This window comes from Cucumis sativus, chromosome 6 (assembly GCF_000004075.3).
Source record: "Cucumis sativus cultivar 9930 chromosome 6, Cucumber_9930_V3, whole genome shotgun sequence".
In the NCBI taxonomy this organism is placed as follows: Eukaryota; Viridiplantae; Streptophyta; class Magnoliopsida; order Cucurbitales; family Cucurbitaceae; genus Cucumis; species Cucumis sativus.
Genome location: NC_026660.2, coordinates 1,449,211 through 1,509,389, shown reverse-complemented (window position 1 = coordinate 1,509,389; position 60,179 = coordinate 1,449,211). Strand labels below are relative to the sequence as shown.

Below are 60,179 nucleotides of genomic sequence, written 5' to 3'. Positions count from 1 at the left end.
AACAAATAATTAACCAGAGAAGAAAAAGAAATAAAAAAGTGTAGTTTAATTATATTTTTGCATTTATGGAACTGATAAGTACACAGTAAAATAATTTATGGTTTTATTGAACTGTCAAATCCAAGTCAACTAACTTAATTAATGATTTAAATTTTCATTATTGTTTAAATTTTTAAGATAAATAAAACACATTACACATGTAATGATTAATTATGTGCATTCAATCAAAATCAACTTTGAGGTCTTCATCAACCTACCCCAACCCCCGTCCATTATTGGATTTTTTTCAATATTAATTTTCTCATTCCTTCCTGGTTTCAATTTAATTGTTGTACCATTTTAGTTATATTAACCTTTTGAGGTACTCAATCTAATATTTTCCAATTTGATACAATATATAAGAAGTTATGAAAATTTTGAATCACATCTAATCGATGTGATATATGGTTGGCCAAACTCGTGGAATCACTAAATTAAGTTAATAAAGAAAATGTTGAAGCAATCAAACAAAGGAAGTTTTGAAAGGAAAAAAGATGTGAAAACTTCTCAAAAAGCTCAATGAATTAATAAGCATGTCTTCCACATGCATTCTGTTTTCAAACACAAAATTCAAGATAATTATCCTGCAAATAAGGCACGTATCAATGTGAGGGATGACTTCAATTTTAACATTTCACCAAATGTTATATATATATAATGTATCTCAAGTTATACTATATTTTAACTAATTTGTTAAATTATCTAATTATAATACACTTATACATATTTGTTAGACATAGAGATGGATGTATATCAAAATGCACTCAAATAACATTAACTAGTCTAATCCTAGAATGACTTACACATGTATTGACCTAAAGAAAAAAAAACCTACCAATTGTGATTTTTGCTAAAAAAAAATTAAGTGTTAACGATATGAAAAAAAGGGGTGGTGGACTATTTTTTCTAAATGGTTTTGTATGCAATTTTTATTTATAAAATAATTATTTTTTAAAAATATGATTTTTATAGTGTTTTGAAAAAAGTGTATTAAAATAAAATATAGGCTTCCAGGATAGACTCATAATATTGACACGTGTATTGCAATAAATGCCGGACGAATTGAGTCCTTGACCTTCCTACATCATTTGAAAATAACATTACTAAAAAAACCCATTCAGTGTTAGTTATTTTATTTTAGAAAGAATGGAAAGAGATGTGAAAATAAAATATTAAAATATACAATATATAATATACAAATAAATGAAATAATATATAACACGCTCATCCTACGAGGCCTTAGCGGGTTGTTTCTTTTACTTGTAAGACTATTATTAATGTTTTTTATGATTCTACCGATTAACTTTTTCTTATTGATGTTTAGTAATGATATCGTTGTTATGTCTTTTTTTTATTTCAATTATTCATATAATAAAGTAAGTGCGACCTAATGTAATTTATATATATAACTTCTAATTCCTCCTAATTTTGCCTGTGTTGCATCGTAAGAAATAATTGAAATTATTTAACAACTGTAATTCAAACGTAACTATTAATCGACAACATGTTTAAGATGGACGTTACAAATCCACAAATTAAGTCAATTACTTCAGGCAACGTCCGATCATTTGGTAAAAAAAAATATTGTTCACTTTGACTATTGGATTTTAAATATGAATTTGATAAAAAAAATTAATTAAAAAATAAATCTATATCACATCACTACCAACGTAATCTTTTTTCAAACACATCGTAACATTGTCATGTATAACCCTGTCCACATAACACTTACCCTAAACACTTCTCATAAAACTATAATAACACTGTCTAAATAACTCTGCTCCCATAGACATCTTATCATAAGTTTACTCACGTAACTCTTCCTCCAAATACATCTTATCATAAAACTACTCACATAACCTTTCCTCCAAACACATCTTATCATAATACTATCGTAACCTATTCATATAACTCTTCCCACAAACACTCCCTTAAACTTTACAAGTCTAGCAGCATAAGCTTTCTCGCAAGCAACTCTAATTATGTAATGTTAATGTGTAGTCTGCTCAAAACGTCCTCTTAAAAATACTTAATTAAAATTTTAGTCTTTCTTAAGTACGGATCTCACAACTCCTCGTTTGATGGCCATTCTCCAATCCTTCTAACATGATCAACACTTCTTCTAAGATGAGCAACCATTGTGGTGGTGTAACATAGATTGGAGTGAGATTTCTATCCGCATATTTGTTCTGTTTCTCAGGATTTGAGTTCTCTGTTAGATGTCATTTTAACTCAAGACTCCTTATCAGTTGCACAACTTGTGACTTCTATAAGAGAAAATTGGATGTTTGTCAACTTGAGCGAAACAAGGTGAGAATTTTGATGGAATGATGGTATTGTGAGTATTGTTTCAAGCTTTTCCATGAGTTTTGTAGAGTGGAAATCAACAAAGATTGATGCCAAGATTTTTCACCTATACCATGAACAAATTCACAATCTTTTTATATTTCTATTTCAACCGATGAAAGCAAAATTTACCTACAACCGAAGACGAATTTGTTCTTTTAAACTTCACCTAGATTCTAATCTATCTTGTTGTCAAACCACCTTAATGGAGGGAAAATCATATACAAAATATTAATTTTCTAAATTAAATATATAACTAAGGAAAGATATGAAAGACTTTTGGTGATTGGTAAAACAAATCTTCTTAAGTATTTGATTTAATCGAATGGCAAATTTGAGGGCCTTATTAGCCTTTGTTACCAATTTCGTGGCCACTAGTTTGGTGTCTCATATTGGTGTGGTACGAGTGATAATGTTTGGGATTTTAATATGATTTTCTTATTAAAAAAAAATGACATGAATAAGCAATTGAACACGAACAACATTGCACTAGGATGCCACGAAATAAGGGTTTTCCATGCATTCTGTGATGTATCTCGGTCCAATCTCGAACGAAATTGTCTCCAAAATTATCCCACAAAAGGCATCAAATCTTGAGACTCCTTCAACGAATATGGGAACAATTTCATAGATCTCGATCGAGATTCCTCATCTATAAGAGCCCAAATTGATGAGATCGTTGATATTCATTGTAGAAGACCATATCCAATAACTTAAAACTTAGTTCACATCAAACTACGTTAGAACACAAACTGCAAAAACTAGAGAAATTTGTTCAATTATGGGAGCAATTTGATTTAGTTATCGGCCGAAATGAGCATAGTTTTTAGGGATTAGGGTTTTGTGAGACTATCCAACATTTGGGCTTCCAAAGGTAAGGGTGGGCATCAACACATGAAAAACAAATCCAAATGACAGAAACAGAACAAATTGACACTTGATGGTCGATTTTAATGAAAAGTGGTTGGTGGTATGCTTAATAAAGAGATTTCTTAAAATCTAAACCAACCCAATTGAATTTATATGCTCGCCAACCGAACCCAATAGAAATTTTAAAATATTAAATATATATACATATATATATATATTGAAAAATAGAACTGAAAGCCTAGTAGACCTTGATCTCGAACCTTAGTTGTACTGAAATGATCTGGGATAAAACTTTCTAGCTTTAATTCATTTGATCTCGAATATACAATGCCCCGAGATCCTTCGAGATAAAAGAATTCTTCATTTTAGTTATTGAATCTCGGGCCTTAGTGACACCGAGATGGTCCAAGATGAAAGAATTCTTTCTTTATTTTATTCAATCTCGAGCATACATTGTTGAGATGCCCCGGGATAAAAGACTTTTGCTATTAGTTATTTGATCTTTTGCCTTAATTCCATCGAGATAGCCCAAATTAACTTCTATGTTTCCAATATCGATTGAACTCAGGCCCGAGATGGTCTGTGTTCTAGGCTTTTTAACTTCTCTGCCTTTTATCCTAGCTGGACAAGCACTAAGATTACCCATCTCAGCTCGAACTGAAATCAGAAAAAGTACGAAATTCGAAATTCAAGAAGAAAGATAAGAGAAATCGGCAGACTGAGAAGAAGGCTACTCCAACCCCCACGTAGCGGGAGTGAGACCGTCTTATTTTATTGTATTCCTGGCGGTCGCTTGCTGCTACACTACACTACGGAAGCACCGAGATTAGCCGTCGAATTTCACTTCTTTAATCAATTTCGCTAAAGATTGCTTGACGATATTCAAAAAGTAAAAAAAAACCAAACTCGCCAAAATCGACTAATTGATTCAAACGGTTAGCGACCAGTGGTCGGTTTCTCGCCTTGTAAATTGATCGAGATGGAGAGGCAATTTTTGAACAAAACTACTCCCACCCGACCAATGATCACGCCTATTCAAGGGTATTTTGGTCATTGACATAATGCACAATCTCGTTGTCCTGCCCAACCGAAATAGACCGAAAAATACGTTAAATGGGTTTTTTTGGGCATCTCATATCAATGTTGCTCAAGTTTAAATACTGATTATTCTTTGTTGGTTCAGTTTTGCTGACTTCGGATTTTAGAATAATTTTAATGGGATTTTACACCAATCTACATTATATTTGTGTTTTGCTGACTTTGGATTTTAGAATAATTTTGCTTAGAACCTAGGGAGCAAGCAAATAGAAATTTAAACTAATCTTCATTATATTACTAATCTGCATTATATTTGTGTTAGCTAATTGACTGTCTATCAAAGAACTTAACTTAAACCACCATTAAGTTATCGAATATATGATGGAGAATCAGGAAGATTATGAAGAGATAGAACATCACAATGATAGCCAAAAGAATTCAGATGTGGGATTTGGCCGAAATGAACACATTCTTGGTCATTCCGATAAATGAATTTAACATAACCAAAAGTACTCAACAATCCTTAATTGAAATACTAATTAATCTTCTACTCCTCTTTGCTTTAATGGCGGTAGACAGTATAATTAAAACCTTAAAACTAAACTAGTTCAGTTAGTGGAGGATTAGGTATCTAATGAGAGTGGAATAATCAAATCGTTGTATTTAACAACAAACCAAAAATCTCCCAATATACCAACGCCTTCCACTATCAAAAATTCCCATGAATCTCTATTCGAGTAGACCAAGTCTTAACTCAAATTTAGAAAGATGTCAAGAACACCGCAGCATACATCCCAAATTCAAAATCTAACGAACATAACCATTGATCAAATCATAAACATTCAACTGGTTTATGCCGAAATTTAGCTTCAATGCCTATTCATTATCTTTATACACTCACAGAACACAATGCACCAAATATTAATCATCCAACAATACCAGACTATATGAACCCTAAGAACGAAACAAATTGAAGGAAGAGAGAGATGAAAAGGTGGAATCATGATTCGAGTAATATTTCAATTACTGAATAACAGGGACTAGGGTACATGAAATCCTAAAAAGAGAAGAAAAAATTTATAAACGCTAAGAAAGAAAAACCAGATCTAAAGCCAAGATCTACAATCCTCCATTGGATTAATCTACAACCTAACCTCCGAAACCGTACAAAGTCCTTCCCTGCCTTTTCAAAGCATAAACCACATCCATGGCGGTCACCGTCTTCCTCCTAGCGTGCTCAGTGTAAGTCACAGCATCACGGATAACATTCTCAAGGAAGATCTTCAAAACACCTCTGGTTTCTTCATAAATCAAACCGCTGATTCGCTTGACACCGCCACGACGAGCCAAACGGCGAATTGCAGGCTTTGTAATACCTTGAATGTTATCTCTCAAGACTTTGCGGTGACGCTTGGCTCCTCCCTTTCCCAAACCCTTGCCTCCCTTGCCGCGGCCGGACATTATCGGAGCTTGATTTGGAAGAGTATGGAATAGGATTAATCAGAAATTTTGAAATTGGTGATGGATGAGAGTTGTTGGGTTGAATTTATAGTGGAGACAAAATGTGTAATTAGATGCGCGGCTTTTGAAGGTGTTTTGACAGGGAAGCATATTGTTCGTTGGATTCGAGATGAATCGACGGTGTGAAAGGTCGATCCGCGTGAAAGGATAGCGGATTGTGCTTTTTAATTTGGAGGGATTGGATTGTAGATGAAATTTGTGGCGGTAGGCGGCGCCATTTGCCTAAATTTGAGCCCATAACTAGTCAAATCTTTTCAACAAATTTGGGCTTACATAACAATTTTCATTTGGGCCAAGATCCATGAGCCAATTTCAGTTGTGTACTCACCCGAACAGTTGGTCCACCTAATTTAGAGATTCAACTTCAGTTTTTAACCTTCCTAAACTGTACCATATAATTATAAAATTAACCTAAATTTTTAAAAAAATCCTAAATGGACTAATATTTAATATAGATATAAGCCTCAAATCATTCATTTACTCGTATTTCTTATTAATAATATATTAAAAAAATAAAAGTGAACCATGATTAATATTTGAATTTACTAGATATCCTACGTATATATGGTAAACGATTGTTTCTATTATGGTAATATTATATAATAAAAATTGTCCCGTAATTATTTTTATTTTAGTGATTTTGTTCAAAAGTTCTTACCATGTGCGTTGGGAGTTCCGCGACATCTCCCGATGCCATATTGACAGTATCCTTCAACGTTCATACAACGTTACGAGATGTTTAGGAATTTTCGATGCCATAACTTGTTATGCATCGGAAAAGCTTTTCCGACGCATTTCATATATCTTCCGACGATTTTACGCGTCAGAAGAGGTCTCATTTATTGTAGTGTACCTAATTTGAACAACTCTTTGTGAGCTAGGGGAGGAATCTAATGGACCTATAGATCATGGGCTTCAACGATATGAGATTAACTAACTAAACTCTTTAGACCGAGTTAATCAACATTCGTTAATTAACGGGTCATTCCACTGAAGTCTTGTAGTTGCACTCCCTTCACTATAGATATACTTTGTGTCCATGTGATATAACCATTATAAGTAAGTTAATCATTCACAGGTTGTTCGTAATCTCGGTTGGGTCAAAGTCTCACTAATCTATTATTGAACAATTGGTTTAAGGTCCAACCTATAAACTGAATCTTTCTCGAGTCAATGACAAGGTGGGGCCCTTGTTCAAGACTTGGATTTAGTCCTTAAGGGAACGACTTATCTACTATCCCTAAAATGGTTAGGAGTGAATTATGTCTTGCACCCTATGTTCCTAGCAATCCACCCGATCTTATCCTTAAAATTGGAGACGTATTGGGTCACGCCATTGAGATGTCCTCACCTACGCAAATTTAAGAATAATTTCGTGTGAACAGAAGTTCATAGTTAGATTAGGATTAAGATTAACTTACTGTCACACCTCAAACCGCATTGCGACTAAAACGTCGAAGTAGTGGGAATAGGATATGAGTGAGTTGCAACCTTGAAATTTTCTTATCGCAAATCTTATTCTCAACTCCTTTTAAACTATTAACAACATACTCAATATGCGACGGTGGTCAATGTAACACCAAGCAAAATAAATACAAACCAAAATGTATACTTTATTAATAACAGGTGTTTCATACATTATTACAATATTTTAACCAAATAACCAATGTTTAACCATTTTGAAAACGACTTTGAATCACACCTCGTCGCAAATCTTTCAACATTCTTCTCTACTTGGCCTAAACCCTAAACTAGTCTAAGTTGCGTTGTCACGACGTGATACAAACTCAAAACCACTAATTAATAGACACATAAATCATTATTTCAATGTCTTTATCAACAAATGTGTCGACAACAAGACGTAAACATAAATGTTTATTAAACAGATTGGTCAAATGATACGTGTCAAGCACGCACATGACAAAATTTATAATTTAATCAAACAAAATTTGAAACCAAATATTTGTTTATGGTAGCATCTAGGCTTTGGTATGAAGTGTAAAGAATTATGAGGAGAGAGATAGAGAGAAAGTTAGGTTTGGGAAATGAGAGAGATAAAGAACAAGGTAGCGAATTGTAAGGCTCAAAATACGGGTCAAACAAGAAGGGATAGTGTTATATTTCCTTACAGTCTAAGCATTCTATTTATTTATTTTTATAATATCATCTTCACAATATAATTAAATACTTCCTTCTCTAAATCCCTAATATGTAATATTTATAATGTATTAAAAAAAGAAAAATCCCCCCTCTCCTCTCCTCTCCTCTCCCTTTTCTCTCCCTTTCACCACCCACTTTGACATGACCCTCCTCAAATTCACAAACCTAAGTAAACATTAAAACCCTACATTAGTCATTTGACAAGAAAAGAAAAGAAACTTAAATCTAATTGATCTCTTTTATATTCCATTTACAAACAAAAATAATAACATAAGATTATTCTCTTAATTTATATATATGAAAAATGTAGGGGGGTGGGGGAGAAAGATCAGAAAGCTAGTGTGTGTAAATTTATCCATTATCATGGATCAAGTAAGTAAGTAATTAGTAAGTGAAGTATATATATATATATATGTTAATTATGATTATTATGATGTGTTGTATATATTAAAAAGATATATATGGTAATTTAGTGTGTTTTTATTTGTTGTTTATGGGAAGAAAAGGCCAAAAGGGTGTTAAGTCATTTTCTTTGCATACGCAAATGAGTGACAAATGGTTGAGTCTTTTGGTGAATGATCTCTCTTGTGGACACACACCAAGAATCTCAACTACATTATCAAAATCTATTATTATCAAAATATTCAAAAGAACCATTATATTTGTTGTGGGATTTTGATTTTGACTAGAAACTACTACACACCAACCAAGTGAAAAACATTTCTTTCTTTTACAATCTCACTTAATTACTTTATTTTGTATTTATTTTATTTCTCAAGTTCCAAATTCTGACTTTTCTCTTTTAGAACATATGTTTCACTATGCTGCTTTCCAGTTTTTCTTGGACTTGAGGACCTACTCATAGATTTTAAGCCTTCCATAAATTAATCAACCACCAACATATGTATAATATAACGAAGTTTTTTAATCATTAAAATGGTCGAATAGGCTAAAAATTAAATTGGACACAAATTTGAAAATTAAGTATGTATTTAGATCTATGTCTTATGTATGTTGTTTAAGGGTTTATTAAATTCAAAATAGAAAGTTTGGAAAGTTTTTGTCTTCTAGTTTTTTTTCCCTATATATAGTTGAGTTACACTACAAAAATGCTCATTTAATTTCAAAATGTTTACTAATCATAGAAAACCATATATTTGCATTGTGTGCTTAGTTTAATTTATTAATTAATGATGTTTGGAACTATTAATTGAGAGATTTAATTTCATTCAATTCAATTCAATTCATTAGTATTATTAATTTCGCAGTCAGTTTTAACTCCAAAGTGTTTTTTTTTTTCCTGGAGTTTTAGAAAAAGTTGAAAGTTTGGTGAAACTGTCTATTAATTGATATAACTTCATTGCATCATATTCATTCCCATTTACTTTTCTTTTTAAAGAAAAAAGATCCCATTTACTTAACAAGAATTTTGGTCTCCCCACTAAGTATTCAATTAACAACGTTTTTGTTTGGTTTATATATATATATTTCATGAACTGAGTGTTAGATTTGGAAACAAAACAAAAAAAAAGTTACTAACTAATTATAGTCAGCATTCAATTCAATGAACATATTAAAAAGTTCGAATAGTCCAATATCATATATTTATTTAATAATATATATATATATATATATATATATATATATATATATTATTAGTGTCGATGATGAAATCCAAATGGCTAGTGAAAAAGATTTAGTCCAACATTTACTTGACAATAGTAAATTGATTCTACATGCATGGGTGTGATGCTATTCACTTGAACTCTAATACTGAAACCAAATGGTAGAAAAAAATGTAAAAGGTTACAGTTTTAAGATTAAGAATAAGCTTATTTATTTTAGAGGTATAATAATATATTTGAGAGGTTTTGATCTTGGTTGAGGTCGAACACGTTGGCTTGGACTTCTGGACCCATCTAATCATACTATATTAATTTTTATTTTTCTGACGATATCATTTTGCCTATTATTATTATTATCGATTATGCTATTTGATCCAAGTTTACACCATCAAACAAATTGGGGGATGTATTTGGTTTAGAGAGATTAGAAAGCAAAATGTGTTCTCACATGGATGAAAAGTCAAAATGCATTTAAGAAGCCACACGTGAGGCTGCAGTCATAAGATATTATATACACACACACATATATATATATTAGCCTCTATTTTCCACTGCCTTTCCCCATTAATATTCATAAATACGATTAATTAATATTTATAAAACAAAATTCCCATATTCAATCTTTCTCAAGTTCCCATATTATAAATAAGAATTTCACCAGTCCCATTCATATTTTTTCACTCTTCTTTCTTAACATACAATACAACCCTAGTATTATTATTTATATATATATATATATCTTGCCTTTTAAGTACACTCCCTTTCTTTCCCAAGTTTAACTTCTTCGCATTCTTCTTCTTCATCTAAAAATCCCTTCTCTCTTCTACTTCTTCTTCTTTCGTTCAATTGGGGACAGAAAAGTGAATGCTTGAATGTCAAGAGAAAGGTATATATATAATTAATTTATATTCTTCTTAATTATATATCGATTTTTCCTCTGCTTGAATGATCAATTTTTATTTTGATTTGGGATTTCGCAGGGAATTACAAGAAGTGGACGAGATAGGGAAGAAGATAAAGAGAGAAATTGAAAGTAGTAATTTGTTCTATGATCCTAATTTAATGGGGAGAAGAAATAATAACAACAATAATAATTTGATTTTGAGCAGTAGTAGTAGCAGTCAAAGTAGTGGGATCAGTAATTTGAATACAATAACACCATGTGCAGCTTGTAAGCTTCTAAGAAGAAGATGTGCTCAAGAATGTCCATTTTCTCCTTATTTTTCTCCACATGAACCACACAAATTTGCTTCTGTTCATAAGGTTTTTGGTGCTAGCAACGTTGCTAAGATGCTAATGGTAAGAACCCTAATCTCATTTTTTTTCAGCTCTCTTCTTCTTTCTTCTTCTTCTTTTTATTTTTAATTTTAATATCTCAATAATTGTCCTTTTGAATCTCATTTTGGTTATCAAATTCTGCTAGTTGTATACATAGATCTAGTGATAGGTATATTAAATTAATAAAAAGTATAGATCTAACTTTTAATTTTCATTTATGTATATAGTTTTAAATTTACATGTAGACAAATATGTATGGTAGATCTAGTAATACTGTAGTTTTGTCTAGATAATTTATATGATTTAATTACTTTTATTTTGAAAAGTTCATAATACACTTTGGTTTCTCATTTTAAGTTCGTGTTTCATCCATTCAAAGTATTTGGTGTGGCATTAAAACCAGATGGAAAATTAAAAGTTATATCTTCAGTTAGTTTGACATTTTGGTTTCTAGTTCCATCTTCGCATGCAATTGTTGAATTAAAAAATGAGAATGGGTTAATAATAAAGTGAAATATATACATGGATATATGTAGGAAGTACCGGAGAATCAAAGAGCGGACGCAGCAAATAGCCTTGTTTATGAAGCAAATCTAAGGCTAAGAGATCCTGTTTACGGTTGCATGGGAGCCATCTCTGCTCTTCAACACCAACTTCATACTTTACAATCTGACCTCAATGCCATTACTACTCAAATTTTCAAATACAAATTTACTCATCACCCCATCAATATCCCTTCTTCTCCTAATTTCATGGCCCCCTCCCCCGCTGCTACCCCGCCTGTTGCCCCGCCAACTCCGCCTCATTCTCAGCCGCCTCCGCTCTCTCTTCCACCACCTCTTCCTCCTTCCTCCTCCTCCTCCTCCGTCTTTTCCCCTCCCATTATTACTACTGCCACTTCTACCACCGTCGTTGAATTAATTAACCCTATTGTCCCAACAAGTACTCAACATATCTCCTACTTTGGTTAAACTAATTATTATTCCTAGTGTGTGTTATTGTTTGAGATGACTGATATATATGTTGAGTGAAAATAGTAAAGTATTTATTATTTTTATTACTTTTCATCATTCTGTTTCTCTCACTTTTTATTAGCTAAGCTACTAAAAACTTAATCACCCAAAACACTAGCAAAGTAATTTCAACAAAAATGTTACTGTTTCTAAATTATGTGTCAAAAACTTACTTTTCAATGTAACCTTCACAAACCTATAATTTCCCTTTTATTTTGTTTTTGTGTGCTGCAATTTTAAGATTAAAAGTTCTGAAATTGTGAGGATTTAGAAAAGAAAAAAGAAAGAGTATAACTAATTGATTTTTTTTTTTTTTTTAATTTGTGGGTGTGGGCTACGATCTTGTGATCTTGAATGAAATAAGAAGTGGAGTGGTTGTGTTTAGGCCAAATGCTGACCTGAAATGAAACCCAAGTCTACATGGATGTGAGGTGTGTGAAATAAATTGTGTTTGACTTTGACTTGTTAATATATATGGTGTTTCAGTTGCACATGCATGGGGTTTTAGTCGGTGTTTTGTTTAATATTAATATCGTATTAATGGGTGATTACTTAACTTAATCTCTCTCAACATCACAATAATATTTGTAAGGATGAGTTTATAGAATGAAGCCTGTGCATTCCTTTTTCCTATACTTTAATTTTTTGTATGTAAGTTTAAATTTAGGTTATTTTTATTATTTTATGTTATATTTACCTTATCCATATTTTATTGCTTTCTTTCTTATGTTTCAATATTTTTTTTCTACCATGTATATAATGAAATTCTCAATTTTAATTACTTCTATGTCGATCATGTAAAAATATTGATAAAAACCACAATATATCTATACAAAATTATGGTCTCACATGCTAGGAAAGTAATTAATATTTGGTAAGAATACAAAATGAATTTGATAAAAGAAATTTGAAGTAATTTCTAACTATTTGAAAATTTAATTTTCTTAAATCAAATTTGTTTAAAATATTAAAATATTTGCCTCATGCCCAAAACCTTTTGTTTTACCAATTAATTAAGAGGCATTTGGGCCAATAGCTATATTCAGATTATAATAATCACATTTCCTATAGTCAATATTATTTTTCATTTACTGCAATTAGGCTATTTCAAAACTTTTATTCTATGTGTTTACTATTTTTTTCTCAAATTAAAATAGTTTAAATATCTCCCACATATACTATTATAATCTAAATTAAAATAATCTACACTTCAAACACATACTAATATATAATCTAATTATAATAATCTAATATTATAATAATCAACTTTTAACTTTTTATCACAAACGTCTCTCGATTTAATTTTTGGGTTTTATTTGATTTGATTTAGGGCTAAAAACCAACCCAAACTCCATAGCTGGCTAAGGCTAACTTTCAATTTTAACATTAGTGAAATAAAAGAAAAAACTTCATTGGATTCTTCACTAATATAATTAATGGGGAATTTGGTACTATGTCATAGTACTGCAGTCATGGATTGCTTAAAGCATTGGCATCTTCCTACTATATAACCCTTTTGTCTGTTTGTTAATCAATTATTATAATTATTTGTTTTCATTCATTTTTTATTTTTTGGAGATGAGACAAATAGTTCATAAGTGTGCAATATTAATTTGAGTTATTAATGTTTTGTTATAGAAAACGTTTATTTATTTGCAATTGTGGTAATTTCTACAAGTACATTATTGTCTATAACCCAATCACTATTTTAAAAGGTAATATGGATGAATATGATATATTTGTTGGTTGTCTCTTATTTTAGCTTTTTAACTATTTCAAGGTAATTAAAATCAAGACATTAAATAATAATTTCTCAACAAATCAATAATATTTTAATTGACGTATTAGTACATTAATTTCTAAGAGTTGAACATCAACCCAACAAAGCTGCAATTATAAGCTTTGAATAATTCATGGTTGAGTTCCATTCAATAAAACACGTTATATATTGGAATATAATTATATTATACTACAATTGGTATAATTATCTCTATCAGTACGGAAAATTTTAAGTGAAATTAAAAGCATAATGATAAAGAGGTTAGAAATTAACCTTTTCCATGCGGTATTGTCTCATGGAAAAGGTTGTCTTGATGAAACAAACTACTAGACTTTGAAATTTAACATATTTTGGACAAAATTATTTTTAAAATACAGTTACAACAAATAATAATTACTTTCCATATTAGAAAATGAACAATTGGTCAATCCATCTTCAATTGGAGAAGACAAAAACAGTTCAATGAAAAAACAACACAGCCAACATCATGATTGCATAATCTTAGTATTAAAAAGTTCTTTAATGATCATAAACATAAAACCCAAATCAAAGCTTGAACAAAAAGTTCTTCTTTCAAAACAACTTCTTCTTTTTTCTTTTAAAGAAAAGACTAGAACATAACAAAACAACATTATTGTTCATAATATTTCTTAAAATTTAATTAACCATCCTGCAGTTCTTCCTAATTTGACCATTGGAGCCAGTAAGAGGAGCGATGTCTCCCATCTTGACCATGGCGGCAGCAAAATCAGATAAGAAACGGGCAGGAGCATTTGCGTAATTTTGAACAACGGAATCGGTAGATCCGCCGTTGAAGAGAACTTGATCAGATTGTAAGAGGCCCTTGTTTTGAACAAGATTCTTGTAGTAGTTGTTATCAAATGAGGTTGGAGTAAAATCCAAAGGAGCCAAATTATTGTCTCCAGTTCCTGAGGTGTTGGGGCAGTTGCTTTGCCTTGTTCTTGCAAATGAACTCTCAATGTTTGAGCTGTTACTGTATATTCTGCTTCTAAATGTTGTGCAACGCGCTTGTCCGATTGTGTGTCCGCCTAACATCAATTATTCAATGTGACCGTCATAATTAGTTCTTGTAATCTCACTTTTCGTTCATTTTACTTCATAAGTTTAGTTTTAGATCCCTCTATTTTTAAGAGCTAACAATTTTAATTCGTTTGTTGATCAAAGAGTTTTTTTTTTTTCTTTAAATATGTTGACTTGAACTAGAATGAATGAAAGTCAAAAGTACATAAAAATAAATATGAACCTGAAAGAGCGACCAAGTCAGTACTGGAAAGTCCAAGAGCACTAAATCTAGAGCTGAGTTGGCTAAGACTTGAAGTTGGCCCGGGGATGTCATTGTTCGCTTGGGATTGGCTCGCAGTTGTAGAGTCTCTTCTTCCCAACTTCACATTCCAACTCGGCCCTCCTAGCTACATTTGTCACAAAACTCAAATTATCACTTCAAGTCTTTTACTTAAGATTTATTTCTGTTGAATCTAGTTTCAATATTTGTTTAGTTTAATCAAATTAGAAAGATTACTAATTTTATTATATAATTAAGTTAAATCAAGTTAAAACTATGACGACTTACGAGAACGACAGAATCACGAGCAGCAATAGCGAGAATATCAGCGCAAGAAACAACACCAGGACAAGCTTTTTCAACAGCAGTTTTGATGTTATCAATAACATCAAAGCCTCTAGCAGAATTTCTGTTAGGATTAGCATTTTTCTCTCCGGTAAAGCTCGACGTGTCGTCTAACAAAATTGACCCGTCGCAACCCTAAACTCCAAACAAAACAAATGATAATTAAAAGCAGGGGAAAAAGAACCCAAACTTAGTTTGAAACAAACCAAAAAAAAAAAAGAAGAAGAAGGGTTTTATGAAAGAAAAGTACATTGACGAAACAATCATGAAAAAACAAGCGAAGAATTGAAGCTCCCATGCGAGCTTCACTTGAGACAGCAGAACGAACAGAGGATTTGACAGTGGACAACAAATTTGGACAAGAAGAAGAGTAAAAGCCAGTAGAAAGTTGACCTGATACATTGCCCAAAAAGAGCAAAAAGAAACCCAAAGTCAAAATCAAAACTGTTTTGAATCCTAAATCAGCCATTGTTTTGTTACAAGAACCCACAAACTTTTCAACAACTTTCCAAGTAGTGTTGATGAAGAAGAAGAAGAGAGTATGGGGGCTTTTTATAAAGGGGAGAAAGAAATTCTTGGATTTCCATAGCTTTGGCAGGTGAACCTAACTCGTAGAAATGGAATTGCATGGAAGAGCCAATTTTTTTTCTAAAATTTCAACACTTTGAAAAGTAACAAAAATCAGAAGGCAAAAAAGAGAGAGTGTGTTTTTGTCAAACAACACTGCCAATTTTAATATATGGAAATGGTAAAGTCAAAAGGTTGAGGTCCCCATGTTATGTAAATTTGCATGGAACTCTAATATAATGGTTAAAAACTGCAATGAAACTTCAAAGATGCTAACGTTGAAAAATAAAAGTTATGCCTAACTATTTTCTTTACACTTAAAAGTGATTGATAAAGTAATTAATTAATTGGAAATAAAAAAAGTAGCAAAAGAAAATTGAGCTAATACAATTCAAGTTTTACTTTTTGTATGCATGCATGTTTTGATTGTGTCATGATTAAATATTTGATTCTCCCTTTACTTTACTTTAAATGAATGGGATAATTTCAAACTTCTACTCGTATTTAAATTAGGACAAGTATATTAATTACAAATATAACAATATCTATTTATGGTAGACTCCACGTAGACTTAACTTTATTTGATTAAAAACTTCTTGAAATACAAGATAAACACATTACATGCAATGTTACAAACTTACGACAATTTTAAAGACATATGAAAAAAACACTAAGAGAAATACTAAAAAACAAAATACAACATTTGATAATTCAGTTTGGTGCAATATCATCTATGTTTAGTAGATAGTGTACCAAGGAAAGATAATCCCACGTATATAAAGTTCAGTGACTACAACGCTGTAACCTAAACCAAGTGTATGATCACTTAAGCTCTCTTAAGTTGTGAGACACCTTTCAAAGAAATTTAGGGTTAAGGGGCATTAGGGTTTACATTATCCTAAGTGTGATAACATTACTGAATGGTCACTTAAATTTCTCTGCGTGTGAGATCTCCTTCCAACAAGAACTTTTATCTTCCCACCTCAAATGAAGATCACCTCACATAATATTTAGACTCCTCTAGGTATGATAAATCCTTTTCAATATGTAGTAAACGGTTCACCAAATCCACAAAACTATCACAATCAAAAAATAATACAAACTTCGCATAGAATTGACACACTTCTGTTTTACACCACAAACACAACAATATCACAAAGGTTCTTCAAAACGAAAACACTAAACATAGAACTATATTCTCTTAAAAATGAACATAACGAAAAATAAGAAACAAATTCAAATCATGGCTACAATCTGGAGAGCCCACAAAGGAAACATAACTATGAGAACAATATCCAACAATCTAATGACCGAGTCAACAAACATCTCATAAGACACAACTGCCACAATTTCATCCTAAAAATATAGTCAATAACTGAAACTCTAAAATTAAAAAATTAAAAGACTCACTTAATAATTTTAAAAAACAAAAACTTTAGAACGGAAGAGAGTAAATAATTTGAAATTATCTAAAAAAGAAATTAAAAGAAAAGTCATTGCTCACAGGCTAGAAACATCAATCATCATTAAAAGAAAAACACTTGAGAAAATAAAATAATACAAAAGAAATCTGAAGTTTTAAATATCCAAAAAGAAAAGTTTTGGTGTAGAAAATAAGAAAATAGGAAGGTTTCAAAGCTGACCCATGTAGAGAGGATAGAATTTTGCACACACAATTAACACAAAAGGCAGCGTTTAAAAAAGGGTGATGAAGGGACTTGGCAATGGATAAATTGATGAAAAGTGAAGAACGAAGGCTATGTAAGTATTTACTTTTCTTAGCCGAAAATTTTGAAAAACAAAGTAAATTAGGTAATCTAATAAATATAATTCTCTAATAGTTGAAGCTTGCTTTAACAACCTGCACAATAGATTACTACAATAATAATGAGATAAGAAAATTAATTTTCACTTCCAATCCCCCATTTATTTCATATTTTTATTTATATCACGCGGTTGACTCTCATATCTCTTTTTTTTCTCAGCACCTTTTATTAGTTATTATAGTATGTATAATAATCTACGTTTGAGATGTTAACAAAGATACAGATAAAATTGATAGAAAAAAACTGACAATTGAACATTATAATAAAACAAAACTTAGAAATACTTTAGTTAATTAAAAGTTACAATAGTTGATTTAATTGAAAGGCCGAACAATGACTTAGCGGTAGTGATCCATCCATCCCATTGAAGTTGAGTTTTGAGATCCAAACGAACCCTCAAGATGAATTAAACATGGTTAACTAAACAAAAAGATGTTCGATGAGATAAGAGCTATAAAAGACTATAATAACTACAATCAACACACTATAATAACTCCGTTAAGATACAAACTATTATAATTTTGTATATCAAATACAGTAATAAGTGTAATAGAGAAAGAGAACATATTAAAAAGAATAGATTTGAAAGAGAGATTAGAAACACCAACTGTTATGATAGAAGTTCCAAACAGGGGTCAAACAACCTAGATTGTTAAAAGTTAGTCTGCTGGAGCTCATCGTTGTTGACCAAGTATAAGGGCTTACATATTTACATTCTTTTTTTCTTTTCTTATTATTTTTTAAAAAAAGTCATCCACATAGGATTCAGAAATAATTTTTTTATAATCCAATTAAACATTACAGAATCGTTGCAAAGAGATCTTAGGCAGCATGAGTAGCCAATTACCAAACAAATCAAATTGATCTTCAGTCAGATACGCACAAGCTACACAAATTATTAAAATGAGACAATTCCGGCCCCTCATTTCAAACTCACTCACTTCACTAGGAATAACAAATAAATAAGTAAAATAGAAGGCTACATGTACTGACCCATCATTCTCCATTTCTATAGTTACAATTACAAATGCTAAATTAATTCCACCATAATCAAACCACATTAGTTCTATTAGTTACAAAGGCTACGCTAAATTAAACCCCACCATAATCAAAGTACGTTAGTTTTATAGCTACAAGGCTAAATTAATTCAAGCCTCTCATTTCAAACTCACCATTTTCCATTTAGCTACAAACCCCAATGACTAGATTCTTATTTCAATTGGCCAAACACTCTCCACTTTGATCTCTAGTCAGGTAGTTATTTAAGATTTCTAATCCGGTTCAAAGCCCTATTAATCTATCCAAATACAGCCACGATTTGAATACTTCTTTTTGCAAATGTTACTGTTGAGGTTCAAAACTATGTGATTAGGTATTCTAATTTTCTCAGCCTAACAGCAAAAGAAAAAAGATTAAAAAGACACTAAAAGGTAAAAGATTCTCTGAAGAGTTTAGGGAGAAAACAACACCTGCATTGACTGATAGAAGTAAGCAAGCCGTTTATATGAGTAATGAACATCAACTTTACCAGCTTAGCTTCACCATACAAACTATTAACTTGAAGGGTTACATTGCCTATGCTTCACACATACTATACAGAACAACCATCTACTCCGAGTCAGATGACTTAGCCTCCTCTACGGGCAGTTCAAATGCATCTACTTCTGAAAAATATGTTTTCTGCTGTTCAACAAATTCCCTTGGAAGCTCTATTTTGGAATCATCTTCCTCATGTACATTGGCACGCAGCCTCTGCCAGAACAATAGCTACTCATCGTTAGATTAATTTGCTGAGCAATGATTTAGGGCCAGTATCTGACTGCTAACAAATGGTAATGGCAAGTGGGAAACATGTGAAACTATTAAATACACCAATTGGTCGATTACCACACTTGTCAGGTCATCACATTATAAAAAGTAAAGCTTCTAAAACTGAGATGCAGTGATCTTGACTGTTAAGACTACTGAATGGGGGGTGGGGGTGCTATTTCTGCCGTTTCATTCCAGGTATTTACCATTCTTTATAAAGAATAAAAAATCAGTCTCAAATCAATTTAACAATCCCGTAAAAAATATAAGCAAACCATGACCAAAAATTACGTTGTACAATGTTACTAATTAATCACTAATCAAGATCAAAGCTCATTATTGTGGTATAGATAAGAACAGATAACATCACATTTCTGAGAGAAAGGCCAGAGCACATATTTTGCTGACTTCAAAAACAAGCATCAAATTACGGCCTAAAGACTCAAGGAGCAAAGATAAGGATACAACACACGTATGCCGCCCCAAATTTAGATCAACAGATAGAAAAAGGGCCGTCTATATTTTCAGACAAACCTTATTGCAAGGAACAGTCCTTGCTTTCGATGGGCTATTGTTGTCATCTCTTATTCTACCTCTGCATAAAAGCAAGGGAACAATTAACATAAAATGAGTAAAAAGCCGTTAAAGAGGAATTAGAAGAAAGATTCTTGTATCCATTCATCCATATCTTGAGAGAAAAAAACATTGCAGTATTAGTGCTATCATCTACAAGTTACAAATATGAAAGGCTCGACATACCAAACCTTTTCATATCCAAAGCAGTCACACAATTGAGGCGCAACAAATTAACCAACAAAAATAAAACAGGAAAAATGTTGACAAATCCTGTTTTGGGTGGCAGCAATTTTTCAACAATGTAGATAAAGCTAGTGTCAAAGCAGCACAAGATCAACCCAGACTAGTAATCGTTAAAATAGTCCAAGGCAACACATAAACCCAGGATACATAACAGCTTAATTTTTTTTTTTTTTACAAAAGCTGAGCAGGGGAGAGCCAGGTTGAAAATTATTGCAGAGAGCAGGCAACTTGCTCCTTTGAAACTAAACAACTATTGGACTCTTAATAGCCCAGTAACATTATGAACCTATGATTAAATCCCTTCGATTTAAGGAATTCAATCCACTAAACGAATCAAAGGTTTAAATATACAAGAAATTTTCTCTCGTAAAGAAGAGTGCAACGAGCTTCATACCCATTTTGGATTTTTGATGCGGTATAAAAAATAAATGGTTCAAGTGCTTTCTCAACGCTCTTTCTTTTATTCGAAGGGTGCCTTCGACTGTAGACTGTATGGGGCTCCGAAACACCATCTGTTCCTGACATTAAAGCATAATATAATATCAATACTTCAAGCCATGGAAAAATTGAAGATAACAACATCCCAATATTGACATTCAGAAGCATAATCTTCCCCCACACAGAAATTTCAACACCGCACACAAGAACATGACAGTAAAACAGCAAATCTCCTCTACTTAAAATGTTTAACGAATCCCAAAATAGCTTGAAATCCTAAAAATTCCAACGTAGTATTTCAAGTAAACTAAATTCCTATTTGAAGTAACTAAAGCTTAGAGTAGCAGTAATCCCACAAAGAGAAACAAGGACAAACACCAAAATCATAACGCAGCAACGAATACCAGAAAGTAAAATTACCCGAACTAGAGGGCAAATCTGAAGGCCGCGGAGGAGTGGCGAGTTCCGTAGGGAAACGATTAGAACTAGGTTCTGAAGGAAGAGAATCAAAACTAGGATTTGGTTCTGCAGTGGGAACATCGGAAGTAGGTTCAGTAGGAAGAAAATCGGAGCTAGGGTTTGAAGCTCGCAAATTAACGGATGTAGATTCAGAAGCAAGAATTGGTTCGCGTTTCTTCTCGTTGTTGGCAACATCTTTAACCGCAGATTTGCTTACACGCTTGCGGGGTTTGATAGATGCGGAGAAATTGGAAGCTGGCGATTGGGAGGAGAGGATTGTATTGGTACAATCGGCGAGGGGTTTTCGAGCTCTGAGATTTCGTTTATGGGATTCCATCTGCTCCGGTCCTTCCCATTTCAAAGAGGGAGAAGAAGGTATTCCATAATCTCCATGGTGAAGAATTTTGAAGAGAGGAAGGATGCAGTGACGGTGGCGGGAAAATAGTGTTGAAGTTGAAACTTCGAGTAGAAGATTTGAGAGAGGGAAAGATGTTCACCGTGAAATGAATTGAAAGAACCGGTGGTTGGCGCTTGCGGCTTCTGGGGGAATCTTCTGGTGGCGTCCGATGGGCCAATGCTATGAGCCTTAATTGCGTTTTGGGCCTCATTCGTCCATATAAGAGATGAGGGCACCTTAACTATAAAAATACCAAATTTAAAGGTTTAGTTTGGATAAATGGAAAATTTTATTTTAACTATTCATAAATATTTTGAATCAGGCATTCCAAATCAAATCAATTTCTTTTTAAAAAAAAAACTTCCAACAAGCCATTTGGCCCGAGGGTTATCCCTATTGGGTTAGGATTACGATAACCCAACCTTTGTTTGGAGAAGGATTTGGAGAAGGATTCTCGTAACTCTTGTTTTAGGTTTATCATAATCCCTATTTTCTCTCTTCTTTATCAATCTCCCCTCAACTACCCCATAAGCTTATACAATTTGATTTAATTGTATGGTATGAGGCTTGAGAAGTTGTGAAAATTATTTGGTTTTATAGAAGTTGAAATTTATTAAATAATTTTGATGTTATTTAATTAAATTGAATAGCGAAAATTTTATTTAAGATTTGATAATTTATATATATTATATATATAATTGTTAAGAAAAAATATAATTATATATTTGTTAAAATATAATTACTTAAGAGAAAAATATTATATTTTGTAGAAAACCAAAATAAATTATTCGTGGGAGCACAGTTATTTGGAGAGAAGATATTTGTTTAGAAAAGAAAAAAACTATATTTTGAATTGTAATTATTTTGGTAAAAGAATAAAATTGATTGGATTTTGTGTGATTTAATAAGAGAGGGAATATTTGATTTTCTAAAAAGATAATTATTTTGGAAAGATAAAAGTTGATTTGATGGAAAATCTTATTGAGAAAAGAGAATGTGAATTTTATTTAATTGGAAAAGTAAAGTTAATTATATGATGATATATAATTATTGAAAAATAAGACAATTATTTACGTGAGAGATAGTTGATTAGATTGGATTGGATGAGAAAATACGATAAATTAAATTAAGAGAGAATAATTATTTAAATAAATATATATGTTTATTATATATTTTGGTGGGAGAATAATAATATAATAATAATAAAGTATTATTATTATTATTTATGGTTATAAATGCCTAAAATTTTGTATATTTAAGAAATTTATTGAAAAAAGATAATAGAAATGAAAATATATGTATATATTGGAATTATATACATACATGTATATATATAAGGGAAAAAGAAAACGTATTTCACCTTGGAATTGATTTTGGTTCCTTTCGCAAATCTTAAAAGATTTAAATGATAAATTTTTTCCATCAAAATTGAGTTGGTTTCAACCTCAATTTTGGGTAAGGTCATTTGGGAGAACTTTTTAATGAAAGTCAATTGTTAATTTTATTAATTAAGATATTTGATGTTTCTTTACTGTATAGGATTGACTATAATTATGAATTGACTGTCATAAAAGGATTACATTTTTTAGCTAATATCGAGGTAAGAGATTCTACTACTAGACTTTCAAAACAGAATTAAGAGTTTGCATGTATTTTTCATTATGAATTGATGTAGTTAAGGTGCATAATGTGGCAGATATGAATGACTACCATAGATGATTGATACACTATGACTGATGTGATTGAGATACGTGTATGACGAATATGGATGATTGATATGTTTATGATGCATGAAATATGAATCACATGATAAGGACATTATGATTGATATTCATGTCATGTTATGATGTTTATGATAAGGGAGAGTCCAAGTATCATGTCAATTGGCTCTACAATTGTCTTGTAATCTTGAGAGTCTATAGATAAGTACATCAATGTAATTGCTCAACTAATTGATATTAGTGAATTATCATTTCTAGGTTCTTTGTTTTCCAAACGTGCGTTACCAACCATGTGTATATTTTCTTTTTACTTTTTACCATTTTTATTTTTCTTACTAATCATTTTAGGACATATTGTACGAGAATCAGAGTTGTGATTACATAATTTAAAAAATGTATCCACAAAATTTAATTTTATATTTAATAAATTTATAGGAATTTAAAAAGTGTAATAAATATTAAAAGTTGTAAGGTGTGGAAGAATTTATTTAGATATAAAATATCTATTTAAGAATTTGTATAATGGATGAAAATGGGAATCAAAGCTTGGAATAAAATGTTAACATTGTTGAGCTTTTTCAGAAGGCAATATAAAAGCAAGGCATTAATATTTATTAAATGAAAAGCATTTGAAAAAGGGTGGAGGGAGTGTATGTTAATTGTATGAGGTCCCCTAGTTTTCCACTAAAACCACATCTCAAAGATCAAATACAACGCCGCAAATAAAAGCCTTGGGATTTTGAATTATGCTTTTTAGGTGATTTCCCCCCAAACATCATGATGTTTACACTTCTAATATTCCACTAGTGGTATTAACTATTAGTAGACTAACTTGCCTTATTTGATATATATTTATATATATTGAGAATGAAAAATTTGAATCATAGATCTTTTGGTCTTCAAAATATACATTTTGGTATTCCCCACGTCTAAATGCTAGCTTTGGTTTTAAAACAATCAAATCAATCATCTTTTCCAAATATCTCAATTAATTAGATACTTTTTAAGAACTTTTTTTACATGGTTTCACTGACAAAGTTTGACTCAGCTACCCCTTTTGTATGTCGTTTTCAAAGTCAAAAGGTTGGTTAAACACTCTTTTGCACATTCAGTAAAACTTAGGTACTTTTTAGAATCTTTATTTGGTGCCAAACTGCTCTTAACCATTGTTTAGTTTGTTTGGGGAGTGTAAGTGTCACTTTGACACTTTTTAATAACTTTTTACATCATTTTCATAATCAAAACAACATTTGGTAAAATAGCCAGTCAAGTGTAATTATTATATTATCAATAAAGGTTTGCTATTATTGATTTTTTTTTAAATATCATAAGCATCGCACTTGTTAAGTACTAGTGTATTAAAAGTTATAACTTGAACATTGATTCTCTTTATACATTTTTATCGATATGTTTTCAAAAACAAATAAAAGGGGATTACTTCAATAGGAAATACCATGCAGATCGATGCATCATAGTTATCATGCTTTCAATTTTAATTTTCTTATATATGTACGATTTGTCAACAATAGGATGAGTGAAAAAATATTGTAACAAATAGAATGGTGAAGTTGCGTACCGAGTAAACGTTTACTTTAAGTAGTGTATTGGATACATGGCCTGGCATTGAAGTCAGTGTATTGACTTGACGGTGCCTAATTGTTTTAATGGTGATTAGAGGTTAATAATGCTAAGTTTAGGGCGTAGTATTTAGATCAAATAATAATAAATAAATAAAAAGGTGATTATTATTATATAATATAATTATATCCAAAATGAGAGTGGTAAAAAAGAAAAAAGTAGAAAAGGTAAGGTGGGTTGGGAGAAACCGAGGGATTAGAGGTGGGTATATCTAATTTTGACAAGAAACCGGAAATGGAAAAGCCTCTTGTTTCCAACTAAAACAGAGGAATGCTCTGTTGAACCAAGGGGCTGTCTAAGTTTATATATATATATATACATAATGTTTTTAGTTCTCTCCTCATTGCTATCTTCTCCATCAAACTCATTAGTGTTTTTGTTCAGTAAACAGCAGCAACAACAATGGAAGCTATTCAAGCTTGGGTTTCAGAACACAAACTCACCACCATTGGTACTTTATTTCCCATTTCCCAATCTTTTTTCTTTACTCTCTTCCTAAATCTAATCACTTTGTTTTTGGGTTATACATTATAGGAGCTCTGTGGGCATCTGGGATTGGAGCATCGCTGGCCTATACCCGATCAAGAACTCCCCTCAAGCCAAGTCTCCGCCTTATTCATGCCAGGTTTAATTCCTCAAACTACTCTTCTCTTCTCTACATTTAGTATTGTGCAAAATAAAATAGTCATCATAGTGTATGTCCCCATATATCCCATGAGTATAGAGTAAATAGTCGTAGTGTAACTATTTCCCATTCTCTTTTTCTTATTCAAATTGAGAATGAAATATTAATTTGGTTTTGTTTGTAATTAGGATGCATGCTCAGGCATTGACCTTAGCGGTTCTTTCCGGCGCGGCCGTCTACCACTACTACGACAACAAAATTGGGAGAGACCGATCTGAAGCTCCTCCGGTTTCAGGGGGAGGGAAATGAAAGAATGGATAAGCGGAGAGTGGTATTGTTCTAAAGGAGGGATGAAGGATGAATCATTTTGTGTAAATGAAATTAAGGATGTTGATGAAAGATTATTAAGTTTGAATTAATGCATCGTCTGTAGTCTAAGTTCTAAAGCTTGGTTACTCTGAATTTTTCCAACTCTTAATTAAGTAGCATATATTTCACTGCCCTAAATTTCTAATACCACCGTGGCACTCTTGTTGGTTCGACACAATGATTTCACACTTCATTACCATTTTGCTCCTTGAAATAAATTGAGATGGATAGTAGAATTTGATAATAGCTAGTCTTTCTCTCCTTTACTTTTTTCAAACAACACTTTTGTCTCCTAAAGTAGAAATTGTTTGATCTTGTAGATAAGGTGTAGTGTTAGTGTCTAAAACTGACTGACAATTACTTATAAAACCCATTCACTATTATTTAAATGACAATCTTTCAAGGCAATGGTATTATAGGAGGAATAAAGACCAATGTGAATCAATCTTTTCTTTTTCTTTTTTCCTTTTCTTTCTTTCTTTTTTTTTTTTTAGGAAACACGTGACCAAACTTTCACCGTGATTTGACAAAATGGGTACTTTTTTATGTTATATTTAAAAAGTAGTACCATTTTAGAAAACTTGTAATTTTGTTTTTTGGAGTCAATCTTGACGGAGTTATATCCTATTTTTTTTCTCAAATTTTAAAAAACTCTTTGAAAGACAATTTTTTGTCTCTCTGATCGAGTGCGTCGGTGTGATAGTGCATTTTTTTTATTAAAAATTTAAAAATAGACTCGTATAAGTTTTAGTTTATGAATAATAATCAAGGATATAACAACATTTTTTAAAAAAAATTACAAATACTGCAAAACTATCGTTGATAGACCAATATTTGTAACATGATCTATCGGTGATAAACTTCAATCATCAATAGAATTTGACAAATTTTGAATAATTATTTTGAATCTAATTACTAAATTTATATCTATTTCTTTAATATTATTATACCATATTCCAGTACCTATGGAATTAAATGTGAGGCATGCATGAAATAAAGTTGTGGGGAGTTATTTTTGCTCCTTGGTGGATGGATGGACATAAATATTCTAGCTAGCTCAAAATTTATTTATAAGTTTTAGTTAACATGTCACATATTTGTACTATCTTAATTACATATCGTGATATATCAACAACTAAAAGATACAATCGATTGAGAACTTCCTAAGGCAAGGCTCATGCTCAAAGAATTGAAATGTTTGTGCAGAGAGTTTATGCATTCCAAAAGAGAAAGTCAAATCTTCAAGTTCTAAGTCAAAAAGACAAACTTGTAGAGTTTCACAAAATGAGAAATAACTAAGTCAAGTTCAACCTCGAGAGTCATACCTATTTTTTGACACAGTTGATATTGCACGATCTGTGCGCCGCAAGTAAAAAAGATCATGAACTTTGCCCCACATGCAACAATGACCTTAAGGGATAAGCAATTCTCAATGGTTCGTAAGCATCATAATAAACTTAGCTTGATATTATATGTTATTACAATGTAGTTGACTGATTTTATTAAAGACATAACTTGAGTAATTAACACATTGGTCAACACATGTCAACGATATTGTCAATAACATTGGTATTGACCGACAACAACTTCAACGAAATACATTTTTCTTATGTTCTTCATGAATTGCAGATTTTGTGGATCTTTTATTCTTCTTCATTCATTATATGTCTTCCTTATTCTCCTACAAATAATAGTTATTCTCTCCAAAATATATTTACAACGTTCATAACCATATTAGAGGAACTCAAACTTATGAAGAGCTTAAGTTGAAATTGAAGAGAAAGTTATACGGGAGCACCAACGAGGGAGTATGTCAAATAAGTACTTTTTTTATAATTGTTAAACTCTTTATATAGTAAAATTCCGTTTCATCGACTACATTATCCCCTAGACGTAGATGAATTTGCACCAAACTAAGTTATCAATTTTGTGTGTCTTTTCCTTTTTCTATTTGCTTTTATAAACAGTGATTGAGATTGTGTTATATGCTAGACCACATGCCATCTTTTTTCAAGTATATATTCTTGGAAGACAACTCCATGGACAGGACGAAACTAGAAAAGAGAGGATTGAAAAGTGGTAGAGGCTGTGTAAGTTTGGGGCGTTAACACAGCATAACATATGAAAGGGAAAGGTTGATTAACAAACAAATATGAAGCATATTAAAATTGGAAAACCAACCTGAATAGAAATTGAAAGAAAGGAAGTAAGTTTTCGAGAAGACGTGATTGCCTCAAAGGTATAGGCTGTGAGTGAGGTTGGAAAGTCCTTTTCCACTTCCCAACCATTATTTTCTATTCCCATTTCTTTAAAACACACTCAAACAAATATTTCATTATTTCTCCCCCATTTACCCACCTACTCCCAACAAACCTCCTCACCAGTTGAAGGGTAAGGTAGTCATTGCACTCCCATAAAGAAATTGTTTAAAATACAAATACAAATCAAAACCCATTTAAGGCAATCATTCAATTAGATTCTTCTTTTATCATTTACAGGATAAACCAACAAACAAAACATTATTTAACAAACTCAACACTTCCAACAATTTATTTACTTATTTATTTCTTTCTTTTTCTAGATTCCTTTAAGTTGAGAGCACCAAATAAATATAACAATTTATTTATTTCAAAATAGACAACTAACACTTCTCTCTTTCTTTAAACCCAAGACATTGTGTTTCAAATTATTGAACCCCCCCTCATCTTGTTCCTGGTGATCATTTTTGAAGGGGTTTTTTTTTGCGTCATATGGACTGCTCAATCTGCAGCTCACTTCCGGTGATACTCCGCCCACCACGAAACACCATTTGTGTGTCATGTTACGACGGAGCAAAGTGTGTCATAAATTTGATAAACAAGCTTCAAAATGATCGTAAACCAACTAATAATAACGTCTCTCCTGTTTCCCCAATTGGATCTTCCTGTAAGGCAAGTTCTCTGCTTTTCTCTATTTCTATTCAACTGTTATACTTCACATTTTCTTCTCTAATCTACACTTTGATTTTCTTTAATTCTTTGGTTATATTATAAATTTGTTTCACAGTTAATGAAGTTTTCACTTTCTGCTTAATTTTTTTCAAATTTTTACCTTCATTGACTTACTCTACGTCATTTTCTGGTCTATGATTAAAAAAAAAAAAAATTAAAAATGTCTTATTATATAAATTTAAATTTTAATAACAAAAATAAAAAAACAAAATAGTCATCCAAGGATGAAAGTCAAAATAGTGACAAATCTAGTATCATGTAAATTATAATATATAGAACTTCTCTAAACGATAAGATTTCGTTATATTTGTAATTTTTTTAATAACACTATTCTACTAAAATTATCCAATTGCAATTATCCTGTATTCTTCGAAATTTTGTAAGAAACTAATGTAACGTGAATATGAATAATTAATCAATAAGAAAAAAAAATGAAAGATCTTGAATAGCAATTTTCTTTGAGAATAGTGGTTGAAACAAAAAAGAAAAGGCATAGAATAAAGGAAGATGGGGGTGTTGGTGGAGTGATTTTGATAGAGATTAGAGTAGACTATGAAGTTGATAAAGGCACCACAACAATGTGTTGGGTGGTGTTAATTCAAGGACATACCACCTACCATGAAACTCAAGAGATTGATCTAAGTTTTCAAATTTGCATTAATAAAATGAAGGATTTGAATTTAAAATTATTTAGGTTTTAAATGAGTTATGAATAGAAATCTAAAAGTGAAGACTAATGGATCTCTCCTTCTTACAGACACTCACTAATGCTTCAAAATGGATAATAGACTTAAAGAACAGAGAAGATGAATTAGAAGATAAAATCAATTTCCTTGCCCAGTTCACGGCCGCATTCCGCCACCAAATCCACACCGATATTCAACTCAACCCCGGATCACCCGCCTCCCCTTCCATTTCCGCTCACAGAGCCCTCCTGGTAATTAAAAAAACAAACTCAAGTATATCCTCACCTTCTTTCTCCAATCTAAATCTGCACACTGCAATATAATAATTTAATTTCCCTCCAATTTCAGGCCACACGATCCGAAATCTTCAAAAACATACTCGATTCAGACGGATGCAAGGCTGCTCCGACCAACTCCACGATCACGCTGCCGGAGTTGAGCCACGAGGAGCTGGAATCGCTGATGGAGTTTCTGTACAGCGGGGATTTGGGGGAGGAGAAAGTGAAGAAGCACGTGTATTCGTTGGCCTTGGCAGGGGATAAATACGAGATTCCGTATTTGCAGAAATTTTGCGAGAGGTATATGTTGAAATGGTTGAACTGTGAGAGTGCTTTGGATGTATTGGAAGTTGCGGAAGTTTGTTCTTGTAGAGCGTTGAAGGAAAGTGCGTTGGATTTCATTGTTAGAAATATGGAGGAAATTGTGTTTTCTTCTGGATTTGAAGCCTTTGCACTCAAGAATCCTCATCTCTCTGTCCAGATTACTAGAGCTTCTTTAATGGATGCTAGAAAAAATAGACCCAATTCTTCTTCTTGATTCAAAATTTGGATTATTCAACCATTTACAAAGCACCACCAATCAAAAACATTGCTTTGCTTTGCATGTAAAGGAGGAACCATGAGATTAGATTAAAATATTGGAGACCTAACCATCACTTTTATTTGAAAGAAATAATAAAATTTTAATTGAAACATTGAGTTCTATTCTGTATATTTTGCTAGTGAATTTGTGTGTTTAGAGGAAAAGATAGTGCTGGAATGATGAATGGAAGAAGTATAGAATTCAATGTCTCGTAAATTACTTTGTTCACAAAGCCTCAATGGCTTATTTTTATAGGGTTTAGGGGTTAGGTTAGTTTTTGAACCAATTGACATAGAGTGAGCCAAATTATATGAAGGTGGCCCTCAGCTTGGGTTGTGGTAGAGGCACTTGGAATGAGCTTCGGACCATGACCATGATTGGATAAATGAGGGGAATCAAGTAGTACGAAATTGGTTAGACTCAATTCTGATTGGGTCGAGGCGAGGTGCTTGAAATGGGCCAAAGCCTCATTCGTAATTTAGAAATTGATATCCTAGAATTTAATTTAAAAAAAAAAAAAAAAAGTGAATGGACACAAATATTGAAGAGGCGGGTGGGCCCACAATTGCAATATATTAGAAAAGGAAGGAAGAAAAAGAAAAAAAGAAATTTGACGCGGTTTTGCACAGCTGTCATTGGTGTGGTGAGAATTGCCCAAAATACCTAATTGATTTTATTTTTGTATATAAAGTGCCATCCATTGAAAAACAAAGATTAGTAAATCTTATATTAAAATAAATGGTTAATTGTTCGTGCTTTTCATGAATCAAACATGCATCATGAGTGAATTCGAGTTATAATAACCTAACCTCACGTTAACAAATATAATGTACCTACAAATTATAACCTATAATAATAAGAGATTAATTCTCTAAACTCATTAATCATACTAATTAATATTATTTAATTGTGTATACACTTTTTACTAAAGACTCACAACTAAACTCTTTTCATTGTGAATATATTGTTTGTGTCCACAAGTATAAGCCAATAACTACAAGTTAGTCATTTACAAGTGTTTGTATCATCAATTGAATCAAATTACCATTTTACCTCTATGTTACTTTTAGTCATTAAATACAAATGTTTCTTTAACGAACAACGTGTTTATAGTCTAACCTCTAATGAACATTTGGTTCCTCCCACGTAGATGTGATCCAATAAACTCCACTCATAGGCTGAAGCTCATTCCAAGTGCCTCTACCACAACCCAAGTTGAGGTCGAACTTGATAAATTTGGCTCACTCTATGTCAAAAATGTTCAAAAACTCTAATACTCGATCCTCTAGAAATTCAAGATATAGAAACCTAACCGTATGAACTTATTTGTGTTTGTATCAAATACAAAGCGTACAGATTCCCACAATAAAATATCTGACTTTATCCTTATACGATAACATTTTGAGTTTTATCTCAAACATTGTTCTCTGTATGTCTCCACATACATTTCAAGACGTATTATAAGATAGTTTAGAATGTTAATTTATTGGATTGAGGTTATTAAAACAAAATTAATAAAAAACATTAATAACACTTATTAAAATCACAACAATAACAATTTATTAAGAAATGTCAATAAAATTACATTTACTATCCATTAGTTTTAAAACATAAAATTCAACCGATAGCTAGATAATGATATGCTACTAACATATTGTCTATAAACATTTTGAACATTTTTACTATTTAAAACATTTTTTATTCTTCTCGCCTGACCTTTTTAAATTTGTGATTGATAATATTTGTACTTGTGTTTCAAATTTTGATATTATATTCGTATAATCCTTAAATTTAATTTTTTTTAAAAAATAACTATAAACCAAAGAATGAGAATTCCATGAAACAATATATTTTCTAAAATTGAAAAATTAGAAGCTAATAACGGCGAATGGCTAAAGAAATTATAACTCAACTAATAATAAAATCATATTTAATAATAATTTAAGGTTTTTTAATATAAAAACACTTTATCATCCTATTTTAAAATTAAAACATTTAGAAACCATTTGAATATTTAGAATAATTAATGTCTATCCATATTTAGGATGTATTGAATAATTGATGTGAAACTTAAATATTTGTATCCAATGAAATAATTTGTAAAAAATAAAACTAATTTATAATTATTTAACTAAACTTAACTTACTGTTACGTCAATACTTAGTTAACAAAATAAAAAAGTAGGTGCAAATTTAACAATTACATTTAAAATAATGAAGTATATATCAACATTTTAAAAAATTTATAAATATAGCCAAATTTGTCAAAATATTAGTCTATCACTAAACCATATGGAGTCTATCAGCGATACAAGTCTATCAGTGATAATTAATTGCTGAAATGGTTATCAATTGCATTTTTACAATAAAAAATAAAAAAAATACCTTTTAACTAAACATAATTAAATTAATTACTTAAACTAATGAAGAGGAATTACAATAATTAAATTAATTAGAATATTAATAATTTAGTTACGGTAAAATAATAGTTGAAATCGATCCAGTTTAAATAATATATTCATATTTTATAATGAACTAAAATTAATAGTAATGAAAAACTTATATTAATTTATAAATTAATTAAGTTATATTTCTATTATTCATCCTCCAAACATAAAAAATATTGTATTTGTATGAAAAAATCTATTTCAAGTGAGTTTTAAAAAATGAAAATATGTAAAACAAATGTAGATATTAAATGTATATTTGAAATCCTATAAAAATTACACTCGTAAAACAATGGAGCTTTAGACAAAAATTTTAAAGATAATAATTATCGTGCCATCAATTCGACGAATCTTCCTTCAAATCGAATTGGTGTGACGTTGTTAAAAGGAACATATAAATAAAAACATCTTAAAAATACAAATGATTGTTAAATAAGAAAGGAAGAAAAAAAATGCATTTAATTACTATTATTATAATTATTATTTATGAAGATTGATTAAATAAAATTATGTATGAAAGCTACATCCTAGATTTTGCACCGACCACAAAATCCTTCACTGTCCCCTACTTAATTATGTTAGGGCTACGCCTAATTAAATTGTTTAAACTCTAATCTCATTCTCATAGACCCTATTTAGATAGGGTTTGTTCATAGGCTTCAATAGTTTAATTAATTCATTAATTACTTAGACACCCTGTCCTTTTCATTATGGGATCCCTCTCGACTTAATTATTATTAACTATACAAATCCTTATAGTTATTATATATATATATATTCCAGTAAAAAAAATTAAACCATTTCCATGTTTCCTGGAAATGAAACTCACCTTCTCATATGCATATCTTCTCTCTATATAATAATTTCAACACTTAAACTACTCATCATCATCGTCTTTCATTATTTATTTTTCATCAATGATCATCAAATAATCAATATCTCCCCATTCACGAGGCTTTTTTAGTTTAAATCAACTCATTATAATCTCGTTATTAAATTTGTTTATATTCTGTTTATTCACTAATTAATGTAATTAAAAAAGGTTTTGTGTGTACGTGGATTAACCCCTTCAAGCAATAATAAATTCTGATTTTCTAATTTGTATTTGTGCTATTTTTTTATATTAAGAATAGCGTGTTGAGTCTTTAGATCATTTTATTATTAATTTTTTTTGCTTGCTTTCTTAGCTGGATTGATGTGTTCTTGTAATAGTGTATGTGTAACAATTTGAATATGAATATATGATTCAAATATTTACATGCACTAAAAAGTTCAATGTATTGTTATCTATCATTTTAATTTTGTGAGAGCATAACTTCATGTCTATATGGATGCGACCTTTTGACTATTCTCAAAGCGATTTTTTTTTTTGTTGTAATGATATTCGTGCATGCAATCCTTTGTAATAAAGGGAGAAATCTTAAATGTAGATCAACATTTTTCTCTTCTTTTTAAAGGATAAATTCCATTTATTTCTTTTTAAGTTTTATTTTTCTATTTATGATCTCCAAAGTTTTGATAATATATTCTCACTTCATGTTATTTTTCATATTCATATTCTCTGCATCTTTGTTCAATTTATATTTTGAAATCTGTTTTTCCTCTTTAAATATTTATCTTTTGTAGCATTTTTCTTCTTGTATAGTATTCGTCCAATCACAAAATTTGTTCAATCTCAAATATAATATTTTTTATTAAATGATTCTAAAATTTTCTTTAAAAACAAACATAAGCACTTAAGTATATTTTAAACTAAACTAAATCACTTGAAAACGTAAGAAAAACTGATTATATTAAACTTATTATTTATAAAACTTTTTGTCTAAATAGAACAACCAACCCAAAATAATAATTTTTTTCTCTTAATCATGAAAGTAAACAAGTTGAAAGATGATGTTCATCTTTAAATCGATTGAGCAACCAACATGCATGGTTAAAATATAAAATTGAGTGAGAACATAGAAATAGAGATGATATAAAAATTAAATTATATGTTTCATGTTGATTAAGTTGGTTGTTTGTTGTTTTTATAATCACTTAAAAAATAAATTTTTATATATATTTTAAAGAAAAATTGATTTGAAATGTATTGAAATCACTTTCAAACATTTATTAAAAAGTACATATATCTCAATACTATGATTTTTGTTTTAATAACTGGCCACATTTTAGGCTTAGAAAGATGAAGTATGATACTAAAAATTTAAGAAAGAAAAAGAGAAAAGTGTCAGAAGAATGGTAACCAAAATGAAAGTTTGTCGTCAATATAAATACTCTTTTTTCACGTGAAATGGTTTTCTATGTTCGCAGAAATTAGCATTTGTAATAAATTTAAAAATCATATTTCCTCATAAATCTCTCTTGTTTCTGCTTCGACCAACATCCTTTAATACTTATAATAAATAGTAAAATATGAACAGTAAAATCATATACCCACAATTCTTGGAAGAACTCATTTTTCTATTTTTTCTTTATTTTTTCAGTTTTAACTCTCCCAAAGTCCAAATAAAAAACTAAAATTCACTTTATTTATTTCTACGTACTTTTGCTGAAAAGATATCAGTTTTGTAATGATGAAAAACCCTCCCACCCTTTAATAAACTCAAAAAGAAAATTAATAAAGAGGATAAAAAAGAAAAAGAAAAAGAAATTGTTCCTCTTCGTACTTCAACTCCAAAAGTGACACAGTTCATGATTTTTCAAAAAAAACCTATGCTCATTATTCTCTACTAGCAAAATGTTACCAACTTGAATTTTCTTTTTAAAAAAATAGTAGAATATATTTGGTTATTATTATCTTTCCATTTAATTGGAAGAACATTAATCAATCGGTTTTTCCATTGATTAATTTTTACCACATTACAAACAGATAGAGATAATAATAAATTGAAAAAAAAAAAAACGCCGCGATTAAAACAAGTTGGAGAAATAATTAAGGGGTTTTTTTTTTCTTCTTCTTTTTTTTCTGGGGAGGGGGGGGAATAATTAATTCTCCTTCTTGTAGATATTTGATTTATTAATCTTGTTCACCATTTTGGCTCCAGCTCTTTATTGCTTGAACTACTGCTTCTTTCACAGTTTGTGCATCAATGCCTTCTTCTCCTTCTTCCTCAATCTACCCAAACAAAAACCCAACATTAATCTCATTTGAAGTCTATCATTATATTCATTACTTACATCCAAAATTCAATTACCTAAGGTTAAATTTTGCAAATTCCTCCTGAATGACAATTTTTTTTTATAAATATATATAACACACAATTTCTTAATCTATTATTTAAATCATTTCTACCCTTTGATATTTTGTTATATTTATAAATATTTGAAAATAGTATGGTATAGTACAAGGTGTGGATGAAATTAATTAGAATTGGTGAAATGGAGAAATAACTAAAATGATGAATAAAAAGAAATGATTAGAATGATGATAATAATAGATTAAAAGAATGTATATATAAATATAGAAAGAAGGGTGTATGGAAAATCTTACTTCTCCAATAGCTTGTAATTGGAAAGTATGAGTACAAGAAACCCTAGCTTCAATAACATTAAGTCCAAGCTCTTCAAACACTTCTAATATGGAGACAAGAAGACCTTGACAACTCTTTTCTGAAAATACATTTATAGAAAATCCCTTTACTACCCTTTCCACTGTTACCTGCTATATAAATATAAATAAAAAAAAACAAATAATAATATTGGTTAATTAATTTTCTTTTTATTTTTCTAAAGTTAAGATATAGAATGAAACCAAAAGAAAGGAAAATGATATTATTTGAAATAATTAAAATTTATATACCATGGGAGAATATTGATGAGAAAGTGGATTTGAATTTTGAACAGTGGATATATCTTGATTCAATCTTTCTACTTTTTGTTTTAGCTCCTCGATATATTTGGATGCATCCACTATAATCGACGCCTTGTTTAGCTGCTTCCACACACCACACAAAATACCATTGTTTTAAAATTGTGTTAGAAAATCATTCCTTCTTCTTCATGAAAAAAGAAAAAACCCACAAAGTATATTGCTTTTATATATGCAAATTCTGAATTGGGATAATTAAAAGAAAAATAGAGAGAGAGAGAGAGAGAGAGATCGAGAGAGAGGAGAATATTTACAGAATGAGAGTTGGTAATAGAGCGAAGTAATTGGAGGTTGTCATGAAGAGCTGCAGCCTTCTTGTGCTCTCTAGAAACCATGGATTCAACTCTTTCAATATTTTGTTTCTCTTTATATCTTTTTTTCTTTCTTTCTTTTTTTCTTTTTTGTAATATATGATCTACAAAAATGAAAAGAAATAAAAAGTTAGGGGTGTGGTTTTATAAGGGTATGATGAGGAGGAGGCTGAAATTTATATGATCTTTTTTCTGTTTGTTAGCTTCCCACATGACACTGCATAATCAATATATTTATATATATATTATACTTTGCCAACTGTTCTACTTACTAAACTACCCTTCTATATACTATTTCATTTTTATTATTATTTCAAGTTTTTTAACTTTTTTCTTTCTTTCTTTTAATGAATCATTCATTCCTTATTAATTATAACAAGTGTACTAAAGTTTATAGTTTGTACATTCGAAATCCAACAAATTTAATTAACACTTTAATATGTATTTGTTGTTGGTAAGTTAAGTACTTCTACTTGGATGTGTGTGGGCCAAAAGTTTTGGTACAATTCTGTGTTCTAACTTTATTTTAATTATACACTCATAACCTTTTCTTTTCTAAAATAATGGAACTAAACACTTCTGATTAGATGCATTTCATAATAATTTGGTTTTTGGATTTATTGTTGGGAAATTGTGTTTGGAATTGTAATGATTTTCATATTTTATAAAGAAAATAGTTGAATTTAATGACCAAATTTAAATATACCAACTCAAAAACTACTTTTTCTTAAGTTATGTATATGTTATTTGAACTATTTTTTTTATATATAAATTGACATGTGGAAGTAGGTATTAATGTTTATGAAATTAATTTTAAAACGTAATTCAAAAACCAAATAGTTATTAAATAAGAGTATTTTATTAATCATTGCACTCTTCACATCCAAATTCTCCGCCAACTAATTTACAAATTAAAAAAATCTAACTAGCTAGCTTGTTTTAAGTGATTTCGAACCAACTACAATGTATTTTTTTGTTTGGTAAGGAATAAAAATTGGAGAGTAAATTTAAACCCTAAAAATGATTGACAAAATTAATTTAAAGCGACGACAAAAGATATGAAATAACTCAATGAAGACTTGTGAAAAATGATTTGACACTTTTGAAATCGGTTGATTGTATAACAACGGTAGGATTGGTAAGTCAAGTATATATTTTGGTGAGATTCACGTAATGACTTGAAGATGTAATATAAAAAAAGAGACCTTATATTTAAGATAATGTGTGAGAATGGTTCGTTGAGGGCAATGTGATTATAAATATGTATAAAAAGAAAAAAGAAGAATGAAAAGGGGCAAAAAGGAGAAAATAGGTATAGAGAAGAAAATAGTGGGGGGTGGAGGGGAAGGGGGGCTCGTGAAGATTGCGGATGGGAGTGAAAAATGGCCATCGAAAGAAGTGAAGGCCAAAGGAAGCAACCAAAAGGATGTTTAGTTGTGATTTTTGAATGCCTCCAAACACTCCTCACGGGGGACTTTTTCTTTTCTTCTTCTTCCCTCTCCCTCTCTCTCTCTCTCTCCCTCCCTCCCTCCCTCTCTCTCTCTCTCTCTCCACACGTGCCTTTCTGAATTCCTTTCATATTACATAAATTCCTCTCTCTATATTTATAATATTCCAACTTCTTATGTAAATCACAAATTTCCAACTCTCCAATCCTTCGTTTAAACATTATTAATTATTATTCAATCTTCTCGTAAATTGAAATTTAATAATATCATGGTATAACAACAGTAAATATCTCATATATCACTCTTCTACTCTAATTATTTGCATGCATGAGTACACACACATATACGATAAAAGAAGAGTAGATTGATTTATGCATTAATTAATTTTGTTTTATATATATCACGAGAAAATCATTAAACAAAAATACTATATTTGTTATTATTGTTATTTATTATTATAAGGAAGGAATTACGGAAATTATGTTTTTTCGGTTTTTATGTTTTGAGTTTCGTTTTCATCTAGCTTGTAGGTTTTAAAATGTTATCAAATTTTCTACTTTGTTTTACTTAGTTCTAGGTTTCAAAAATTTACAAATTTTTTATTTTCATTAAGCATTCACATTATTCGATAATTAGGGTTAATGTTTATTAATTAATTTTTGATTTTTCATTAACCATTCACATTGTTCTATTATTTAAGCATTTACATTCATTACGAAGAGATGAAACCAAATTGAAATAAAAATAAAAACTAAAATTATAACTTTTGCGTGTAAAAATAAATTTGAAATTTTAAAGTCAAATTGAAACAAAACTTAAAATTCTAAAAAAAAATTGTTGTAACATTTTCAAACTTATAAATTATATTGAAACCTATCCTAATTACTTGAAATTTAGAGATTAAACAGAAACTAAAGTCAAAATTTAGAGAGGGAAAAAGAAACGTCGATGAGTTTTAGGGTTGATATTGGTTGGGAGAAAATGTGTAGATTGGTGAGAGACAAATGAGGTACCCAGTCTGTATTCACATGTGTGCCCTTTAATCATTACAACAAAACAATACTCACCACACACCAACCCTTCTCCTACACTTGTCCCTTCCCTTCCCACCAACAGTTGTACTTCCATATATTTCTCACTCTCCACCAAAAAAAATTTCGAAGTATTACCCAAGTATATTAATAATCTACAACCGCGCTAACTATATAGAAATATAACCGTCCTTTTATTGTTCTAGGGATGTTTTTGAACGTTTTAGAAGGATGATAGATATGTATATATCTATTTGATTAGTGATTTAACCTAGTATGAAAGAACAATAGATCATTGTATACGTTTTTGTTGGAATGTCTTGAATTTTTGTGGTTTGTAATATGATGTTATTCTAATCTCTAATGAACAATTAACATCATGTATATGTTGGAGATTCTCTATGTTGTTTTACATTTCTTAATAACTCTTTAATAATCTATAAGCTTAAGCTTTTGAATAAAGAGTTGCTTTTAACGGTTTTGTTTGTGTTTAGGGATGGAATTTGGACAAGTAATAGTGAGGTTGAGTGTGGTTTTTTTTTTGTCCAATGAGGGTGACTGGATGCTTATCGATATATATATCATGATATTATGGAAAAAGAAGAAGCCTACAAAATTCACACAGATAAGCTCTTTGTCTTCACCTGGTTTACAAAACAATACACTCTAACACAACCCTATTATTATTACTGTTTTTCCTTCAAAAATATATTTTAAAAGAAAGAAAATTCCAATTTGGAACTATTTCCAAATTATTTTATATTATTTTTTGTTTTTATTTTATATTATTTTTTTTCTCTCTCCCTTTGGTGTTTTGATTTGATTTTTCACATGCTTTACTTTCTTTGTACAGTCATTTAAAACCAACCCCCATAATTCCCTGTACACAATCCCCTCAATAATTCACATTCCCATCTCCAAAATGTATACTTCCAAATCAATCAAAAAAAATTCTTTTATATCCATCGATTACAAGCTCATATTATATTATTAATCATTTTTACGTTGCTGTAAAAGGTGATATATCGTTCTTAACGAGAAATTTCAATTATTTGAGATGAAAATTGAGTTAACAATAGCAAGTCAAGTGTGTTTGTTATGTTGGATGATGGGATATTCTAAAGGTGGAGTTTTTCATAATTTAGAAAAAAGGGGACAAGATGGGTTACTCAAATCTTAAAGTTATTAAGTTTACATTTTTATATAATGCATGCTTTTGGTTGCTTTAAATCTGCTTACCATCCTTTTTTTTTTTTCTTTTTCTTTTTTAATGCATTGTGTTTTCCATATTTTCAATGAATTAACTTAACGTATGTTATTGCTAAAATTGAGATGTAATAGTCACGTTTTTGTTCATTAGTAAAAGAAATATAATATGTTAAGTTATTTGTGGTTTGAATAATCTCAAACTAAATAATACACAACAAAGAGATACTTAATTCATTTTCACTTTAGAATGATAAAAGAAAACTATACAAAATAATCATAACAGTGATGGTAATAAATAAATATAGTAGAAAGAAAACACTTTAATTAGCTCTCTCAAGAATGAGAGCCAAAGACCGAAACTCATAAGACGTTTTGATAGATGAAAGTAATCTTCGGATGAAAATTATACTTTTTGAATAAATACTCCACTTTTAAATTTTGATTTAGATTCATTTAGTTACAATTTACATCCAATTTTTCATCTTATCTCTTTATTCATATATATTAAGGACATCCTAATAAACATCCATAGGAGTTTTAGATCTCTCTTTACCCTAAATCTAATTTCATTTAGTGTAGGTTCCAATGCATGCATATAAATTATATATATACATATATGTTCAATTTAAGAAAAATGGAAAGAAAAGAAATATATAAATACAAAATTAGAAATTCCCTTTCATTCCATTTTTATATATAATTCACATGATAGCATATTGTGTGTATACATAAACTTTGAAAAGCTTTCAAATAAAATGTCAAATTACATCACTTTAGAACTTTACAACTCAACTTTTGATGTTACAAGTCAAATATTATAATCAAATTTCATAATCAAAATACATATAACTAGGAAAATTGATATAGAATTGCATATACCTCAAACTTTATTAATTTAACTTAATTATTATAATCCTCCAAGCTAATCAAGCATGTATCTACGTGCTTAATTATGATTAAATTATTAAAGATTTAGATTCAAATCAACAAAAAAAAGGTGAAGGCTTTTTCCAGCCCACATTCTCTGTTTGTCAGTTGCAATAAAGTTGGAAACAACCTCGTGGGATGGAACAATGTTACCTAAAATTTGAAAATTGATTTCTTCTCAAAAACTTCAATTTTGATTTTTGTAATTATAATTTCATATAATTCTAACATTATTTTACCAAACACCCAATTAGAATAAGAATATTGGCTAACCCTAACATAATTTTGATTCAATTGCCCAACAAAGGTTAAGATAATTGCATTATAAGGAGAAAAGAAGAAAAAAAAATGAATTGTCTGTCTATTAATTGGGTTGTTGATGTAAAATTATTATATATTTGAAAAATCAAACCATGCAAAAAGTATAATTACTTAATTCGGAAATATTTCTCGTGACATATTATTTATCCTAAGTTAAGAAACAAAATATAACATTAATTAAGTAGAGACCGTACTATGGGGTGACGAAAAGTCTATTATTATTATAAACTAATCTATAATGCAAGAAAAATTAAAAAGATGATTTGTAGTTTTGTGTGAATACGATGAATTTTATTGTACTCGTTTCACCGAATAAATTCCTCGATATTGATGATATATATACATATATGTATATAATTTAATCATATCCGATTCTATATTTCTAATTTCTATGTGTAATTAAAAAGAGAGAGAGAGAGAGAGATTGAATTATATGGTTATCCGTTTTTGTGGAGTAAATTTATGGGATTCTTGTGACTTGCTACAAAAGGTCACGTGAGTTGCACTTTGGGAAAGTACATTCACATGCAAATGTACAATGGAAACAAAACTTAATAAAAGTATAAAGTTAGTGATAAGTGCCTCTCTTGTTCACTTGGGGCCGAAGAAAGAGAGAGCTTTGGTTGGTAAGGTTCCATACAAGGATAATATAAACAACAACTCCTCCACTCCTCTTGCTTCATAACCTTAAGAAATCGACAATTTAACTCTTACAAAATCCACACAACCATATATAAATTCGACATAGAGATTAATATGTTTAACTTATGGTGTGTTATTACGTTCACGTGATGAGGGAGGACAATTTTATTGTAGAGGATTACAGAACTCCTCTAAATTCTAGAGTCATAAACGTGAATAACACGAATATGACAAATACATGAATAACTTAATTGTTTGTGGTGTTAGATAATGGGTTCAAGACATTCCAATACAAAGATAAATAGAAAAATATAAAAAATCAAAAATCAACTTAAAGACCTAACCATGTGTTAGATATGTCCACGAGTACGAAGAGAACAATTTATTACTAAAGAGAATATCAAATTACAAATTCAAAGACACCAAGAGAGTTAGAGAGAGTTTATAGAACACACTCCTCTAAATCTTTGAACACAAATTGTAAATAACATAAATACGAATACAAACATTTGGTTGTTCGAAATACCATGTAAGAGAATTAAGAAATTCCAACGATATAATATTTATAATGGATGGCCTGAAAACAAAGTATAATTTGAATACTTTATGACCGTATTCAAAACCCAGATACATCATTAAATATCAGGAGAAAATGTGTGAGACATAAATGAAAGGGTTAAAAGAAAAGGAAAAAAAGGGAGAAAGATGGGTTTGAAGCAGAAAGGAGAGATTTGAAAAGGGTCACTCTCAAAGAGTCGTCAGTCTTAGAATTGTAGCAGCTACTCTGCTTTCGTCACCTTGTAATGCTCAGACAGCATATATAAACTTATGACAGCTATATAAATTTTGTCTTTGTATATTCAAACTCAGCATCTTTCTTTCTTTCTTTTTTCATTCCTCAATACATAAATAAATGTATCTATTTAGATACAAACAGGGGCTGGAAATGAAAGTATTAAGTTAAGAAGCATAAAATTAAGGTGGCCCAAACAGCAAATAAATCTGTATAAGTAGCAACAAAATTCATAGCATTAAGTTAGGAGACGTACCATATTGTTGTTATGTTTACCCTCTCACTGATGTTGACAGAAAGATTTCAACATTTTAAGTCACGGGGGCGGTTTGTGGCCTTGAAGATTCATAGATTTTCATTACAATATTTCCTTCTCTCTTATTTCATCAATTATATATAATATATATATATATATGCTCACTGGAAGTTGCTTGTCCCATCTTCTTCACATGTTAAGGAACCAGCCATATAAATCCAGCAAAAGGACCACATATAATGGCACAACAACAACAAGCTAACACTGGCGAGGGCCATACCCACAAGACATTTCATAAAAACAGCCTTTCAACTGTTGTGTCTCGTTATTGGTTTTTGGATAGTCTCTGGAAGGCACATATTTTTTGCCCTCTCCCCCATGCAATTCATTTCTCCTCCTCCTCTAAACCAGGAGCCTTTCTTCTTCCTCTTTGCTTCATAACTTCACCATCCAACCCTTCATTTCTCGCATTATAACTTTCCTTTCCCTACTCCAACAACAACAGTTTAAGTCAGTAAAATTACACATTAGATTGTATCAAAGTCATACAAGTGAGGTTGATTCACCTAAGTTTCATTTGTGATGCTTTCTAAAGGTAAAGATTATAAGGATTAACTCACTAAATGCATTATCTAAGAATAGACACTGTTTTTTTTGTAGTAGAGTAGTTTTTTTACCTGTCTGCCTGAGAAAAGAAGCAACTCATGAAGTGGTGGTTTCATTTCAATGCATAATAGATCAATCTTATTACACCCCAAGAAGTTAGTGAGTTTATTGGTGGGGAAGAAGAAGCATACTGATTAGTTATGATTATGAGAGATCATGTCAAAAGTATTTTATTTCAGTTAGCACTTCACTGCAGCTGAAATAAATAATTCAAAAGCAATCTAATTCCTCTTATGGTAAAAATGGAAAATGCAATAATATAAATATAAACAGTAAACTCATTTCAGCTAATTCACGGGAGAAATAGTAAACAGATTCTTGGCATGATAAATAGAATTCAGGAAATAAAACAACTAGGCCACGTTTCCAAGGAAAAAAAGAAAGGATAAAAGACAAATTTAGAGAGTTAAAACAAAAATAAATCAGAGGGAGAGAGAAAAGGGAAATATCTTCATTTCCTCTGCTGGATGAATTTGAGAAATTTCTCTCCAAAACTTATTTTCATGTAATGAAATGATAAATTTTACTACTTCGAACATGACAAGTTCAGTAGACCCCAGTAAAAATCATAAGCAGAAAGGCACTATGATTCCATATTAGCACACCATAACAATGCATTACTATAGAAGAGGTCAAACTTCGGATAGCCTTCACCCAATAAGGCAATCATATTGTCAAAAAGTAAGAGATCTTCACAGAACCAAGCATGTACCGTGGCGCTTTTTATCATTTCCCTAACTTGAATCGTTATTCTTCCTTATCTAATGCAGTACATCATCATACATATTTCAGAACCTGCAGGAGATGAATAATGCAGACAATCATATCTGTAAGTCCCATATCCTTTACCCCCAAATTTAGTTCTTAAGCACCAATTTGCCTTTCACTGTTTAATTTGTTATCTTTGGCTGATGTTTTTTTTTTCTCCTCCATAGAGACTTGGTTGAAGGGACCGGGTTTTCCACCCATATCCGTATAACTTAACCAAGGTCCACATCTTACAGCTCATAACTCAAATCTGGTACATCATCCAAAGAAATGAGTTTCAACTTCAACTCTTCTAGCTTTGCATAAATTTTATCTTTTTCTGGATGTTGTTGATCACCTGCATAAAACTTGTGCAATGTACCATTCACAGAGATCCAACTACATCCGGGTTCCTTTTTTACCCCCTGCTCTTTCATCAAATGCCGCAAACTAAGTCCATCTTTGTAACTCCCTGATTCGATATAGGTGTTGGATAAAAGAACATAAGTGGCAGAGTTTTCTGCTTTGAAAGAAAGTATCTTCTGAGCAGCAAGCTCTCCCAATTCAACATTACCATGGACCCTGCAAGCCCCCAACAAGGTCTGCCAAACCATTTCATTGGGCTCTACAGGCATCCTACTAATAAATTCCATTGCATCATTTAGATGACCCACACGACTTAAGAGATCCACGATACAGGCATAATGTTCCATCTCTGGCACCAAACCATAAGTTTTCTTCATTAGCTTGAAGTACTGTAGGCCTTCTTCTACCAGACCACCGTGGCTACATGCAAATAGAACACACAAAAAAGTAACAGCATTGGGCTCCACGCCTAACTGCACCATCCTTCTAAAGAGTTGAAGGGCATCATCGACAATACCGTGTTGAGCATGGCCAGCTATTATTGCAGTCCACGACACTGTATCAGCATTAGAGATTCTATTGAAAACCTTCTTCGCATCACCCAAACAACCACATTTGGCATACATGTCAACCAGCGCACTTTCTATGCATTTGTCCATATCCAAGCCAACCTTGCAAATGATCCCGTGGACTTGCTGACCGTACTCAAGTAAGCAAAGGTTAGCACACGAAACAAGCACGCTAGAAAAGGTGAACTGATTGGGTGCAATACCTTCTGCTCTCATATTTGAGAAGATCTCTATTGCCTTATCCCATTCAGAACATTGAGAGTAAGCAGTCACTAGGCTAGTCCAAGATATCAAATCTCTATCTTCCATCCTGTTAAAGACCTTCCTTACATCCTCCAGTGATCCACATTTAGCATACGCATTAGCCACTGCATTCGAGATACTTACATAATTCACTTCCAATCCTGATTTTATAGCCCTGGCATGAACCTTCTTTCCCAACGACAAACACTTCAAAGCAGCTATAGCATTAAATACACTACAGTAAGTGTAATGGTCCAAATATATGTCATTTTGACACATTTTAGCAAACAATTCCAAGGCCTTTTCATTAAACCCACTCCGTAAATACCCCGAAATCATTGCATTCCATGGTGCATTAAACCGACAAGTTATGAAATGTGAGTTAAAGATAGATCTTGCCTCTTGCAAAGATCCACATTTAGAATTCATATCAATAAGGGCAGTTCCCACAAGAGTATTAGAGTCCACACCCAACTCCAAAGCATAGCCGCTAACTTCTTTTGCCTTGTTGACATCTCTCAACATACCGATAGCTTTTGCAACACCGATAAACGTTTGTGCATCGGGTGTTACTCCTTCCCCCATCATTCTGAGAAAAAGATCAAAAGCATCTAAGTAAAGATCGTTTGATGTGAACCCCGTGATCATAGCATTCCATGAGACTACATTAACTTCAGTCATGGTGTTAAACACCTTGTATGAATCCTCAATCTCTTGTAACTTCGCATACATATTAAGAAGAGCAGTAGACACAAAAGTATGAGATGTAAAGCCTCTAATAACAATCTGGGCATGCACCATGTTTCCCAATTCAATGGAATCCAGGCCAATACATATCTGTAATATACCGGAATAAGCAAACTGATCAGGGAAAATTCCCTGACTCTGCATTTCACAGAAGAACTCAAACCCATCAAGGAACAAACCATTCTCAGCCAATCCAGCAATCAAGACAGTCCACGAAAATGTATTTCTCTGGGACATTTGATCAAACAGTCTACAGGCAGCATCGATATCGGAGCATTTCGAATAGGCATGAGCAACATGATTAAGCAAGACCAGAGAATGGTGGTTGGAAAATTTTGATTTTAACAAAAACCCATGAACAGTTTTGGCTTGTTTCAGAAACCTAGCATCGACACAGTCACGCAGAAGATCAACAAGCGGCTGAATTTGAAGATGGGAATCAGTTTTATCAACTTTAACCGAATTGGGAGTTTTGATACCGGAGGTTGCAAACGGTTTCTGGATAGCAGAATGCGTTATTGTTAAAGCTGAATTCCTTATCTGCCAAAAAATTCAAGCATTACGAAAGTAAATTCCAATTCTGGAAGAAAAAGAAGAAGAAAAAGAGAAATTGGTTTGAGGGAATGAGAGACTGGCCTGGTAATTGGGTGTTCGTGAAGAGAAGACAATGGATTGAACAGGTGGAGAGACGGGAAAATTGATGGAGAAACTCATAATAGTTTATGGAGAAGCTTTACAAAGTAGCCCCGTTACTGGAAATGCTTACAGTTCCGCCTTGAAATTAGTGGTTCTTTATGGTTTGAAGTTCATCTCTCGGAGATATCCCCATCCATTTCCCACTAAAATTCGGTTTAAACTTCAAAATCACTCGGAAACGACGTTTACTAACTTTCCTCCGCTGAAACTAACTTTTTCTCCATTTATTTATTTTTTTAATGGTAGTTGTAAATTTAGTTATAGTCAAATTTGGAAAATTGACATAAAACTCAAAATTCAAATTTTCTTTCCTATAAAAAAAAATTAGTTAACATCTGAAAATGTTAAAAAAATTGTTGTCAGTTTAATACTTAGCCAAATGCACCAAAACAATCTATACATCTTGAAAAGATTTAATATTTTAGAAAAATGTAGGTGGTTTATCTTACCAAGATGAGCGGAAAAAAAGATATTCCAACCATCTTTAATAAACAGTGCTAGTTTTACAAAACAAAAACTATTAGACGTCATTTCTAACCATTTCCCTTTTAAACTTCAAACCTGTTTTCTTTGCCCAATTAAAAACAATCATTTCAATTAGAGTGTAGATAAATTTTACCTTCCAAAAATTGAGGGTAAATTACCAAAAAAACAGGTGTTTATCTAGTTGAACCTAAGGTGAATGGTCGGTTTTGAATTTGGGTTTTTCTAAAAAATAGTTAAAAATTGATCACCACCACAAATCATTAAAAAAATACTAATATTATATATTAAAATTGAAGATTTTTATTATATTAATAATTTAATAAACATGTTTAAAAAATTAAAATAAAAGTTACACACATATTTTCCCTCACCTATACAGGTCTAAGCATAATTTCATATGAACGGAAGTTCATAGTTAGCTCAAGATTAAGATTAAGTTACCTAGATAATCAATAAATGAAATAGTCAGTCTTATATAATAAATGATGTCATAACGTAAAAGGAGATTATTTCATGGTTCCATTCTTATGTAAACTATTTACATAGGATGTCTTACTTTCAATTCTCTACATGAACGATTTGGAATCATATCGTTTGCACTAACTACAAAACGAGTCACATATCCCTAATGTCTCCAGAATAAAGCGCATAACTTTATTCATATACTATAAACAATTTAGGCTATATATTTGAACTTGATCCATGTTCATGTCTTTACATAAAGTTCAAGTTTACTCAAGACAACCTTGGAGCCTTAGTTTATTGAATTCAAGATTATAGTAGTCAATTTCACTAATAATTCCTCAATAACAACTTTATTGAATAAAATATGATTTTAAATTACAAACTACGAGCTTTAGGATATAAATTCTGATAGAGGTTGTCTTTAAAAAGGGAAAGTTTTCCCTTTCCCAGCAATTAGGACCAAGAAACCATATGGCACAAGGAACATAAGAAAAAAAATCCAGAGAAGAACCTGTCTAATGATCTGTAGCACCAGAATCTTGAATCTAAGGATTCTTCCCATCAACCCTGAGGCATACCTGATTGAGTAATAGCTCATAGTGTGGACATACTAAAATCATTATGGTTTCTTGTAAGGCCAGATATTTGAGAGGTTCTAGCAAATTTACTCACATATGCTCACCATGAACTTTGTTTTTCGATTAGAGGATGTTTCTTACCTTATGGGGGACGTTTATGTAATTAAGTCCAACATTGTTCTTTGATGTGCCACTGTTTCTAATGCAATGCTCACATATAGGGACAAGTTTTGTGCTGCGCTTTTTACTATCATGAGTAAAGGACCTCGACTAAAGGCAAAAAAATCAATGGCAGAAGTGGTTAGAATATTCATAACACTCGTACAGTCCTCTTCAAGCTAGAATTCATAATAGACCTCTATAAAAAAGGAAATAAATTTATGACCTAATATACAATCATAAACTACATCAAACTTGGAGTTGAGGCCATAGAAAAGAAGTCATATATTCGGTCAACTTCTTTAAGTCTTGAGCGTTTTATGCCATCACTAGGATAGCTCTAGACAATCTCTCTACATAGATTCATTTTATTTCCAAATGAGAGAAAGTTTATTAAAATAGGATGTTAAATCCATAGTCCCCTGCTTGCATTCATAGAATTTTTTTCTCCATGTAGAGACGTAGAGACGAGAGGCATTTTGACGCTTCAAATACAACTTCTGAGTTGTGTCCCATATATTCTTAATGGTCACATCATATAACAAAGACTTACCAATATGTGGCTCCATACAGTTGATTAACATGGCCCGAATGAGAGAATCCTCCCCTTTCTAGAAATGTTCCTAGAGTTTATTTGGTAGAGGGCGAGATATCTTTCTTGTCAGAAAGCCAAATTTGTGGCGTCCCTCAAGGATCATTTTAATGAAATGAGACCACAAGAAGTAGTTTTCGCTATTTAGCTTCTCCCCAGTAAAGACGGTTGTAGTATGTGCCACATAACTAGACACGTAAGTAGAAGACAAGTTAGGAAACAACATTATCGTGACATGTAGATTATCAGAATGATAGAACCAGGCGTGTGGGTAGAAGCTCCTAAAAATGCGATTTGCTGTCGAAACATGGTCAATTGTTGTTGAGTGGCACCCTAAGAAAAGTTTTGCACATTTGGTTTGGATTGAGTTGATCAATCACCAATTTAAGAGTTTGACTAGACATAGAGATTACTAACACCCAGATGACAATTGGATAGGTTTTTTGATAAGGTGTAGTGATTAGACATAGAGATTACTAACACTCAGATGACAATTGGATATGTTTTTTGATAAGGTGTAGTGGTGAAAGACATCTTGGCTCGAATGGTGCAAGGGATGGACTAGGCTTTGCGACAAGGTGGTAGGCGAAAACAGAGGTAGAGCTAAGTGGCATGTAGATTGTCAATGGTTGGGGAAAAAGGTTGTTCGACGCATGCTACTAGGAAAAGAAACCACTTGACCATCCATGGGGCTGGGGAATCACATCGATCGACGTGATCTGAAGTAGACAGGTCCACGTTAGCAGCAATTTCATCGGTGGTGATAGTGGCTATCGTTTCGAGGTGGTCAAATCCTTCATTGGTTGCTCCTCTAGTTGGGTTCCATCAAGAGTGTTTTTTTAGACATCGTCACTTGACTCTGATACTATATTGAAAGAGATGAAAAAAAAAAAATACACACACACACATATAAATGTGGAAATCCTAATAAGAAGACTTATCATATTATTTTCTTATAAAACGAAATACAAAAAATGGTAGAATTAATAGGCAAAATGGAATGACTAGGGTATAGTACTTTACATAAATACCCTTTTACTTTCAACACCAAACAAGCCTATAAATTCTGACCATATTCCTTGCTCGATTCTTCAAACTTAAACCAAATTCGACGATACTGTTGAAAAATGGCCGATCAACTTGCCAAGGCACAGGATTTCGAGAACAAAGCGGAGAAGAAGCTTAATGGCTGGGGATTGTTCAGTTCCAAGTACGAAGATGCCGCTGATCTCTTCGACAAAGCTGCTAATTGCTACAAGCTTGCTAAAGCATGTAAATTTCTCCGCTACTGCTTTCTTCTTCTTTTTTTAGATCTTTGTATGATTCGATTGATTCCGTTTTTCATGCCCCCATGCATTGATTTGGGTAGAAACTTATTGTCTGTTGCTTAAAATTAAAGGGAATTCATCGTTCATCAAACAGGGAGCTGCTTGTTGGTTCTTGGTTGGAATTTGACCTACAAATTTTCCTTTTCTGGAATTTGAATTTATTTGTTTATGATACTTTTCTGGCAATAAATGCACTTATTTATGGTCGGTTTATGGATGCAACTGCCTATCCAGATAGAAAATATGAACGGTTATCTAGAAATGATAGATGGATACTGTATAAAAAGGTCTGGATGAGTTAGTTATCCGGATACCCAAATTCAATCTATCTGCAGAAGTTCGTAAATGCTTTAGCCATCTAATGTGTGAAGGACATAGCTTTAAATATAGGTGAAAAAAATGAAGGGAAATTATTCATCATATGATTGTTTAAGACTTCACATGGATGATGATGGGATGTTGACATTGATAAATTCAATCTTATGCACTCTGTTTTTTGGATTTTTCTTAATCTTTAAAAGGATTTTCCTTTTGACTCAGTGGAGGACATATATATTCCTAATCTCAAAGTCCTATACAGATTTTGCTTTTATTCAATTCTGTCAAAACCAGAAATGGCATTTGTTAGGTACTTTAAACATCTTAGAGAACCAGTCCATTTTGCCTACACATTAGAATCCCACAACAGTCACGGTCTCCTAATTTTGTAGTCTAATGATTTTGTTATCATTCACAGTTACTTTACCTCTTCTCACTATGAAACCTGTTATGTGGCCTTAATCTCTACGCATGCTGTGTTTTAGGGGATAAAGCTGGGTCAGTATACACAAAGTTGGCGAGTTGCTATTTGAAGGTATATGCTCAAGTGTCTGACAGTGCCTATTCCTCATGTCTTAGCTTCTCGTCATATTTTTAAAATCCTTTTTTTGTAGGTGGAAAGTAAGCATGAAGCTGCTCAAGCATCAGTTGATGCTGCCAATGCCTATAAGAAGACGTCTATTAAGGGTAAGTCTAATTTTTTAATATCTCTTGATTATTCCATGTCATGGCATTGATAAACTTGTATTTTTATTCCTTATATTTCTACTAGATAACTTTACAAATGTGGGAATCCTAACAATTTATCTTTGTTCACGTGTTGCCTTTGTTATATTAAAGTCACAATTTCTGCTTTGCCCTTGATATGGGTTTGCACGTAAATGAGAGACATACATTTCTTTCATATCGTGCACCCTCTCAAATCCAATATCACTTAAAATTTGATGTATGCTGATCTTGCTCAATAGTTCACTTTGGTAAGCTGTGGTGGTATGATTCCTCGTCTTAAACAGTTCATAGGACCATTCATATGCAGAACTTTATCAATGGCAATTCAATATTTCCTCTTCTCAAATACTTAATAACAAAATTCACATTTCTATTACTTGTAGAAGGGGGTTAATTAGTTTACCCAAAATCCCTCTTGAACTTTTGTACACTTGCACTATCAATTATGTGACCACTTACCTTTAGGTTGTATGTTTTTTCTAGTGCTCCCTGCTTTCTTCATTATTTTGTTTGCTCTTTTTAAATGAAAAAGATTGTGATGACTCGTGAGGTTTTTTAACACCAATTTTATGTCCTGTTGGAATTGGACCTCCTTTGTTGAAAAATCAATTTAGTAGAACATGAATAGAGAACCACAGTGAATAGAAAACTAATATGACAGTGTATCCACAGTTAAATGGTTTGCTAGGATTGGATTTTATTAGTTTTCTTTTTCTGTCTGAAGATTCTTGTTTACGGAGTGATAATCTTATGAAAATTGTCTTATTTTCTTTTTATATTTTTTACCAGACATTAATTCTCTGTGTTAATATAAATTGTCAACTCAAGAGGACTTATGAAACAACTTTCATGTTCTCCACATTTTTTCTCTGTCAATGTAAATCCATATATATTTTTGTTTCAGCTTAGTTTGTTTATAATTTAGGGTAAATTACTTATTTGGTCTTTGAGGTTTGAGGACTGTGTTAATTTGGTCCATAGGTTTCAATATTCGACAATCAAGTTCCCCGGGTTTAAGAAATAATTCTATTTAGTTCCTCACTTAACGTTAACCGTTAATTATTTAATTGAGGTTTGATGTGGGCCTGTGGCACTTAAGAAATAAAAAACTGCGATAATCTTTTCTTATTAAAAAACAAGAAAAAGTTTTCACCTCTCGACCTTGCTTTCTTATTCTCTTACCTCAGCTCTCTCTCACCTTCATCCCTCCTCTGGAGCCACCGTCTCCTTTCCCTTAGTTTCTTATCCAAGAAGGGAGGTTTTTTTTCCCTTTGTCTAGAGGGATTCTCGAGTTTCTGGCGAAAATGAAGGCATTGGGAGATTGTGCTTGCTATTTTGGAGATAGATGGTATAGTGGGTCTTTAAGCAGGCTATTTCCTACGTTGCTTAGGAATTTACTACTTGGGGTTCTGAGTTATCTCTTCGTTAGCATTTGGAGTCTTCTTTCACCCTTCCTTGATCTTCTTCAAAACTGATCCTCACCTCACCCCCTTTTTCTCCTTCCTCTTCAAAAGACACCCTTACCCCACCCACTTCTTATTCTTTTAAGATTTGAACTTTTTTTTAAAAAAATGGATTTGGGTTTAATACAGATTTAAAACAAAAAAAGAAGAAAAGAAAAAGATAAAGAAGAAGAGAGGAAGATGGAGGAAAAGAGACAGCTGTGATGGTGGTCATTGGTGCTGGTGTCAGAGTTGACCTCAAATATGAGGGAAGAGAAGGGAGTGTGACACAGGTTGGATAGGTGAATAAGGGTAAATGAAAGGGATTGAGTGGGGCATAATGGTGGCATTTGCTAAAGGAGAGAGGGAAGGGAAGAGGAAAGGGAAGATGGAGAAGAGATGTTTTTTTCTTCCCTTTATTTTAATTCTTATTTATTTTTTAATCAAAATATTATTATTGTTGTTTTAAATTTATTATTTTATCATTATAAAGTGTCACACCAGCCCTTCATTTAATAATTAATGGTTTCTGTTTAGGGAAAGACTAAACAAAACTGTTTCTTAAACCTAGTGGACTTGGTTGTTGAATTTTGAAACCTGGGTTCAAATTGACATATTCCCCAAACCTTAGGGACTAAAAAGGTAATTTATCTTAAGATTTAAATCATTATATAACCCATGGTATTCCTTTTTTTGTTGTTACATTGAACCCTATTAAGTAAAGAAATCTGTTGAAGCTATATTTTATTTGTCGTATTGTAGAGGCCATTTCAAGCATGGAGGTGGCAGTAAATCTATTTTGTGATATTGGAAGGCTCAGTATGGCTGCAAGATATTTGAAGGTGCATGCTTAAGATACTCAAAACTCAGCTCTTTAGTTTGGCAGGATCGTTTATAAACTAATTACTAAAGAATGCCTTTGGCTTTCTTTTACTAGGTTCTTTTTCTTTTGCTTCTGTTTCTACTTTGGCTGCAAGGGGTTGTAAGTTGTAAACTTGTAATTTTCTTTAATGATGTAGGAAATTGCTGAACTATATGAGTCTGAGCAGAACATTGAAATTTCTATGAGTTACTATGAGAAAGCTGCTGACTTTTTCCAAAATGAGGAAGTAACAACATCTGCGAACCAGTGCAAGCAGAAAGTGGCACAGTTTGCTGCTCAATTAGAAGAGTAAGCATTTCTAATTGTACTATTTATGTACACTTCTAATATATTACCGTTGAGTTGTCATGGACTCGCTAAGTTCTCGACAATACTTTCATCCTTTTGACAACGATTTAAGTGGCTATGAATATAGACATTCATATTTGTCAACAAGAGATCTATATACCCAATGTACTTAGTGTTTCTCAGTAATCTCTGTATTTTAGTGGGAAATAGATCTTTTATCAATTCAAGTATATAAGAATAAGATTTAATACTTTAAAACAAAGTACTAAAAAGTCATATTTTTAATATTCTTTTTTTCCATTGCTAGAGAATGAATTATAAGGATTCATGTGTATTTTGGTCTTAATGGTGTATTTGGTTTTGAATTTCAATTTTCCCCTTAATCTCGTAGATTTTGTTATTTTGTTTGTCTGGAGAATCATGTGATCCACATATAAGTTGATGCCGTAGTAAACAAAAAGGATATAAAAAAATATTTTGCTTATGTTTCGTTATGAACACAACACCATAGGAGGGTTTTCTTTTTATTGTGTATATATCCATTAACCAAATTGGAGTGCTTTTTTGCAACTCATTTGGTCTCCGGTTGTACTTGTACTATCAGTTTTCTCAAATTACAATATATTATCAATTACCTAACAAATGTAAACAGAAATTCTGTGCACGAAGGAAATTTACATCTGAATTCTATGCTTCAATAGCGCACATGAAGTCTCTGACCATGATGTGGCTTCTATTCTATTCATAAGGTGATAGGTAATGAATTGTGAATTTTTCTTAGGTACGATAAGGCAATTAAAATATATGAAGAGATTGCTCGGCATTCACTGAAAAATAACTTGCTAAAATATGGAGTCAAAGGACATCTTCTTAATGCTGGCTTATGTCAACTCTGCAAAGGTGATATTGTAGCCATCACCAAAGCATTGGAGGAATATCAGGTTCAATTCTCAGCCTTCAATCTTGATGGTTTGGAAACGGTCAATAAGAGAATGAATTGCATGTACCTTATTGCTACTGTCTTATTCAAGTGTTCTATATGTTGTTTTACAGGAGTTAGATCCAACTTTTTCTGGCACACGTGAATATAGACTTTTAGCTGTAAGTTGTTTTGATCTTTTATTGACGCTTTGTTTTATTGCTTGATTCTTGTCTATATGCACCGTGACATAAATTACCTGATTGAAGCAGATAACTATCATCCATCTCTTTTCATTTAGTTTGATGTCTAGTTCAGCTACTTGGACTTTTCCACATGGATTTTTATTTCATTCTTGCATGTGTGGTTGCCCTCAGATTTCCAAGATTTCAATTAGATGCTTCTTTACATTTTCTAATGCATCCTGCATTTCCCTATTGCTGTTCTTTTTGGGTTTTTTTTTCGAATTTTTTTAACATTGTTAATCAAAATTGTGCTCTCTTGAGCTGAACAAGTACTTCATCTGTCAGGATATTGCTAGTTCAATCGATGAAGAAGACGTTGCAAAGTTTACTGACGTGGTTAAGGAGTTTGATAGCATGACCCCTCTGGTAATTCTTTCTGTATTTGTGAAGTTATGTTGCGCTATAAATTCTAAAGATATCCAATTTGGTTGATAGAAATTGAAAGTACCGAGAAATCCTCACGTTGAAAACTTCACCTAGTCTAAGGTTTCCATTCCACGTGCTATTATCCAATATATATAATTGTTACTTGCAATATGATTGGGAAATAATTTTTTCATACTTTCTCAATGAAAGCTGTTGTGTGTGCCGTGTGTGTGTGTATATAGAAGTAGGGTATGAATTTGGTCCTACAATTGCTGGAAAAGGAAACTCAGTTGTGCTTTCTTTTATGTATAGTGGTAAATGCCTCTGTTTTGGAGAGTGTTTTCATCTGATGAGTTGAGTGCATGTATGCAACTATGGCAAACATATAAGATAGACTTTGCCTCTGGAAACCTATAGACCAACTTAATAGGATGGGAAGATTGAGTGCTCTAGAAATTGTTTCTTTAGAAAGATCAAATCTCCTTGTGTTTTTAAGTTAGAAAAATAATGCTTTGTTGTTTACTTACATGCACAAATTGCTATACCAGGACCCGTGGAAGACAACTTTGCTGTTAAGAGTGAAGGAAAAGCTTAAAGCCAAGGAGTTGGAGGAGGATGACCTTACCTAAATTTCTCTATATTAAAATGTTTTGTTGGGTCTCTGTTTGTTGATTGTTGCACTATATATGATGAGATTTATGTAAATTTTCACCACATTTGTAATATCTGTGATTCTAGAAAACATTACCTGGTTTGGGCTTCAATCAGTTTGCTTACACGAGTTTGTGAAGTTTGCCTATTTGAAACTATGCTTTCGTTTGGCTTTGCTTGAACATAAGTTTGAGATAATTGAGGATTACTTGGCCCCCCTTTTGACTTTGATTCTTATTGGGGGTTAACAAATCTATAGTTATAGTATAATCAGTTTTAAACAGGTGCTCCTCACTCTTGATGAAAGTTTGAAACAAGAGGGAGGGAGAAAGAGAATGATATTTTATTATAGAAAGTGTATGAGTTAGATACCTACTTTCTCTATCAAAACATATATTAAATTGTGATTTACAAATTGGAAGTCAATGAGGTAAGCAAAGTCAGCTGTTACATGGCGACTTGATTAAAATTTACTAATAATTATTATGAATTCGGCCACAGTTTAGGTCGGAAACGGCACTTAGCATAATTTAAGCTCAAGCGACTCTTTGTTATGGCAATTTTGTATTCTTTAATGTTCAAAGCCTCTTGAAGAGGGTATTTTTTTTATGTGCTTTGTAATCTCTCTCTTTGGTTTTTCTTGGACTTTTACTCTTGGGTAGTTGTTTGATTATTGCCTTTTTTTTCAAAAGGAAAATTAACAACAGTCTAGCAGCAGATTATAAACAAATTGTCATCTATGCATCTCTTCTCTCAATTATAAGTAAAAAGATTACCGTTGACTGTTGAGGGCTCTCCATGGCAATATTCAAAATTTATGAACACGTCTATGTCCATAGGGTTATTGGGAGGAGGGATAACACTTCCATAACAGAAAAGTTAGTTTCTCGAATTTCAAATTGATAAGATGAGTTTAATGAACAACTGAGTTGATCTAGTGTTCTCCAAACTCGAGACCTACAATCTTTTTGATATTGTTGGTGTTACACTTAATTACAGATAGGTATCAGAGAATGAACGACCTTAAGTTTCACAACATTCCTAATATCATTTGTTGTCAATATAACCATAAACATGTGCCATAGGAGTTGAAAAAAAACTTATAAATAGCCTCATTTGATTGCTCCAAAGGGGCCGAGTAAGTCATTTCTAAAGTAGATATTTTACCTTATTTTGTTTCGTGTCTAGTTGAATTAACCACTCGTAGTACTAATTTTTAATTCTCAAATTGTAATAGACTACACTATACTGGTACAATGATCTTACATAAGACCGTTTGAAAAATATCCAAACTTAACTAGAGGAAAGAGGGCAAAATGTCACTACCACCAAACACTCTTAGCAAAAGCCCAACACGACAGGATCTGAGTACCAACAAGTTTGTTTGAGCTTGAAAGATCTTCATCTCTTAATTTTCATTCAAAATTTAAAACTATTTCATAAATAGAAACTAGCACCTATGACGTATTAGTAAATATGTAACAAATATGTAAAAACGGGGAAGTATTTTGATAGGATTGTAACTTGTAAAAGTATTTAATATTTTAACAAAACAAAAAAGAAGTAATGAGAACAAATCCCAAAAACAGAAAACTAATAAATATTGAGATTAGTAACGTTTACTTAAAATAAACTTTAATTTTCATTTATTAAGGGAAAAGGGAAGGCTTGTTTTACAATCTACCTACCTCCAAAGAAAAGTCATTGAATTCCTCTGTTTTTCTTTTGGAATCAATACACCATAAAAGTTCTCTCTATCTTTCTCGTTTTACCTTTTCTTTTCCCTACCTCTTATCTCCATCATCTAATAATTGAAGTTTGGGGAATGCCCTTTGTTAAAGTATTTCTTTTAACTTTTTTTCCCCTTCCCATGCTCCTGTAGTATCAACTAAAATTTTCTCCAACTTTATTGCTTGTAACAATTTAAGAGTAAAATATATCATAAACACATAAGTGTGTGGTTCTACAAAATATATTGGTAAGTGAAAATCAATTAACAATTGAAGTCATTAAAAAGGGATAAAAATAAAGATAGGTTCAGAAAGTGGGGGCTAGAAAAAGAAAAGGGTAATATGAAAATAAATGACTTCTGTTCATGTTATGAAACCAATAATTTAGACCATTTAATATAAGGTTTGAAACAAAACCAATAGGCTACGTTTGGTATATCAATAATGAAAGATTCGGTATTTATAAAAGAAAAGAAAAACCCAAAAAGGCAAGTTGTTGGGTGGCTGCAAGTGGCAGATGCCTCTCATTCAAAGGCAATGAGGTCAAATGGGATGCCTCGCTTGTAACGACGTCGTTCATTGCAGAGCCAAGCCCAAAATTTTCACCTTCACCCACCATTGCAACTCGCTTTCTTGTTTGACCATTGCCTTCTCTCTTTTGACTCTCAGTTTATCGAACAATTTGGGCCCTTTCAATACCATTTTTTTCTTTCTGTATCCTGTGTCTGGTGGTGAACAACTCACTCTGCTTTAACCTTTAATGTTTCTTTGAAGCTTTGCTGATGACGAAGGATACTTTTGTGCAATCGAATGATTGAACTCCTCTGTTCTTGGGAGAATCCTCGTGGGATCCGCTAATTTTTAGTTTTCAGGTAACTTGTATTGCTTCTACCTTGTAAATTTTCCACTCAGTTTGTGGGTGGGGTTCTTTGCTTCTTCAAGAGGCTAACTGGCTATTGCTGAACTTTGGTATTTATGAGTAAACTTGTATGTTGTGTTAATCAGACTTGATTTTGAGTGAATTAGTGAATTGGGTTTCTCAATCATTTTGTATATGGCGTTGGTTTCTTAGTTTTGGGGATGGTTTGATTAGAAGGTTTGATTTTTTTTTTCTGGGTTAGCTTTTGTTTGGAGTTTCGACTGTATATTTCATTCGACCACGGTGCATTTCATGGTTTGATTTTGTTTAGA

General features: G+C 31.6%; 10 protein-coding genes across 15 annotated transcripts in view; 5 read left to right on the top strand and 5 right to left on the bottom strand.

The window, feature by feature from the left end:
• Window positions 1-5,276: 5,276 nt before the first annotated feature.
• LOC101218207 (histone H4) lies at window positions 5,277-5,828 on the bottom strand. Its single transcript, XM_004138351.3, has one exon. The coding sequence runs from the start codon at window positions 5,752-5,754 to the stop codon at window positions 5,443-5,445; it is 312 nt and encodes a 103-aa protein (XP_004138399.1). The 5' UTR covers window positions 5,755-5,828; the 3' UTR covers window positions 5,277-5,442.
• A 4,511-nt stretch (window positions 5,829-10,339) lies between these two features.
• On the top strand, window positions 10,340-12,381 carry LOC101214467 (LOB domain-containing protein 15). The gene is made up of 3 exons (XM_004138506.3): window positions 10,340-10,485; window positions 10,580-10,898; window positions 11,414-12,381. Exons 1-3 carry the CDS (start codon window positions 10,472-10,474, stop codon window positions 11,846-11,848), a joined length of 768 nt encoding a protein of 255 aa, XP_004138554.1. The 5' UTR covers window positions 10,340-10,471; the 3' UTR covers window positions 11,849-12,381.
• A 1,747-nt stretch (window positions 12,382-14,128) lies between these two features.
• LOC101218447 (peroxidase P7) lies at window positions 14,129-16,049 on the bottom strand. Its single transcript, XM_004138352.3, has 4 exons — window positions 15,569-16,049; window positions 15,262-15,453; window positions 14,935-15,100; window positions 14,129-14,719 (listed from the first exon to the last, which is right to left on the bottom strand). The coding sequence occupies exons 1-4, from the start codon at window positions 15,785-15,787 to the stop codon at window positions 14,328-14,330; spliced, it is 969 nt and encodes a 322-aa protein (XP_004138400.1). The 5' UTR covers window positions 15,788-16,049; the 3' UTR covers window positions 14,129-14,327.
• Window positions 16,050-19,130: 3,081 nt separating this feature from the next.
• LOC101214708 lies at window positions 19,131-21,808 on the bottom strand. 3 transcript variants are annotated; one of them, XM_011658127.2, is made up of 4 exons: window positions 21,198-21,808; window positions 20,734-20,851; window positions 20,055-20,115; window positions 19,131-19,478 (listed from the first exon to the last, which is right to left on the bottom strand). In XM_011658127.2, exons 1-4 carry the CDS (start codon window positions 21,571-21,573, stop codon window positions 19,320-19,322), a joined length of 714 nt encoding a protein of 237 aa, XP_011656429.1. In that variant the 5' UTR covers window positions 21,574-21,808; the 3' UTR covers window positions 19,131-19,319. The 3 variants fall into 3 exon arrangements, with proteins under 3 accessions (XP_011656429.1, XP_011656428.1, XP_004138555.1); XM_011658126.2 differs by having other exon boundaries at window positions 20,734-20,857; window positions 21,198-21,799; XM_004138507.3 differs by having other exon boundaries at window positions 19,131-19,463; window positions 20,734-20,857; window positions 21,198-21,793.
• Window positions 21,809-25,297: 3,489 nt separating this feature from the next.
• Window positions 25,298-26,230, top strand: LOC101218681. The gene is made up of 3 exons (XM_004138353.3): window positions 25,298-25,443; window positions 25,527-25,617; window positions 25,806-26,230. Exons 1-3 carry the CDS (start codon window positions 25,395-25,397, stop codon window positions 25,924-25,926), a joined length of 261 nt encoding a protein of 86 aa, XP_004138401.1. The 5' UTR covers window positions 25,298-25,394; the 3' UTR covers window positions 25,927-26,230.
• A 2,395-nt stretch (window positions 26,231-28,625) lies between these two features.
• Window positions 28,626-30,739, top strand: LOC101214950 (BTB/POZ domain-containing protein At3g56230). Its single transcript, XM_011658125.2, has 3 exons — window positions 28,626-28,916; window positions 29,734-29,913; window positions 30,011-30,739. The coding sequence occupies exons 1-3, from the start codon at window positions 28,737-28,739 to the stop codon at window positions 30,476-30,478; spliced, it is 828 nt and encodes a 275-aa protein (XP_011656427.1). The 5' UTR covers window positions 28,626-28,736; the 3' UTR covers window positions 30,479-30,739.
• Window positions 30,740-35,739: 5,000 nt separating this feature from the next.
• LOC101218918 lies at window positions 35,740-37,354 on the bottom strand. Of its 2 annotated transcripts, none has more exons than XM_011658123.2 (4): window positions 37,092-37,354; window positions 36,769-36,900; window positions 36,460-36,630; window positions 35,740-36,084 (listed from the first exon to the last, which is right to left on the bottom strand). In XM_011658123.2, the coding sequence occupies exons 1-4, from the start codon at window positions 37,170-37,172 to the stop codon at window positions 35,986-35,988; spliced, it is 483 nt and encodes a 160-aa protein (XP_011656425.1). In that variant the 5' UTR covers window positions 37,173-37,354; the 3' UTR covers window positions 35,740-35,985. The 2 variants fall into 2 exon arrangements, with proteins under 2 accessions (XP_011656425.1, XP_004138402.1); XM_004138354.3 differs by having other exon boundaries at window positions 36,460-36,627; window positions 37,092-37,352.
• A 5,700-nt stretch (window positions 37,355-43,054) lies between these two features.
• On the bottom strand, window positions 43,055-47,994 carry LOC101215190 (putative pentatricopeptide repeat-containing protein At3g25970). 3 transcript variants are annotated; one of them, XR_004217566.1, is made up of 3 exons: window positions 47,750-47,994; window positions 45,154-47,653; window positions 43,055-44,262 (listed from the first exon to the last, which is right to left on the bottom strand). XR_004217566.1 is itself a non-coding variant. In XM_011658121.2 (2 exons), exons 1-2 carry the CDS (start codon window positions 47,825-47,827, stop codon window positions 45,440-45,442), a joined length of 2,292 nt encoding a protein of 763 aa, XP_011656423.1. In that variant the 5' UTR covers window positions 47,828-47,994; the 3' UTR covers window positions 43,091-45,439. The 3 variants fall into 3 exon arrangements, 1 of the variants encoding a protein (XP_011656423.1); XR_969689.2 differs by having other exon boundaries at window positions 43,091-44,262; window positions 44,453-47,653; XM_011658121.2 differs by having other exon boundaries at window positions 43,091-47,653.
• A 3,169-nt stretch (window positions 47,995-51,163) lies between these two features.
• On the top strand, window positions 51,164-57,474 carry LOC101219469 (alpha-soluble NSF attachment protein 2). The gene is made up of 9 exons (XM_004138355.3): window positions 51,164-51,361; window positions 52,221-52,270; window positions 52,350-52,422; window positions 54,669-54,748; window positions 54,926-55,077; window positions 55,859-56,018; window positions 56,131-56,178; window positions 56,527-56,607; window positions 57,156-57,474. Exons 1-9 carry the CDS (start codon window positions 51,217-51,219, stop codon window positions 57,234-57,236), a joined length of 870 nt encoding a protein of 289 aa, XP_004138403.1. The 5' UTR covers window positions 51,164-51,216; the 3' UTR covers window positions 57,237-57,474.
• Window positions 57,475-59,525: 2,051 nt separating this feature from the next.
• The window catches only part of LOC101219709, a 2,680-nt gene continuing 2,026 nt past the window's right edge, over window positions 59,526-60,179 (top strand). The window contains exon 1 of the mRNA XM_004138356.3: window positions 59,526-59,860. The gene's annotated coding sequence lies outside the window, so the exon portion shown is untranslated. The remainder of the gene's footprint in view (window positions 59,861-60,179) is intronic.

Coding starts and splice junctions, on each gene's coding strand:
- LOC101218207 (XM_004138351.3), bottom strand. CDS start 5,754: ATGTCCGGCCGCGGCAAGGGAGGCAAGGGTTTGGGAAAGGGAGGAGCC.
- LOC101214467 (XM_004138506.3), top strand. Junction 10,899..11,413: donor ACGTTGCTAAGATGCTAATG/GTAAGAACCCTA, acceptor GGATATATGTAG/GAAGTACCGGAGAATCAAAG.
- LOC101218447 (XM_004138352.3), bottom strand. CDS start 15,787: ATGGCTGATTTAGGATTCAAAACAGTTTTGATTTTGACTTTGGGTTTC. Junction 15,454..15,568: donor TTCATGATTGTTTCGTCAAT/GTACTTTTCTTT, acceptor TTTGGAGTTTAG/GGTTGCGACGGGTCAATTTT. Junction 14,720..14,934: donor TGACTTGGTCGCTCTTTCAG/GTTCATATTTAT, acceptor AATTGATGTTAG/GCGGACACACAATCGGACAA.
- LOC101214708 (XM_011658126.2), bottom strand. CDS start 21,573: ATGGAATCCCATAAACGAAATCTCAGAGCTCGAAAACCCCTCGCCGAT. Junction 20,858..21,197: donor AGATTTGCCCTCTAGTTCGG/GTAATTTTACTT, acceptor CTTTAATGTCAG/GAACAGATGGTGTTTCGGAG. Junction 20,116..20,733: donor GCATCAAAAATCCAAAATGG/GTATGAAGCTCG, acceptor GCTTTTATGCAG/AGGTAGAATAAGAGATGACA.
- LOC101218681 (XM_004138353.3), top strand. CDS start 25,395: ATGGAAGCTATTCAAGCTTGGGTTTCAGAACACAAACTCACCACCATT. Junction 25,444..25,526: donor ACACAAACTCACCACCATTG/GTACTTTATTTC, acceptor TATACATTATAG/GAGCTCTGTGGGCATCTGGG. Junction 25,618..25,805: donor CTCCGCCTTATTCATGCCAG/GTTTAATTCCTC, acceptor GTTTGTAATTAG/GATGCATGCTCAGGCATTGA.
- LOC101214950 (XM_011658125.2), top strand. CDS start 28,737: ATGGACTGCTCAATCTGCAGCTCACTTCCGGTGATACTCCGCCCACCA. Junction 28,917..29,733: donor CAATTGGATCTTCCTGTAAG/GCAAGTTCTCTG, acceptor TCCTTCTTACAG/ACACTCACTAATGCTTCAAA. Junction 29,914..30,010: donor CCGCTCACAGAGCCCTCCTG/GTAATTAAAAAA, acceptor CTCCAATTTCAG/GCCACACGATCCGAAATCTT.
- LOC101218918 (XM_011658123.2), bottom strand. CDS start 37,172: ATGGTTTCTAGAGAGCACAAGAAGGCTGCAGCTCTTCATGACAACCTC. Junction 36,631..36,768: donor CTCATCAATATTCTCCCATG/GTATATAAATTT, acceptor ATATTTATATAG/CAGGTAACAGTGGAAAGGGT. Junction 36,085..36,459: donor AATTACAAGCTATTGGAGAA/GTAAGATTTTCC, acceptor TTGTTTGGGTAG/ATTGAGGAAGAAGGAGAAGA.
- LOC101215190 (XM_011658121.2), bottom strand. CDS start 47,827: ATGAGTTTCTCCATCAATTTTCCCGTCTCTCCACCTGTTCAATCCATT. Junction 47,654..47,749: donor CACGAACACCCAATTACCAG/GCCAGTCTCTCA, acceptor ATTTTTTGGCAG/ATAAGGAATTCAGCTTTAAC.
- LOC101219469 (XM_004138355.3), top strand. CDS start 51,217: ATGGCCGATCAACTTGCCAAGGCACAGGATTTCGAGAACAAAGCGGAG. Junction 54,749..54,925: donor TGGCTGCAAGATATTTGAAG/GTGCATGCTTAA, acceptor TTAATGATGTAG/GAAATTGCTGAACTATATGA. Junction 56,019..56,130: donor AAGCATTGGAGGAATATCAG/GTTCAATTCTCA, acceptor GTTGTTTTACAG/GAGTTAGATCCAACTTTTTC.